Source organism: Paroedura picta, chromosome 2 (genome assembly GCF_049243985.1).
Source record: "Paroedura picta isolate Pp20150507F chromosome 2, Ppicta_v3.0, whole genome shotgun sequence".
NCBI lineage: Eukaryota > Metazoa > Chordata > Lepidosauria > Squamata > Gekkonidae > Paroedura > Paroedura picta.
In genome coordinates this window covers 88,874,903-88,946,991 of record NC_135370.1, presented here as the reverse complement: position 1 = coordinate 88,946,991, position 72,089 = coordinate 88,874,903, and the positions used below count along the sequence as shown (strand labels likewise).

General features: G+C 43.0%; 1 protein-coding gene across 1 annotated transcript; it reads left to right on the top strand.

Moving 5' to 3' along the window:
• Positions 1 to 16,706: 16,706 nt before the first annotated feature.
• On the top strand, positions 16,707 to 58,059 carry TH (tyrosine hydroxylase). Its single transcript, XM_077321516.1, has 13 exons — positions 16,707 to 16,840; positions 26,609 to 26,827; positions 32,280 to 32,454; positions 35,904 to 35,992; positions 36,439 to 36,506; positions 38,592 to 38,642; positions 38,995 to 39,140; positions 43,603 to 43,738; positions 43,851 to 43,920; positions 46,030 to 46,086; positions 46,691 to 46,786; positions 46,917 to 47,050; positions 54,296 to 58,059. The coding sequence occupies exons 1-13, from the start codon at positions 16,751 to 16,753 to the stop codon at positions 54,453 to 54,455; spliced, it is 1,491 nt and encodes a 496-aa protein (XP_077177631.1). The 5' UTR covers positions 16,707 to 16,750; the 3' UTR covers positions 54,456 to 58,059.
• The last annotated feature ends 14,030 nt before the right edge of the window (positions 58,060 to 72,089 follow it).

Here is a 72,089-nt window from a genome sequence, read left to right as displayed (position 1 = left end):
AAGAGGCGGGGCAACCTGCCCTGACTCAAATACCAGGTGGCAGCCTGGCATAGCACTGCTGATGCAGAATGAATCTACTGCCTCTGGAATTCTTTCAGGTGTTCTGTTTTCCTGTCCTTTCTCACAAGTATACCTTCACTATTCAGGCATACGCAGGCTTATAAAAGTACCCAACTTGGTAGGGAAATATCTTAAGGCACTATTGTATGGAGTAACATCATAGGCAAAAGGAGTTGTGAGGGGTTGGTGTTGTGTAACAAAGGATTGTACTGGTTCTGCCCCATTGGTAGAGGAGGTCTATAGTTTTGTCACCTTCACCTCCCCAACTGAATAATTATTTCTGAAGGGAATTGAGGCAGCAGCCAATAGATGGCTATGCTTATATCTTGCATCAGAACAGAATCCCAAACCCTGTGAAGCCACTCCATTTACATTTTCTAAGCCAGCTTGGTCTAGTGGTCAGGAGTATGACCTTCTAATCTGGCAAGCCAGGTTTGATTACCTGTTCCCCCACATGCAGCCATCTGGGTGACCTTGGGCTTGCCACAGCACTAATAAAGCTGTTCTGACCAAGCAATAATATCAGGGCTCTCTCAGCCTCACTTCCCTCACATGTGTCTGTTGTGGGGAGAAGAAAGGGAAGGTGAGTGTAAACCACTTTGAGACTCCTTCGGGGAGAGAAAAGCAGCATATAAAAACCAACTCTTCTTCTTCTTCTTCTTCTATTCCAGTTCCTATTAATGCACTGACTTCTTAAGAATTGCCTTCCCATTGTCTGGATATTACTGGAAAAATGAATTTAGCCAATATATAGGAAGCCAGCACCTCAAAATACACCAAACTACATATTTCAAGCTCAAGTAGAAGTCAACAGTTGGTGACTTAAGGCTGAGGATCTGAGAATCAATTCCCCTGCTGGTATTCTTTGCCATATAGGACAAAATAAACTAGAGATTTTGCAGCAGCCTGAGTAACGCTGCCGCCGGGGAGGGCGGTATATAAATATAATAAATAAAATATATAAATATAATAAATAAATAAATAAATAACGATGTCTGCAATACCAAAGGAAGATCACAGGAAAGCGTTAAAATAACTTCCCCTTTCCCTATTACCAAAAGAAAAAGAATCACAAAGGAAATAATCCTTGTTTAAATATCACAAGTAGCAGCTGAGTCAGTGGGAACCTTAGGCTGGAAATGTCAGGGAGGAATTTAGATTTGCTGAGCAGTTCAGAGTCTACAATTATCATAAGTCACTTATGAAAACCCTCCTGACCTTCCTGGCCCCCAAACTGCAGATACCCAGGAGGAAGGAAGAAAAGTCAGGAGAAACAAAACACAATGGCCCCAGCAAGTGGCAGGTAAAGTGAGTCAAATATGACACACACACACACACACACCCTGTGTAAGCATGCAATATAGTTTTAGCAATGTTTCTGCTATTTTAAAAAAATGCAACAACAAGACAATGGGGAGAGGCAGGACATCATACAACCATGCCTTATTCAGCTAATAGACAGGTATAGTAGTAGGTATAGTAGTAGGAGTGTCCTCTCCTGGTATGGTCCTACATGGCAAGTACACTTTGTCCAGTTGCATTAATAGGTTGTTTCATCCCTTGCAAATATTCACTCCACTGCTCCAGTAGCCACCCATGACCTATGGAAATCTCTTCCAGGAAGTCTTAGGCAGACTTCATATTTGTTACAACTTCAGAAGGGCTGCAAGTTCTGAGGTCTGCTACAGTGATAGCAACTGAGTGCTGTTGCAATGGTAGTTCTGCTAGCCACTTCTCTATGTGGATACTGAAAGGGCCAGGGAATATGCAGAAGTAACTGCTGAAGATCTGCAAGGGCTGGAATCCCTTACTTCTGTGCCATGGTAGCCAACTGAAGACACAAAGAGTGAATGGCATGACTGGGGTGGACAGTGGGGTTGTGTTCACTGGTTGTGTTCTTGATCACTGGTTGTGTTCTTGGCTGATCCTTTGCAGAACTGCACCCTTTCATGTCCTCTGATATCAATAGTCCTTGAATGGTATGTCTGGGTTCCTTACTGGACCAGTGCAGTGTTAGTGCATTACCTGGACCTACATGGCATTAACTCCTTGGTCCTGCTGTACTACAGGATGGAAGATCTCTTGCCTGGGCTGGGGACTGTGTAATTGCATTGAGCCTGGCAGGTAGATGCTCAGGGGTTGGGTGGCACAACCACCAGACAAGGTTGGCCTGGGGATCTGAAAGCAAAGATTCCCTTGATTTTCTAGTACAGTCCAAAGGAAATTTGCTGCCATTTGCCAGAAAGGGAAGAGAGAGCAATGGGTGAGAGTGTAGTCACTTTGGCACTGTGGGGTCCTCGCTGCTGGGCTGACATCCTTTTCAGGGCCATGAGTCAGTGGACAGACTATGGCTATGGCTGTTCCAGATATAGGTCTATAGTGCTGAAGACACAGGCCTGAAGGACTCCAAGTGGCTGCTGGAAGCTCACTTGCAGGGGGGATAGATCTAGAATTGGCTGTTGGTTCTCTGGATCTTCCTCTGCCTGAGAAGAAGTAGTAGAAGAAGAGTTGGTTCTTATATGCCGCTTTTCTCTACCCGCTTTTCTGTACCCGCTCAAAGTGGCTTACAGTCGCCTTCCCATTCCTCTCCCCACAACAGACACCCTCTGAGGTGGGTGAGGCTGAGAGAGCCCTGATATCACTGCCCGGTCAGAACAGTTTTATCAGTGCTGTGGCGAGCCCAAGGTCATCCAGCTGGTTGCATGTGGGGGAGCGCAGAATCGAACCTGGCATGCCAGATTAGAAGTCCACACTCCTAACTACTACACCAAATTGGCTAGCAGGGGAACATTCGGTATGGCAACAGAGGCAAGGAATGAGGAAGGGGGCTAATGGTACTGCACTTCTTGTCTACCTCCCTAGTTCTCTGAGCTTTGGGGCTGTGGTGCCAGGGTGTGTTTCTGCATCACAAGATGAGATGCTATGTGATATTCATTGACATTCATTGACATTCATATATGTGATATTCATTGACATTGTGTCTCTTTCTATTGTCTTGCTCTCAAATTGTTCTATTTACCTGTCCTGTGTCCCATATATTTGAGAGAAAGGTGGGGCTACACATTAAATAAGGCCTGCATATTGTTTTGAGACATGAATTTCTTAATACGAGAATTAAAGCAAGATGTATCAGGAAATGCTAAGCAGCATCCCTATGCAGTTCACTGTGCATCTCTCTCTAGATAACAGTTTCCATATGGACAATTTTCTCTGTCCTGCTTTCCAAATGCCAGTAAATTCTCTGGGAGTTTTCACATGTTGTTGCCATACCATCAGCTTTTTGCTTTCTTTCTAGGTGGGAACCCAAGAACATTCATGGAGGAGCTTTGTAGCTCCCTTGCCATTCTTTCAGTGTCAAAATGGTAAGACTCCTTTGCTTGATAAAAAGAGTCACTTACAGGAACCTGACAATCAGGAATATCATAAGGAAAGTGGTTATATGACTCAGCAGCTCTCAAAACCCAGCAAGGGATTTCTCAGAATTGTTGCCCCACCCAGCAACTCTTTGTAATGACTGAAGTGAAGTGAGATGTGATTGCTCCCCTTAAGTCAATAGAACTTCAATTCATCCAGCTGTAGTGCCTACACATGAAGAGTCAAGCATATGGAATGCCGTAGTCAAACTGATTCTGATATATCTCCACCTCTGCTATTTCTCTTCATCGTTGTTATTGTTAAGTGCGAAGTCATGTCCGACCCATCGCGACCCCATGGACAATGATCCTCCAGGCCTTCCTGTCCTCTACCATTCCCCGGAGTCCATTTAAGTTTGCACCTACTGCTTCAGTCACTCCATCCAGCCACCTCATTCTATGTCGTCCCCTTCTTCTTTTGCCCTCAATCTCTCCCAGCATTAGGCTCTTCTCCAGGGAGTCCTTCCTTCTCATGAGGTGGCCAAAGTATTTGAGTTTCATCTTCAGGATCTGGCCTTCTAAGGAGCAGTCAGGGCTGATCTTCATCATTGGTACTTGACAATTGACTGAGATCAACGGAAGCTTCTTCAACCTTTCCAGCATGTTTAAATACAGAGCAGGTCAGCACACCAGTTCAGAAATGGATTAATTCCTTAAATATCTTGCCTAAATTTTGTTATAATCTTGCAGTCCTTTTTAGCCATGCTCCTGCCTTAACCATGTGTCACCACAGTTCTTTCTTAGGAGCACAGAATACTACTGTGGAACACTTATCTCCATTCTTAACTGGGGCATGGGTCAGACTAGTTCAAACAATCTGGGAAACTGAAATCTAAAACTGTGCAGGGAAACAGATCAGAGAATGCATATTGACTTACAGGTGGGCATTATGTGCTGGAATAAGACGTGACACCAATGTTGGGATGAACAAGGCCACAGATTTATTACCTCCCTATGGGAGGGTTGGCACAGCATGGAAGAGGGAGCCTGACCTAGCAGTCAGCAGACTGCACCAACAACCCACGGAGACTAGAGGCATCCCAGGAATCTGCACCATTCCCCGCTGGGAGAGCAGATCCCCTTGCCTACTGGAGTCCGCCACTAAGGAAAGCAACCTATGTGGGGGAGCCACCAGGCACCAACCTGACTTTATCCTCAGGCCACCTGGCAAACAAGCCCCTGGTCTCGAAGCTGGTTAAGCCATCCTCGTATATGTACTGCCTCGTAGGGAGGCCCCAAACACCAGGGAGTCCGATCACACACTGGACTCCCTGCCAACAGACTCCATCCCATGCAAATATGCAGCTATGACAATTATTGAACAAAAATCCACCTCAAAACCCTGAACAGTACTACATAGGGTGGGAGGGAAGCAGCTTCCATGGCATCCCTAGCGAAGAGGGCAAGACCCACACATGTGGCAACTTAAATAGTCACCACAGGTCCCGCCCTGCCCTTGATGCTGTTTGTGCTGTGTTCTGGCAGTGCGCACACTAGAGGGCCTCTGGGTGATCGCCTCTCCCTCCCAGCACACTCTTCACTTCATCAATGTTCGGCCGACGTAAATCTTGGCCGGGTTTTTCTGAAGAGGCAAAATAGATGAGAGTTTATTTGGGGGTTTATTGGAATTATCCTAATCTTCTTTCAAGAAGTTTGAAGGGAATATGTATGATTTCCTCAACCTCTATTTTATCCTCATGACAATCATGTGATCTAAGTTATACTAAGACCATGTCACTGGCCCAAGGCTACCAAGTGAAGTCAATGTCTGAGTGAAGATTTGAATCCCAATTTGACACTTCAGTCACAGTACTGCATGTCTCTTGGTCCTCTGACCTGGATTGTTATATTGAAAAGAAGAGATTAGGAAATGTTTAGCAAGCTCCAGTATTTTCCAGTACAGTTTGTTTAGTCAGAAATGGGAAGATATCAAACACAGAAGAGGAAACAGGATGGGAGAAGTTGAAATGAAAGAGCAGCATGCCAACTGTAATTACCCATGATTCCTTGTCACAATACAGCTGTTGATAGCCCTGTTTGATGAACAGCTCTCTGACAAGCTTGGAACATCTCTTATTGTTTGCCTCTTGGGTAATTTACCCAAAGCTCTTAACAACTGCAGTTGCTGACTTCATGTATACACTGACTCCTTCAAAAATGGGTTCAGTGCAGAAGAGTTCCGTATAAGTGGAAAGCAAACAATTCTTTTCCCAGAAGATTTGAAACCTATTATTAATCCCCATTAAACCATTATTAATGGTAGAGGACAGGAAGACCTGTAGGATCATTGTCCATGGGGTCGCGATGGGTCGGACATGACTTCGCACCTAACAACAATAACAATCCCCTAAAGCAGAACTAAATCTAAAGGGGGAGGAATCACCTAATATATATGCCACAATCCAACAGGTATATATTCTTAAGAACACTGGTTTAAACACATTGTGTGTGCATCAGTTTACCAGCTGGCCTGCAAGAAAGTGTCCTGCACCTTTAATAGATATTCAATGAAAAGAACGGTTGAATGGACAGTTGAAGTTTTTCCTGGCAAATAACATTACCTGGTAAAAAAAAGGAACAGGACATTTTTTCCCCACGCCCGTTGGTTACATTCACAAAAATGATCACATATGACAGAAAATTGGTCTCCTGTAGAATTATATACTATATTATTGCCCGGCTTGTCTGTGATGCACATATTTATCCCCAGCATATTGTCTTCAAAGTCTTCTAGTCATGGCTTATAAAGGAAAGAAGACTTATTGGTAGGGATGAGGGGAGAGCAACTCGCCTATGAAAATCTACTGCAATTCTTTGCAGGATTGCCACCAGCTGAGTTGCTGACAGTTCCCAAAATATATTTATTTATTTCATTTCTATGCCAACATTCCCTGAAGGGTGAGGACATCTTACAACAGTAATCCAGTAATTAAACAATTAAAACATTACATTATTATTAAAACTGATGGTCTATCTTAAAAACCCCAGGACTCATCACTTTCCATCCAGTGGGATGGAGGTGGAATAAAGTGCTGAGGTTGAATTAGCTATATGGCATCCAGATGTTATTGTCTACATAGGGAGGTCAGTTATTACTAATGTTTCTATAGTCCTCAGCCATAGGCTTGGTGGAACAGCTCTGTTTTACAGGCAATGCAGAGTTGCTATGAGGGTGATGTTTGGCTCCTACCACACAGAGAAGATTCTAGTAAGTCTCCAGTAAAAAGAGCTTAGTGGATGCTTTGGTGCAATGTTGTTGTTGATGACCATTCACTTTTGTGTTTTGTAAAACTAGATGTTGGTTTTGTGTACCTTCAGACTAATCAGGATGGAAATCATGCATCCTTTATGACATATAACCCTAACCAAGAACTACTCAGGAATAAAACTGTACAAAGATGCCCAAATTTACAGGCATCTACGATCATTCCATTTCTAAAGCTGAGATTTCTGCTCTTATGAGTCTGTGAACAATTAATCCCTGTGCTGGACAGAAAGGTAACATCATGCATTAGGAGTGAGGGTACAAAGCTTGATCTGGGAGACTTGAAATACAGACTCCATGAGTTATTGATCTGTATTTATTAAACATGCTTACACCCCCACCTTTCTTCTGAAAGGGGACCAGGAAGTCCTACACCATTTTCCTAGCTTCCACTTATCCTCACAACAGTGCTATGAGATATGTTAATCTGAGGGTGTGCAACTGGCCCAAAGTCACCCAGCAATCTGGGTGGGAATATGGAACAGATTTCATTCATTCATTCATTCATTCATTCATTCATTCATTCATTCATTCATTCATTCATTCATTCATTCATTCATACTTAGATTTCTATACCACAGTTCCCAGTTGGGCTCACAGGTTTACCACAATAAATGAATAAAAGCACAATAAAAGCCCATAATTCCCTCAATTACATTACTATTACTGCTAAAACTACTAAAAGGCAGCAGGTGAAAAAACTACCAGCTACTCAACTCCTCATCCAGCCAGGGGGCCAATTTCCTTGTTGTCTTACTAGTGGGAGTGAGGAGCCAGATCAGTCAATAAACATAATGCACAATTGAGCATGATGGACATGGGGGAGATACCAGATTGAACCAAATATCAGGACCCCACCATGGCCTCAACCATATGTCTGGTGGAAGAGCTCCGTCTTGCAGGCCCTGTGGAAAGTTGACAACTCTGGCAGGGCCCTTAACTCCTCCAGGAGCTCATTCCACCAGGTTGGGGCCAGGACCGAAAAGGCTCTGTTCCAGGTCGAGGCCAGGTGAGCATCCCAAGGGCCCGAGACTACCAGTAAGTTTGTACCAGCAGAGCGAAGAGCCCTGTGGGGGGCATAAGCAATCAGGCGGTCTCACAGGTAGACAGGACCTAGACCGTGTAAAGCCTTGAAGGTCAGTACCAAAACCTTGAACCTGACCCAGAAACAGACTGGTAACCAGTGCAGATGATGAAGCACTGGCTAAATATGGGCCCTCCATGAAGTCCTAGTGAGGACCCTGGCAGCCACATTCTGTAACTTCTGTACCCTAGTCCAATAGTTGGACTATGGCAATGGCTCTCTATGTATCCATGTTGAGTCACCTCCCTCTGACATCCAGACCAAGCTCAAAATGAGTTTGTTTTGGTTTACCTAGCTGTGAATTCTATCATTGTCCTGTGTTTTTGTAACTTTCTATGATCTACTCTTATCCAGAAATATCATCAAGATCTCAGAGATGCATCCTCCATTAGGGCCTCCATGGTGGTTATCAACCCCCCCCCCCCTGGTTTGGAAGGGACATGTAGATTTTCCACATAGCACTTGGCTATGGCAGGTGTTCGGAATGATAATTTACAGGATGCCATATGTTAACATTAGGAGTCTAGACAGAACACTTGGAAATAAATGACTTTTCATGTTGAACACTCATCAAGAAAGCTTGTAAGTGTTGCACTGACTCGAAATCAAGCTGAGAAGATTTGCCCATCACTAAAATAAATTGGTTTGCATGAGCCCATTCCAAACCAAACTATAAGGTACACCTTATTCATGACTTGATTTTGTCATCCTCCAGTTTCTATGTTTTTTTTTCAATGTTTTGAAAGGCCAAATTATACTTGTGTATTTCCACACTGATTGAAGAGGAGATCATTGTTTTGAATTGGCACCAGTGGTTGAATCATCAATATGACTTTTCAAAACTTTTGTTTGCTTGCTACTCATTTCCTGTTCTTTGTTGATTTTAGTTGCTACTGTAGCATTTCTAACATGGAAGGGTATCTCCTCCCTTGACACTGTGTGTACTGCGTTTTGGCAGTGCGCACACTAGAGGACCTCTGGGTGGCCGCTTCTTCCTCCCAGCAAGCCCTCCACCGCATCAATGTTCGGCCATGGTAAGTCTTGGCCAGGTTTTTACATACAGAATATAAGTGTAAATACTGAATTAAGAAAATTAAAAAATACTGAATTTAGAAAATCTGGAGGGCTGAGTATGGATAGACCTGGTTGGAAGTGCTAGTGGAGGCCACACCATAGAAAGTCAAGCATGATAATACAAAAGCCTCCTAAAGTCCATTTAGATCTTATAACTGATCGGTATGATTGACCATTCTTAGTGATACACAGAATAAGGATGGAAACAAATGGGATTCCATTTACTCTCGCTCCAGCTACTGTTCACTGTCCTGCCCTCAGCCCTACCCAGCTGCCGCAGTGGCTGATTATTCCTCTCAGCATCTGTTAACAGGATTTGCCTCACCTCTGAACTCTAGGCCTTGTTTGGTTACCTTGACACACCCACCTTCCTTCAGTCTGTTCAGCCCTGATTTCATTTAAACAATGGCAAAAAGATATATCAAGATTTATTTTGCAAAGGGAAAAGCCTCATATTAAATATATTGCTAGATGCTAAAGAAAGGAAGTTTGGGTTTACTGGATTTGAAAACATACTTTGCCACATATTGTCTCGTATGGCTGAAATAATGGCTACTACTGAAAAATAAAAGATTACTAGAATTAAAAGATCATGATTTAAGGTTTGCTCACATCTGAAGTCCAGGGATCATTTTTACCTTGAAGCACTTTGACAAGAATGAAGTTTGAGGCAGTGATAGGGGAAGACATGATTATTTTTTTTCCCTTTCCCTGCCATTTTTCTACTAAAAATGACCCTCCAGCTGCTTCTGTCTGAGCAGAGGAATCTCATCTATGAAAGATCAGGGCATGGAGGAGGGCTTCTGACTGGAAAAATAGTGGCTGGAGGTGAAAAAGGTCAAGAAACATTTGCTTTGCACCCATTGTTTTCCCACTCATAATAACAAAGCCCTTTTTCAATAGTTATGCTTTGGTGCACGAGTGGTGCAGAAGGGGAGATTGTATGATGTGTGACCATCCCAATATGTGAGTTTGTGATTTTGTATGAATAGGAAAATATGCATATTTTCCAGCTTTGGTGCACACAAATAGCTGCCCTCTTTTTTTTGAGGCTGTGCATGTGTATGTACCCAGGCTGGTTCACACAAGGATTACAAATGGCATGCTCTTCCATTACATGTGGTAGGAGCACCAAAACATTAATGCTTGGAAAGGGCTACAGTTTTTAAAGCAAAGCAGACATTTATTTGAAATGAGGAAGGTCCCTGTCAGAAGCTGCCATTCTTAAATCACCCATTCTGGACTCAGACAGCTTCAGAATATGTTTTAAGCTGTAGCCAGAATCTCACTTCCTTTGTAATGAAAGGCTGTGAAGTTCTTATAGAGATGTGGATTTTAATTCCATTTTTCCTGTTGTCGCTCAGGTCCTGCTGAGGTTGCCAGTGATGCTGAAGTGTGAGGTATCATTATGGCTTATTAAACTTTGTTGCTTTCAGTTCTGGTGATTGAAGCTCTAAAGTGGGAATGGCACTGTTTTATAGTGAAGGGTAAACTGTGCTGTAATTGCTTCAAGTGACAGACTACAATTATTCAAGATTATAGGAAAGAGGGGTGGGGGAGAGACTCCATAGAGATGGGATGGAACGTATGAACATCCATGACATATTTGTGTTGCCTCCATCCCATCCTAAAGAAAATTCTAGTTATATACAACCTCCCTATCAGAACACAGAGTCAATATAGGACAAAATGTGGCTTTTTGTGTGTTAGGATACAATCAAACGTTCCCACAATGAGCCATTGTGCATGCATGAGCTGTTCTTTGCATGTTGGGATGAAACTAGCAGGCAAAGAGAGCCGTTAGAAGGGAATCTCCTCAGATACATACATGCACAGCTGGTTTGGACCTTTAAAGCCCAGCCACTGCATCTACCTCAGCCAACTGGAGGCTTGAGGCTTGTCTGCGGACTTCCTCTGGGAACCATCCTTAGCTGAGGTTCAGCTGGTAGAAAGCCAGGGGAAGGCTTTTGAAAGCTGCCTTTGGAACTTGCTCCCTCAAGTTGAGAAAGGCCCTCTATATTAGATTCAAGGCCTGTATTACACTCTGAATTAAATTAACAAGAAACTGAATGATGGGTTTTATTTCTTTAACCTGTCTTTTGACTGATTTATTGTATTTTACTGTTTTTTTATTTTTATTGTATTGCAAACCACTTTGGGGACTTTTTCTGAAAGCTGGTCTATGAATAAACTAAACTATAATCTGAACTGAACATGAGCAGTGATATAAGTTGTGTCCTTAAGCTTGATGCTACTGAAGTCACTGTGGAAATCTTTGTATGGGGAGTGGAGCCCTTCCATTCTGTGTAGTAGGTTGCAACATTTGAATTTATTCTCTTGCAGAAACAAAGACCTGAGCAGTAGTTGATGCAGTGTATGGATCATAACACTCTCTGAGCACTTAAATGCAGAACAGGTGAGTATGATTGGATGGCTCCATCCCATGCCTCAGGGTGGTTTGCAATGGCAATCCATCCCTTTTTGGTCTTGGCCCAGACCTAGTGGAAGGAGCTCCCAGGAGAGCTAAGGATCCTGATGGAGCTGTCAAAGTTCCACGGGGCCTGCAAAATGGAGCTCTTCTGCCAGATATTGGTTGAGGCCAGATTCAAGAAGATTGATGGCCCCTCCTCAGGCAGTGGCAGAACATCAATGAACCTCATACCCCGAGGTCAATGGTTGCCTGGACTGGTTGCTTGGGGAGGGGGATTTTTGCTTCTTATCTTTTATTGTGTCCGTAATTTTAATGGGGGTTTTATGTACACTGTTATAACCCACCACTAGTTGTTGCTGAGAGTAGCGGGCTAAAAATAATACAATAAAAATAAATAAATAAATGGGCCATGGAGTGGAGTCACTGATGGGCTGCAGCAAACATAGCTGTGTCCAGATAGGCACTCCTAGCTGCTTCTTATTGCTATATAACAATGATCTGGGAGAATGCAAACAGAACCAGAGACACACATTCCCTCCAGACTGCTGAAGCTTAATCATTCAGTATTTTAAACCAAACTTTGAATCTGAGAACTTCAATATAGATAATTTAGTATCAGTTTTCAAGTTGACACTTCTTAATCTGCCCAGAAGGAATTATCCTGTTTATCCCTCCAGTTCAGTGGAATGTGTTTGAAACCCTGACATGGTTATAATGGATAATCTCATGTCTTTCATCTGCTTTAGCTGTTGCCCACTGTTGGAATTGATTATCTCTAGTTTGATTGGTTTAGCTAAGCCACCCCCATCCAGGGAAGTCTCCTGTTTTCCATTTCTTTCAGGAACCATACCACTTAAATTCCTTATATGTAAATTTGCAGAGGGGGGGGGGGGGTCTCCTTAGCTGGTTATACTATTCTAAGGCTATTTATTACAATGGATTTAAAGAATAGAATTTGGCTTAGGGTGACACTTTGAATTCTTTAATTCAAATGCTGAAGAACAAAGGTCTTATGAAGACTGGGAGTCTTTCTTTCTTGTGCAATCTTTTTCAAGCTCCTGCTCTCTGTTCCCAAGTCAAGTAATTAGTACAAGCCATGCAAATGCAAAAATAAATACCTCAAACCATTTCCCCAATAGCATTAAACATCTACAGTGCATGATAGACAAATGACAGATACCCAGGGTCTCAAGCAGGAGAAATATCAAAATGTCAGATTGTCTGGTTCTTATGGAAAGGGCAATGCTTTTTTGAACTTCCTCCTCCTACTGGGAATGCTAATGATTCTGGAGTGGGAGAGACAAAGAGAGCTTGCACTCTGTGATAAGAGCCATGACTGTGATTCTTCCAATGTTTGCACGCATGAGTAGTGTAGGACAACATGGGAGCTGGTAGCTGACATGTTTTAGACATCAGAGACTGTGATCTCTGGTTTTTGTTTTTAACAAAATGAATGCCTAGAAAATTGCTCTGTTACTCACTGACCATGTATGTCTGTTTCCCTAAGAGTTCCTTGTGCTTCCCATAACTCTAATGTGTTCATGTTGGTTGGGGCAGTTGAGGATGTGGAGAAAACATTTTGTTTTTATCATTAAACAAATTGTTTTGGCAGTGGTGCTTTGCCTTTTCAGAACAATGCACATGAAATCCATGCAGTTTGCTCTCTCTAAGTTGCTCTTGACCAGGATGTACAAAACACAATCGAGATCTGAAACATTTAGGGCAAACTTAGACATGAACTATAAGATTCGTGATTAGGATATTTTAAAAGATGAAGCCTAAAAATGTTTGTGGTGAGGCCATGGTGCTGAGGGAGGTTAACATTTTATTCATGCCATATTCCTGGTACATATCCTCCTTTGAGCAAACAAAATCCCCCCATGGAGAAAATAGTGGGATCATGCCACTGTAGGGTAGTGGTTAGTATGATGTACTAGGATCTCATGCTAGCAAAGTTATGCTCAAAATCCTACAAGCTAGGCTCCAGCAATATGTGGACCGAGAACTTCCAGAAGTACAGGCAGGATTTCGAAGAGGCAGAGGAACTAGAGATCAAATTGCCAACATACGCTGGATCATGGAGAAAGCTAGGGAGTACCAGAAGAACATCTACTTCTGCTTCATTGACTATGCTAAAGCCTTTGATTGTGTGGAGCACAACAAATTGTGGCAAGTTCTTAAAGAGATGGGAATACCAGAGCATCTTATTTGTCTCTTGAGAAATTTATATGCAGGTCAAGAAGCAACAGTCAGAACTGAACATGGAATCACTGACTGGTTCAAAATTGAGAAAGGAGTTCGGCAAGGCTGTATACTGTCGCCTTGCCTATTTAACTTGTATGCAGAGCACATCATGAGAAATGCGGGATTAGAGGAGTCACAAATTGGGATCAAGATTGCAGGGAGAAATATCAACAACCTCAGATATGCAGATGATACCACTCTAATGGCAGAAAGTGAAGAGGAACTAAAGAGCCTGTTGATGCAGGTGAAGGAGGAGAGTGCAAAAGTTGGCTTGAAACTCAACATCAAGAAAACAAAGATCATGGCATCCGGCCCTCTCAATTCATGGCAAATAGATGGGGAAGAAATGGAGATAGTGACAGATTTTATTTTCCTGGGCTCCAAGATCACTGCAGATGGGGACTGCAGCAAAGAGATTAAAAGACGCTTGCTCCTGGGGAGGAAAGCTATGACAAATCTAGACAGCATCCTAAAAAGCAGAGACATCACCCTGCCAACAAAAGTGCGTTTAGTCAAGGCTATGGTATTCCCAGTTGCAATGTATGGCTGCGAAAGTTGGACCATAAGGAAGGCCGAGCGTCAAAGAATTGAGGCTTTTGAACTCTGGTGCTGGAGAAGACTCTTGCGAGTCCCTTGGACTGCAAGGCGAACAAACCGGTCAGTCCTAGAGGAGATCAGCCCTGACTGCTCTTTAGAAGGCCAGATCCTGAAGATGAAACTCAAATACTTTGGCCACCTCATGAGAAGGAAGGACTCCCTGGAGAAGAGCCTAATGCTGGGAGCGATCGAGGGCAAAAGAAGAAGGGGACGACAGAGAATGAGGTGGCTGGATGGAGTCACTGAAGCAGTCGGTGCAAACTTAAATGGACTCCAGGGAATGGTAGAGGACAGGAAGGCCTGGAGGATCATTGTCCATGGGGTCGCGATGGGTCGGACACGACTTCGCACATAACAACAACAACAACAATGGTATTCCCAGTTGCAATGTATGGCTGCGAAAGTTGGACCATAAGGAAGGCTGAGCGTCAAAGAATTGAAGCTTTTGAACTCTGGTGCTGGAGAAGACTCTTGCGAGTCCCTTGGACTGCAAGGCGAACAAACCGGTCAGTCCTAGAGGAGATCAACCCTGACTGCTCTTTAGAAAGCCAGATCCTGAAGATGAAACTCAAATACTTTGGCCACCTCATGAGAAGGAAGGACGCCCTGGAGAAGAGCCTAATGCTGGGAGCGATCGAGGGCAAAAGAAGAAGGGGACGACAGAGAATGAGGTGGCTGGATGGAGTCACTGAAGCAGTAGGTGCAAACTTAAATGGACTCCGGGGAATGGTAGAGGACAGGAAGGCCTGGAGGATCATTGTCCATGGGGTCGCGATGGGTCGGACACGACTTCGCACATAACAACAAGGATCTAAAAGACCCAAATTTCAAACACCACACTGACACAGAAGCTCCCTGGGTAATTTCAGACTGCTCACATCATCTCAACCTAGCTTAAAACTGAGGAGAAGAGAGGCATGATAGTTGCTTTGTGGGTGACCAATGGGGAGAAAATCTGGATTGAAATCAAGATTAGTAGTAGTAGTAAATCTTTGCATGAAGAAAAAGGCATGAGTCACAGGGCTGATCCTTCGCATTCTGGACCATGTTCCCAATGCGAAAATCTCTCTCTCAAAAAATGGGGGGGGGGGCAAGGGACAACGGAATAAATTGAAAATCCAGAAAGTAAATAACATTTTTAGAAAGGGAAAACATGTTTACATAAATACAAGCAAAAAATATAACAACAGCAGTGGTGGCAGATCTACACATAAGCTTCTATAAATGCTTCTATTTTTTAAAATAAATATTTTGATACAAAACTGATATGAGTAACAACTTCTTTGTAGAAAACGGACTGGACACACCCAAAGCATAAGTTTAAGGGACACATCCTGTAAGATACAATAGCAGCAATTAGATACTTTACTCAGTCAAGATGTCATTCAGTACATCCTAAACAATTTTTTTGTGCTAATTCTCATCTTAAAATCCATGAGAATAGGAATAAGTTTTAAAGCCATATTCCACTGCTTTGGCAAAATAGGGTGATCTAGCTCCTTATCCCATTCATTTCTGTGCATATTATTTTTATCAATTGACATCAAATATTTATAAACAAATATTATATATTTCATTTTTAAAATCTTGATTCGATTAGAGTTTCCAGGAGCAAAGGAGACTCTGAGATATCGCCAATGTGAATGCCTCACACAGTTGCTTTTAATCTTTTAAAAGATATGAACATTATTAATCCCAAACTTCCTAGGTCATGCATTGTTTGGTGATAAGGAGCAAAGTTTTTCAGCACATGTTTTTTCTTCTTCTTATCTGGACACGAGGAGCGGAGAGTTGTCGTCACTCAGAGTCTCTTTCTCCTCACTTCCTTCTAATTGTCCAGCTTACTAAGAGGTGTGAGAGGGAGTGTCTTTACTGTGTACTGCCCTACCTCACTTCACCTAATGGGCTATCAGTCATGGGGTAATATGCAACACAGAGAGAGAGGTTGATGACATGAGCTTATGCTGCGCCAAACTAGGAGATGGGAGACGGTGAAGATGCATTACATGGAGCAATGGCTGTGAATGATCAGGAGCATACAAGAAAGTTAGTTTTGCAACCAAATGTTTCATCAGCTCTAAGGAAATCTTGACTCTCTTTCCAGTTACAGGCATTCGGTCCTACTTTTTGTCCCCTTTTTAGGAGCCACACTCCATGGCTTTTTTCTCCTTTTGTTCCCTTGCTATTTATTAAGGTTTAAATGCCTTCATTTGGCTGCTTCAAACTAGAGCAGGGTCATAGACAAGAGAGCATGCAAAGTAGAACTGCGGGCTGCAATAAAATGTAGAACAAAGTATTCAGCTGAGAAAACACTTTGGGGGGGGGGGGTAGGATAATAGCCAGCAGCCCCTTTGCTGAAGCTGGGTGCCTGCAATCTCTGCAGCAATTAGATTTAATGGGACATAAGCGCTTTTCCCCTCTGCATCTCCTCTCCACTCCTTTTTCTCTCCCTCAGGCTGAAGGGAGGGAGGGAGGTGGGTAGAGGGGGAGAGCAAAGGGTCTCTGACGTCAGACTTTCCCTATAAAAACCCAGAAAGAGAAGGGAAAGCAAAGCTGAGAGCTGATCCAGTGCACCAGCAAGGATGCCAACCCCAAACACTTCCAGTTCCTCAGCCAAAGGTTTCCGGAGGGCAGTGTCAGAGCTGGACTCCAAGCAAGCTGAAGCTATTCTGGTAAGAAAGGACTCTCAACCCCTTCTCATCTAGTTACAGGCAACCAGACCAACCGTTCTTCCTTTATTTACAGAACATCATCCTATTAAAGGGGCAGGACAAAATCAGTAGTTTGAAATGTGTTAGATAAAGTGCTGCAAGTATCACAGGATGCAATAGTCATACAACTGCCAATTGTAAAGGAACCAAGTAGGATGCTAAAGGGGAAATTGTTGGCTAAAGCTGAGGGCTCTGTCACATTTCATTAATGTGACAGACAGGCAGTGAAATCATTGGGCTTAGGCTGAAGTAACTCTTTCTAGGATTGCACTGTATTCTGTTCAGAAGTAAAAACTATATCCATGAGACACGTAGGCATGCAGGTGGACTTGTTTAAAATGTTGCTTTACAATACTGTGATCTGTTCATTTGTCCCTCCGTGATTTGGAATTCTCCTGTCTGGTTTATATCAGAATTTTGCATAAAGCAGATATGCAATGGCAAACAGGGGAGGGGGCTAAAAATCATATGAAAACTTAATGTCTGTCTGAACTGGATTGTTTGGAAATCTTGCAGATCTCACTAGCCAGGTTGGAAACGATGGGTCATTGGTTTCCATTCCTTTACCCTCTTGTTTGCTGGATTTGATCCTGTAAAGTTTTTAGTTTTAAGCATCTTGTTTTTCACATGTGTCCGTTGGGTTGATTCACATGGATACTATAGCAATTAATATTAAATGGACCAAGACAGAAAAAAATGTATTGCAGGCAAAGCTTTTCAGAGATGTAAATTTATACATTCATCCAGTTGTTCTGTATTAATGAGATGTATAGAGTATAGAATTCAAATAATGTGCATGCTTATCTGAACCAGGCCTCTAGTCTAAGATGCTTACTCTGGACTCTGGAGATGTCAGAAAAAGTACTTCATGATAAGAGCTGGAAAATTTATGCTCTAGATATGAGGCATGTGATGATCTTATATGAATGTAAACCCTGAATGTGGTATCTGCAATCAGTTTCCCCTTGTATAAAAATGTAAAAGTGAGATTTTTATATGAAATTTGTAATTAGGAGCAAAAAACACCTTGGAAGATATGAGGGCTTTAGATATTAGTCTTGTCCTGGGCAAACTGCCTCCAAAATTGACACAAATCTCCAAAATGATTTATGATATGACACTGGAATTTGCTCATCTAAGATTGAGATCCTGGGCAAAGTTTGCAGTTTTCAATCTGGGCCAATGTTTCTTTGCAAATAAGGCTTTTGGACAAAATAGCAGGAAATAAATAGAAAAGTATATTGTTGTCAGTATTTAAATAAAAATTGACAAATTTGTCTTCTGCCAAATAAAAGACATATGTCTTAACATCACGGATGTAATTCAACATGAGGTTTTATTTTCATAAACATCCTATTCTCCATATTTAGTAATACTTCAATCTATCTTTAATTTGTTGTCTTCCTAAAAATTGAAAAAGCAGATTTCCCCCTCTTTTTTCCCCTAGACAAAGGAAAACTACATGGAAGGTGTTTGAGGAACACTGTTTTAGAATTGTTCTTTAATCTGAAGAGAGAGACTTGTAAATCCAAGTTCAGGTGGTGAAGAGGCTGTGTTTCATTCCATATTTCATCTTTTTGCACTCTTTGATCAATGCTATGTATTTTAAAATGTCCAATTTGGGGTTGTTTTTCTGTTTGTTTTTACTGTCATCTAAAGAAAGCAGGGAGCTGGAGTCAAGACATGTCAAATGACCAGAAATTTGCCTCAATGAACAGCTGGGTAATTAATTTATCACCTGCAAACCTGTCTTTCTTTGAAGGCACTTCAGATGGTTGCCACAATCCTGGAAGAGATCTTTAGGCTGGGAGACAATGGGTTGGAGCTAGAGATCCATGGGTACAAGCATCACAGATCTTTTCGCACCCCACCCCCCAGCTACCACGGCGAGGGGGAGCCCCAGCCATGGTGGCTGCCGGAGAGCACCAAAGGTGAGCCGGCAGCAGAGTAGCAGGGCAGCCCCCGAGGCAGCAGCTGGGGAGGAGGACGAGGAGGTGCCGCAGCCCAGTACCGACTGATCTATGGACTGGTACCGGTCCCTAGACCGTGGGTTGGAGACCGCTGTTATAGACCACAACGTTTGCACATAAGTGAATACACTAAAATTACTGGGGAAATTCCAGATGTAATCAGTTAAAGACTGTATATTTGTCTTTGGGATAGGAACATGGTTTCTTTTGTGCTGAAAAGGGATGAAACTTATGAATGTAATAATGTATAATAACCTGTAAAGCGCTGTGGTCCCCAAATGGCCACCATATGACCTTTAGGAAAGCATTACATTGAAAGAAAGGTTTTCAAATATATTATTAGCAAAACACGTTACTGCCAGTTTTAGGCAGTTCTGTCTGTGTTGCAGCTGTTTTGATTTACATTCTCTATTGTATATGGTAATTTTGTAAAGGAATGGATTTTCTGCACTTTACATTTTTATGCTCCTTACTGTTTTTGAGTTGATGTATATTAGTGCTTAGGCTTCCAACAGAAAAAGTATCATGCCCTCAAAATCTATAAAAACACAAAATATGTTAGATGATATCCTTTTTTTTGGGGGGGGTGATGATGCTGTACTTTCTGTAGGTTACCCAGCTCTGTGACTACCAAATATTTTCACAGGCTGTAACAGCTATAAGCCCTGTCCTGGAGGGCCTAGGCAAGCTAAGCTGGGTTGGCCCTGGTTACCATTTCAACAGGAGACCCCCCAGGAAGTCCAGGGTTGTTAAGCAGAGGCAGGCAGTAGCAAACCACCTCTCAACATCTCTTGCCTTGAATACCCCATGACTCTGTCACAAATTGGCTGCAACTTGACAGTACCACAACAGCCTGTTAGAATCTGGCAACAACATGCCACTTTCAATAGAATGTTAAAGATCAGGATGCAGGGTTCTCTGCCTGACAAAGCATCTCTAGTGCTCCCTTTGTTTACACCCCCAGACAAATCTCCACTGACTCCTCTTGTTGGTGCTGCCCATCACCCCACTCCTGTTTTTTTTTTAAAACTGAATTTCTAATTCATTTCTAAGCCTTTGGAATCACATGAGAGTTAATTGGAAACAATCATTTCCCCCTAAAAACAAGGCAGACTACTTTTAAAAGTATTCTTCTCAGACTTCTGACAATTTCCCACTGTCAGCCAATCTCCAAAGCATTGAACAGTCATACCGGGTGCTTCATAAAACTATAACTGCAAGAAATCAGCCATTCCTTATCCATGATTCCTCTACATATTTGTGAAACAGCCCGGGGGGGGGGGAGGTGGAACGTGTCGAGCTGTCCAAGTTGGAATAGGGACAATCAGGCCCTGCCCCTATAGCTCCCGTCCTCCCTCCCTGGACACTAGCCACGTTTCTCTCAGCCATGCCAGAGACAGAGAGACACACACAGAGCCCTACTAGATCGAACATGAGCCCTCATTCACTCCCATCGCTCCTGCTGCGAGGGAGGCAGAGAGAACTGTGCCAAGCTGCTGACCAGCCCTGCTTCCCTCCTAAGAATGAGCTCTAATTACCTGCTATGGCTCCTGCTGCCATGGAGAGAGAGACACAGAGAGAGCCGCCCCTGCTGCGATGGAAGGAGAGAGAGACAGACGGAGAGAGCTGCCCCAAACTGCACACCAGCCCTGTTTCCCTCCTGCACACCAGCCCTGATTATTTGCTATGCCTCCTGCTGCGAGGCACACCGAGACAGGCAGCGAGAGGGAGAGACACAGAGAGAGATCTGCACCTCCCGTTGTCCCCTGGGTCCTAGCGCCCATTGCATTCCTGCTTGCAATGGGCTTTCTTGCTAGTTCTTAAATAAAATATCAACTTTCCTTATCAATCTACTATTGATAAAGTGGGATTCCATAATTGTGTACAGGCATTTACCACTGTCTCTCCTCTTTTAGGAAAAGTGTAGGAGACATTCAACTTTCTGCCCCCTCCCCACTCTTGATGACAGGTTGTCTACAAAATATATCACACTTTTATTTCCCAGGCAGCCCTGCCTGCTTTCTATAGGGGCAAATGGATTCCAAATATCCAGAATTTTGATTATGAAATATTATGGATATGACATTTATTGATAAATTCCGAATATTTCAGATTCCAAATTACATAAGTGTTATTTGGCCTCATCTTGTTTTCCCCCCCATACCTTGGACCCAAGGCAGATTACAGTTCAAGAAGACAATGTGTAACATCTAAACAGTTTCTAGGATTTATTCATTCTTTCATTTTTAAGGAAACTCTATGATGTTAGGATACTAGAAAGTCTGAGCTACCGTTTCAAGCAAGATGCTTTGGTAAAGGGATAGGAACTGTGTTCTACCAGTGGTCCCCAACCTTTTTATCACCGGGGACCTGTCAATGCTTGACAATTTTACTAAGATCCGGGGGGGTAGTCTTTTGCTGAGGGACGTCGCTGCCACCACCTGAGCCCATGCTCCACTTGCTTTCCCACTGCCTGCCCCTGACTTCCCACCGCCTGTGCCAGCAGCAGCTGCACAGTGCCATGCCGAGGGGGAGCCCCAGCCATGGCGGCCGCTGGAGAGCACCAAAGGTAAGCTGGTGGCAGAGTGGCAGGGCAGCCCCCGAGGCAGCAGCCAGGGAGGAGGATGAGGAGGAGCCGTGGCCCGGTACCAACTGATCTACGGACCAGTACTGGTCCCCGGACCAGGGGTTGGGGACCACTGTTCTATACTACTATGTCTAGTATGCTCTGGCTGTTCTTCTCTGTGTGTTCCTACTATATAATTTCCGCACTATTCGGTGTGGTATATTAATGTGTATGCTTTGTTTAAGTATGGAAGTACCTCTGTTTTCAGATTTCTGTTCATTTTCTGATTTCTGCCCTCCAAACTTCATTGTTTATTGGATGTCTCATACCCGTTAAATTTAACTTGTCCCATTCTGCAGAATCTGCCTTGAATTTCAGCAAGAAAGGTAGACTATAAATGATGTAAATAAAAATAAAATAAATACCTCAAGGCAGAATTCTAAATGTTATAACATGGAATTTACAAATTCCACTGTAAGCCTTGTTTATCTTCATGTCATGTTAAGGCTTCTGTGTGTCTTAGTATGATCTTGGTTCCACAGCAAATAAAGCATTGTCATGTTTTTCAAGTTGTCTATTTAAATGACACAAATGAAAAAGAAAGACAATAAGGATGGAATCCCTTAAAATCTGTATACATTTTTTGCATGTGGAATCTACTTCTAACAGAATACAACCCAACCATCTATTAATGAAATGCTCATAATTTTGTTTGCAAAATCCACTGGAGAGACAGCCTGAAAGGATGCAAATTATTTTGCCTTTAATTGGCCTCCTCAGAATCTTCCTTTGAGAATTCTGATGATGAATATTCTCCAGATACTGGCTTTGCAAGCAGGTTTGACATCCAAAGATGAAGATGATGATGATGTAGTAGCCATCAACATTTGACAGAATCTGATTGCTGGCATGCCAGAACAGTCAATATTTGACAAAGTCTGAGTTACAACAGAAGTTAATGCGTTTGTACATGAACCAATTAATGTAACCAATGCAGTTTGAGGTTTCATTTTCTAAGATTGAATTCCAAGGACAAATTGGCATTTAAATTCAAAATCTATTAAGACAGAAGTCAGCCAAAGTTACCATAACTTATGATTGTTATCATGGACATCACCAGACATCATGGACATCATGGACATCACCAGACGGTCAACACAGAAATCAGATTGACTATGTGCTCTGCAGCCAAAGATGGAAAAGTTCTATCCAGTCAATAAAAACAAGACCAGGAGCTGATTGTGGTTCAGATCATGAGCTTCTTGTTGCAAAATTTAGGCTTAAATTGAAGAAAGTAGGGAAAAGCACTAGGCCACTCAGGTATGAACTAAATCATATCCCCGAAGAATACACAGTAGAGGTGACAAATAGATTTAAGGAATTAGATCTGATAGATAGAGTGCCTGAAGAACTATGGATGGAGGTTCGCAATATTGTACAAGAGGTAGCAACTAAAACCATCCCAAAGAAAAAGAAATGCAAGAAATCAAAATGGCTGTCTGAGGAAGCTTTACAAATAGCTAAGGAGAGAAGGGAAGTGAAAGGCAAGGGAGAAAGAGAAAGATACACCCAATTGAATGCAGAATTCCAGAGAAAAGCTAGAAGAGATAAGAATGCCTTCTTAAATGAACAGTGCAAACAAATAGAAGAAAACAATAGAATGGGGAGGACCAGAGATCTTTTCAAGAAAATTGGAGATATGAAGAGAACGTTTCATGCAAAGTTGGGTATGATAAGGGACCAAAATGGTAGGGACCTCACAGAAGCAGAAGAGATTAAACAAAGGTGGCAAAATTATACAGAACAACTATACAAGAGCGAGCTTAACATCCCTGATAACCACAATGGGGTAGTTACTGACCTGGAGCCAGACATCCTGGAATGTGAAGTCAAATGTGCCTTAGGAAGTCTGAGCAACAATAAAGCTAGTGGTGGTGACAGCATTCCAGTTGAACTATTCAAAATCTTAAAGGACGATGCAGTAAAAGTGCTACACTCAATATGCCAGCAAATTTGGAAAACTCAACAATGGCCACATGATTGGAAAAGGTCAGTTTACATTCCAATCCCAAAGAAGGGCAATGCCAAAGAATGTTCAAACTACCGCACCATTGCACTAATTTCTCATGCTAGCAAAGTTATGCTCAAAATCCTACAAGCTAGGCTCCAGCAATATGTGGACCGAGAACTTCCAGAAGCACAGGCAGGATTTCGAAGAGGCAGAGGAACTAGAGATCAAATTGCCAACATACGCTGGATCATGGAGAAAGCTAGGGAGTACCAGAAGAACGTATACTTCTGCTTCATTGACTATGCTAAAGCCTTTGATTGTGTGGAGCACAACAAATTGTGGCAAGTTCTTAAAGAGATGGGAATACCAGAGCAACTTATTTGTCTCTTGAGAAATTTATATGCAGGTCAAGAAGCAACAGTGAGAACTGAACATGGAATCACTGACTGGTTCAAAATTGAGAAAGGAGTTCGGCAAGGCTGTATACTGTCGCCTTGCCTATTTAACTTGTATGCGGAGCACATCATGAGAAATGCGGGATTAGAGGAGTCACAAATTGGGATCAAGATTGCAGGGAGAAATATCAACAACCTCAGATATGCAGATGATACCACTCTAATGGCAGAAAGTGAAGAGGAACTAAAGAGCCTGTTGATGCGGGTGAAGGAGGAGAGTGCAAAAGTTGGCTTGAAACTCAACATCAAGAAAACAAAGATCATGGCATCCGGCCCTCTCAATTCCTGGCAAATAGATGGGGAAGAAATGGAGATAGTGACAGATTTTATTTTCCTGGGCTCCAAGATCACTGCAGATGGGGACTGCAGCAAAGAAATTAAAAGACGCTTGCTCCTGGGGAGGAAAGCTATGGCAAATCTAGACAGCATCCTAAAAAGCAGAGACATCACCTTGCCAACAAAAGTGCGTTTAGTCAAGGCTATGGTATTCCCAGTTGCAATGTATGGCTGCGAAAGTTGGACCATAAGGAAGGCCGAGCGTCAAAGAATTGATGCTTTTGAACTCTGGTGCTGGAGAAGACTCTTGCGAGTCCCTTGGACTGCAAGGCGAACAAACCGGTCAGTCCTAGAGGAGATCAGCCCTGACTGCTCTTTAGAAGGCCAGATCCTGAAGATGAAACTCAAATACTTTGGCCACCTCATGAGAAGGAAGGACTCCCTGGAGAAGAGCCTAATGCTGGGAGCGATTGAGGGCAAAAGAAGAAGGGGACGACAGAGAATAAGGTGGCTGGATGGAGTCACTGAAGCAGTAGGTGCAAGCTTAAATGGACTCCGGGGAATGGTAGAGGACAGGAAGGCCTGGAGGATCATTGTCCATGGGGTCGCGATGGGTCGGACACGACTTCGCACATAACAACAACAACAATGATTGTTATTTTTGTCTAGTTATGAGTCACCTTATGATGTGGCAAAAAGTTACTATTTCTATAGTACAATAACTGTACAATAAATAGTAACTAATAAATAGTAAAAATTATGAACACCCCAAAGCAACCATATTGTGCTAGTAGTAGAGATGGCAGAGACATTTGGACTGGAAGCAGATCACAGATTAATTGAGGGTTGCTTTCCACAGATTTGTGTCGTTTCCCCATTGCTCCCATGGCTGGGTATAGCGCATTAGCAATCAGGCTTCCACATGGCTCATTTCCTCAAAAGTCCCCTGCCCCAGTTCCCTGTCAGCAGCCACCCACACCCCCCTGGGGTTTGTCAGTTCTTTTTTTATTAATGGCAAATGAGTATTGCTAAAACAATCTCTGTATCATTTTATGTAAATTTCCAGCTCATGTCTCTAGCTATACAATGGGAAAGGTATATATCTGCAATGAAAGCTAGATACTGGGGGCTTTTCCATATATTAAAACAAAAATAGTGTTACTCCAGTGCATTCCCTCAGTGTGTGGCTTGCTGGTAGCTCTTCTCCTGCTCATGCTACATAGTTGGGGGAATCCAGTTTATGCAGTTCCCCCATGAGCACTTTAAAATGGAGGATGTAGCTGCCGGTTTGCTGCTGGGTCGCTGCATGCTGATGACATCGTGCAAAGCATCACAAATATGGCGTTTGCAAAAGGTAAGTATTTCACTATTTTTCCTGGGTGTGGAACTGCCCTGGGAATTCACAGAAAATGATCCTTGGATAGTTTTAATATTGTATTGCTGTAACAGTATTAATTTGCTGATGCTTAAAAAAAACTTTAAAAAGCCCTGGTGGTGATATGGTAGGGCCTGGCTACAGGGGCAGAACTAGGACTGGGATAATGGCCAACATTTGAGTAGGACTAGGTAAATCCAAACTTTCTCACTCATAACACAGTTATCTGGGTTTTGCTGTGATCATTCCCAGACCTCAAACTTTATAGCGAAGAAGGTTTAGGAATGATCAAAGAAAACCAAAAGAACTCTGGGAGGTGCCTAAATGGACTGTGTGGAAGCAGGAAAAAAACACTTGGAAGTCCATTCCAACTCTATGGTTCTATGCCAACACTGAATCTAGGGCAAACAACTCCATGTAACAATGGCCAGAATTTTGAAGATGGTATGAAATGGGTTTTGTTGCTCTTAGGGTATACATTTATCTCCCTATCATCTTTGTCTAATTTATCTCCCTATCATCTTGGGTTGGACTAGATGGCCTGTATGGCTCCTTCCAACTCTATGATTCTTAGATTCAGATGTTAGAGTCTTTCAAAGCCCCAAATGATTGGAGACCAGCTGAAAGAAATGAGTGTACACATGAGACTGCAATGTCTCTCCTAAATTGTTTCTTAAAGATCATTGACTATATTGTCTCTTTCGGAATACAATTGAGAAGAACAATACAATTGTTCAATTGTATTGAGAAGAACATAGGAGCTCTAGGAGGGTTGGCAAGTGCACATGTGGGGAGGAGAAGATCACATGGGTGGGTGGAAGGGAAGGAGAATGCAGGAAGGTGGGCAGGGAAGTATGAGTTGGGAAGCACAGTAGTGGGCAGCAGAAAGGAGGGGAAGGGTCCCCTGGCACACACCATTCAAGGGCCATGAAAGCCTGGAACCTGCTGCAGCTGGGCTGCTTCTCCCTGCAAATCTCTCTGTAGTTTTCCCATGGTAAAAATGGAGAGGATGAATGATGATTCTTTGATTCTTGTAAATGAAGGCTGTCTCCCCCTCCCCCTTTTGCTTGCCTCAGTCACCACAGTTCATTGGGAGAAGACAGAGCCTCATTGAAGATGCCAGAAAGGAGAGAGAAGCTGCTGCTGCTGCGGTTGCTACTGCTGTGTCTCAGAGTGCTGAGTCAACAGAAGCCATTGTCTTTGAAGAGAAAGATGGGATGGCCATGCTGAACCTCCTATTCACACTCAAGGGAACCAAGACTTCGCTGCCATCCCGGGCACTTAAAGTCTTTGAGGTGAGCAGGTGGTGGTGCCATTTGGATGGTGAAATGGGACAGTCCATGTGATCTCTGGCAGCTGAAATTAAGCTGCAGGCAGCTCCAGCCTTCCTTATAATGAACTTTGAACCTAGGACAAAAATCAATGTTCTCTTTTAATTCAGAAGAAACCAGACATGAATATTTGAGCCATTCAGTTTTGTTTGGATATATTTGATTTGCAGGTTGGGCATGTTGTGCTAATAAAGATGCGGACACCAGGGATTTGGCTTTAAAAAAGGTCACAGCTTTGGACCTTTTACTCTCAGAGTGTTGGCAGGGCAGGGAGATAGGAGCTGGTACCTTGTGGTCAGCCAGCTACTTTAATTCCATATTCCTGATGGGCCAATGCTGGTATACACCTCCAGCGGCACCTTGGGGAGTCTGCCATGTTCTCTAGCAGCCCCCAGATTCCTTGCCATCGGGTGTCCTCTCCAGGGAGATGTACCACCTGGGGTGCCACTGGAGGTGTATACCAGCATTGGCCCACCCCAGGCCACCTGGCCCTGTAAACCTTTAAGCCTTCCCCCAGCAGGGGTCAGCGGTTCACAGCCTGCCACCTCAAGGAGGCCCATATACTGGGGCATCACTATTAATGCAGGCCCCCTCCCCCTGCCCTTTTCCAGCTGCTGTGACATAAAAAACAACAAAACTTTCACACAAACAATTTGTAATTTTCTTTAACATCAACCATAAAACATGTTAAAAACGAGTTGGGTGGGAAGGCAATGTCCTGCTCAGCTGTCGGGAGAAGAGGGTGGGCACTGAGTACACGGCTCCTTTTATAGCTGCATGTCTGCCCCTCCCCTCTGGTGCGTGCTCTGCTAGAGTGCCTCTGTCTGCTGCATCTTTTCCCGCCCACCTCATCAATAGCGGCCACTTTTTTTGAGACATAGTGTTGCTGTAAGATCTTGGTTGTTACTCCTACTTTCACTGCTAAGATTCAGCATTTGTTTTTTGATAGTATTTCATAGTATTTTACAGACTCAGATGCTGTGTCACACCACATTACGCAATGTATATACGGATGCAAACACCCAGATGAAAATTTTATCAGAATTACAAAATGTATGTAATTACTCTCTGAAAGAATGCATACCATAAACTGGAATTTTTAAAAAAACACTGACAATATATTCATGAAAACTGGTAAAAATCTCTATGCACAGACCTGAGCAAACACCAACCAGGGCAGAGGGGAAGAGGCATGATGGAAGTGGCCACAGGCCAGTAAGTTGCTGTGTCTGAATTATTGAATGTCCTCAGCATAATGATCCACAAAGAATTATGAAAGCGCTATTAAAGTGGATACAGCAATTTAACAAAATGGGTAGAGAATTAGATCAACAGTCCCCTGTGTTCCTTCCTTAAAAATCACTGGATCAGAAATACCCTTAGGCAAATAAGGGGAGTAATCTAGAGAAGGAGAGAATTAGCTCTCCCCCCCCCCCATTACTCATATCAAAGGATTCTGAATATTTTCCAACGTATGTTTCAGGAACAGAAGTGGGTAACACTCACTTCTAGCTACTTTAATATTATTAATAAATTTTACCCAGAAGAGAAATTAATTAGTGAGGCTGCTTAAGAACCAGGAGTCACTTTCTGTTCAGTGGAGATTTATACAAATGGAAAACTCTCTTGGTTTACCATGTAGAGAGCTTCAGAAAAACAAACACCCAAACAAGTCAGGCTTCTACTGAGAGAGATTCATTTCCCTGGCCCCTCCGGCACTGCAGGTACAAGATATGAAAACAGACGGGTGTAATGACATTTGCCTCATGATGAAACAGGCTGTGGGCAGGCTGGCTTCTCTTGGCTGTTTTACATTATATACAGCTAAAGGTAATGCAATCAGATCTGTCAGATTAATGCTAACATATTGATTGTTGTAGGGGGCAACATTATAAAGATGTATTAGAAAACATAGGGCTAAATTGAATTTGTTGGTACCATTGCCTTTGTTTCCTTTTGCCTATCTGTTTCTGATTAAGTAAAAATTGTAGCCTTTTCCTTAATTAATTGCTCAAGAGAAACTACTTTAACTCCTCTAGAAATGGAAATTAAACATTGGTTTTCTGTATATCAAGGAAGGACTTGGAATGTCAGAAGGTGTTTTGCACTACAGCCACACACACACACACAAAAACAAAATATTTTTCAAGCAAGAATTGGGCAATGATGAAATGTGACCTCTGTAGTACATAAGGATACAGATGGTAAAGAACAGTAAAGTCAAGCTAAACCTTAAATGAGCATGCTTTTGATCATAGTAATCCATCAAAGAGATAAGCTATATGGTGAAACTGAAGAATTACTTGAGCATCAAGGCCAACAAGGGTTATGAGAAAATCTGTCCTGAGACTTGGGCTTAGTAATACATCTTCTACAAGTTGGGTTTACAGTGCTTGTGGCAGGCTTGGACATGAGCTGAGCAAACAGTATGATATGGTGGCAAAGAAAACAAATGCAATCTTGGACTTTGTTTGTTTATAATTCAATTTGTATCCCACCACTCCCACATTCTGGTCCGTGGTGGGTAACAGCTGTTTTCCACAATAAAATCCCATAAAACTTAGATCCCATTAAAACCTCACCTCACCCCCTGGGGGCGGTATAACTCCATATCAACAGAGGCATCACATCAAAATGGCAAAATGGCATAGTCCCACTGTATACTGCATTGGTCAGACCTCACGTGGAGTACTGTATGCAGTTCTGGAGGCCTCACTTGAAAAAATATATGGACAAAATTGAGAGGGTTCACAGGAGAGTGACGAGAATGATCCAGGGCCAAGGGACCAATCCCCATGAGGAAAGGCTGAGGGACTTGGGAATGATCAGCTGGGAGAAGAAGAGGTTGAGAGGGCAGATGATTGCTGTCTTTAAGTATCTGAAAGGCTGTCACTAGAGGAGGGCAGGGAGTGGCTTATGTTGACAGCAGAGGATAGAACCTGTGGGTTTTAACTACATGTAGAATGGTACCGACTAGATATCAGGAACAAAAATCCATAGTCTCAGCTGTCCAAGGAGGTGGTGTGCTCTCTCTCACTGGCAGTCATTAAGCAGCAGCTGGACAGATGCTTTAGGCTAATCCTGCATTTAGCAGGGGTTGGACTAGATGGCCTGTATGGCTCCTTCCAACTCTATGATTCTGATTCTATGATGTGTCATTCAGCCTTCAAGTACATGGTATTTTCAGGAAGATGTTTCCCGGGTAATGGTTGCTCCTTTCCAGCAGCTGCAGTTACAGAAATGACTTTCAGTCCTGTATAGATGCAGTGATGTTCACATGCTGATTTTCCTCTATGTGGCCATGTAACTGAAGTACACAAGTGGTACAGGATGTAAGTGGTGTGAATGTATCTTCAATGTTGCAAAACCTGATATGGCTTTTAAAGGAGAGTCATTGTGTGAGAAAAAAGAGTCCTTAATCTTTCCCATGCCTGTCCTCTTCCTGTTCTTCAACCCCCACCATAATCCCGCAACTGTGGATCAGTTTGACAGTCTGGACATATCTGGGAAGCATTTACTAGGGAAAGTGACACACAGGTGGGGAAATTTTGCATTTCTCCTTGCATTACAGCAATTCTCCCCTGCAAATTAGGTTCAAAGGCAACAGGTGAAATTGAAATGGGTAGCATTTACTTGATATTTCACATTCAGTACCTTGGCCAGAACATAGTATTGAGTCTGTTCAAAAACTGGACAGAGACATTCTTGGAAATATCTGAACTGAGCAGAAATAGCTGTACAGGTAATACTCAGTCAATATGTACTTTTTCTTTCTACCTGTTTCATTGCAAGCTCATTGGAAGAAAGGGGTGAGGGAGCAGGTTAAAAATGTGATAAACAAAGATGTGATACTTTTAGGTTCCCAACCACCACATAATGTTTCTTGCATTTACTGCCAGAAAATATTGCCATACTATTTCCCTTAAAGTGAAAATGTATAGCATCACAATTTGGGCTGCTTCGGGATTTTGGCTGTGTACACATCCATGTGGTGTCTCTCCAAGAAAGAAAAGTGGGGCAGTTTTCAGTTAATAAGATTTTGATGAACTTCATTTCTGTGACTTGGAATTAGCTCTATTGATTGCACATCTACTTCTAATGGTTTGTTTCTCTCCGTAGATATCAGTGCAGCTTTCACTTCACTTTCTAAAACTGTAGATTTCCCTCCCACAAAAGATTCTTGTTGGAGATCTTTTTTGCACTGGGAATTTGCCCTGACTCAATGTTCATCCTGTGGCAGGGGCAGATTCCCAGTTCCATTTGACATCGATGCTGGGCTGGAGCCATTCCAGACCTGGCTGGACTCAGGCCCTCGTTTGCCCTGCAGAAAGGGAATGCAGATTTAGATTGTATTGTATTTAGATTGTATTGTGTTTATAATTGTTGTCATCTGCTGTGAGCCATCTGTGCTGGGAATGGAGGAATGCAAATATAATAATAAAAATAAGAATTTGGGTGTGATTATTCATTTTTCAGGCAAATAAATAGTTCATCTCCAATATCCACAGTCTGCTCAAGCAGTTTCCTGATTTTATTATATTAAAATGGCCATTTTGTTCCAGCTTTGGCTGAAGGCCAGACTGGTGCCATAACTACTGTATGTGGTACCTACCTGGTTTATGGGCTGTAGTACAAATATAGGGAGGATACAGGCTTGATTTCTCAGAGGCATTCTGGGTTAATTTAAATGTGTAACAGTGGCAGTTATAAGCCTTGAAACTGGGATATGTTCACCCACAACTATAGCAAGGATAACAGCCATAAACCTCTGGCTGACGATTTGCCACATAGATCCATCCTCCAATTATGTGTCTCTAGAACTGAAAGATCCATTTATGAGTAAAAGGAAGAAATTCATAATCCAAGAAATTGGCATTGCAGGAGTTTTTACTTCAAGGACATTAGTCAAGCAAAGGTTTTGTGATGTAGATTATCAGAACATGTAGATCTAGGCACATAGATCCTTGGACCTAAATTTTCAGGTACTCAAGAAGATTTAGCACACTGCACATTTAACATTTTGCCACCAGCAATTCATGAGAGTCATTATAAGCACTTCCCTTTAAATGACAGATTATATCCTAGTGGCACAGCGGTGTTAAAGACTGCATGCCATTTGCTGCTCTCTTGCAGTTATTATAAGGCAGTTAGAGTGTTTGTGATTGCTCCATTTTTGCTATGGTTCTTGCTGGAGAGAATGTACACATTATTGGGAAAGTGCCATTGTTTTTCAATGTAGCCATTGAGATAAAATGAAATAACTTGATTAATCAAATTTTAATAATTCTGTGTTCTTTGTTCTGCTTGAACACTTGTATCTTAAAGGTCTGTTGACAGTATGACAAACTTGTTGATGATAATGAAATCTTTTATTTTAAATTATTATTATTCCTTTCCCATTTTTCTGTGTCCAAAGACATTTGAAGCCAAGATTCTTCACCTTGAAACAAGGCCCAGCAAGAAACTACGAGAAGGAGTTACAGATCTGGACTACTTTGTGCGCTGTGAGCTGCGCAGCTCTGATCTGAACACACTCCTCAGTTCTCTGAAAAGGGTTTCAGAAGATGTAAGGAGCACAAAAGAAGACAAGTGTAAGGAATTTGTCACTCCGTTCTGGAAACACAATGTAGAGGTGTTTCGTGGTTGATTTTTTTCCCCCTACATGAAGGTAATCTCCATACAGATTAAATGTCACAAGTAAAAGCTTCAGTCCTGTCATTTTGAGACTGATGTTAGAGAAAATCAGACTGGTGTGCCTCAGTAGTGTGCATTTCAGAAATCATCATTTTCATTTTATTTTGTCGTTTCAGAGAAGGAATTATGATTGTTTTCACAAAGTTTCATAACTGTTGACATGGTTTTGTAAATTCATTTTGGGAAAAGTTTCATTTTCAGATATATCAAGTATCTGCCATACTGATTTCAAGAAAGGTAGTCCTCCCCCCCTCTCTGTTAAAGACCACCCATGTTTCAAGTTAATTGGACAAAGGGGCCCAATTTTATTGACTTCTAAAGGAGGCATTCCCAGCCATTCTTGTCTCCATTGCTTCCTGTGGGGAAAATATGCCATGTTTCCTCCAAGTTACGTCAATTGACTCCTTTCCTCTATTGCTCTCAAACTGGTGGAAATGTAGTTTTCCTTCTTCATTAACAACCCTCCAATTAACAAAAAAAAAATTCCCACTGGAGGGACCCCTCATTAGGATGCTCTGAGTTACTCTCTCCTCCATTGACAAATGTTTCAGAATATACATACTCTTACTAGGCAGCCAGCTTTTGGAGGGGTTCCTATGCAACTCTGCACATGTCCAGTTATAAAAGTTTAAAACACATCTGAGGCAAGCTAACATCATGAATTCATCATGCAAGGCTTATTGTGTGTTAAACCTTGTAAGCTAGATCAGTTTAACATCCCTGTACTGAAGATGGAGGCATAAACTCAGTGACTTGCCTTACCACTTAGTGAGAACACAGCCAAGGCAAGCTTCAGTCTGCAGAATTTATGATTGATAACTCAGTTGTGTAGCAAAGTATTTTTGGGTGCACTGTGCTCAGACTGTAATACTGAAGTACATCAAGTACTACGTAACCATTTAAGTAAAGTTTTATTAGCTATCTCAGATTGGAAATCTCATGCTTCTTTCTTTAGGCAATCTATTCTTCAACTAACCTGGAAGCATTTACTTACACAAATCACTTTCTGTGGCAATCACACAAATTCCAGTCCATGTGTGGTGGACACAGGCTCCCTACAGGACTATTCAGTACTCTATTCAATCCCTCCTCCCAATTCTGAACATTCTGGCTGGACAAATACACCAGCACAAGAATGGTGAACTACAGAACATTCAAAGAATGCTACAAAAATTAAATTTTACAAAAATAGAAAACAGCTTAGGGAATTATATTTCTGCTTTTTACAGGTATCTTCCTTGGTATAGTATAACACTGGTATAGTATAACAAGAAAATGAACGATTTCCCCCCAAAGGAAGAAAAATCTTGGAAAAGGAACCCAAACAAACAAATTAGATTCACAAAACTACAGTATTTGCTGGTGTATAAGACTACTTTTTTCCTCTGAAAAACATGCCTCCAAGTGGGGGGGTCGTCCTATACGCCGGGTGCACTTCAGTTGGGATAGACATAGCTGCCCATAGTGGCCCATAGTACTGTAATGTAATGTAGCAAACTCTATATTTTGAGTGGAAATGTTGGGGGGTCGTCTTATACGCCCAGTCATCTTATACGCCAGCAAATACGGTATATGGATCTAGGGAAGAGTCATGGGTTACATCTCTAACTATCTCACAAAAAAATCAATATAAATGATCCATGAAAATATTCTGTTTAAAATTCCATACATTCAAAATATAACAATACATTGTAATATATTCATCCATAACAATAACTAACTATCCCAGGAACAAAACAGTTCACTTCTTTTGGAAAGTGTAAAAATCTAATTGTTTAAATCCAAATCTGATTGAAGGTATGAGATCCAGGGATGTGCACAGAAAAAAAGAATGAAAGAAAAGTACTTTCTGGGTTTGGATCAAATCAATTTGGCCAAATCCAAGTCACCCAAATTAGTGATTCAGTATAATGATTCCCCAGTAGAATGGAGAAGGCACTGGCAAACCACCCTGTATTGAGTCTGCCAAGAAAACGCTAGAGGACGTCAACCCAAGGGTCAGACATGACCTGGTGTTTGCACAGGGGATACTTTTACCTTATAATGATTTGGATACAGATGATTCAGGTTCACCTGTATCAATTCATACCCATTATAACATATGGTGCCATTAAAGTCAATGGGAAATTCTGCCTCTCTTTTTTTTTGAGTTTTAAAATTTGTATTTATTTTACATTGGACAAAAAAGAGGGAAAGAAATCATGACAATACCAGCACAGATACATTGAAAAAAGCACCCCACACGATTAATTAAATACACAAATTACATAATTACATGATTAATTCGCATACATTGCTATCTGAAGATTTTTATATGGTTTTATACCTCACTTACCCTGAAACCACAGCGCTCAAAGCACAATTCAAGTACCCCCTTGACAAAACCAAACCTCAAAGAATTTAAAATAAACCCAAAATTCAGAGGAGATACACTCAAAGAAAGCCCATTTCTGTCCCTAACCACACACAACACAACAACCAGGGCAAAGCAAGAAAGAGAGCACCCAATCCTAGCTTCACCCAGAAACCCCTACCAATCCTAACCAACTAGACAGCACAGCAGGTCTGAAGCCTTCTATCCTCCTCTGGTTTCCCCCCCAAAAACACAAGGCCCAAATGTAGAAAAAGCCACCAAAATCCAGACCACAGAAACATAACTAATAAACAGGAGGCCAGAGCCAACCCAAAAATCTAAATATTAACAGATCCTGGTCTGCTAAATCCCCCCAACAAAAGCAGTAAATCCAAGAAAGCAATAAAACAAAACAGAATTTGGCCACACGACCATCGGCCGCCACCACCTACTACGCCCACCCAGCAGCACCCACCACAGCACCCAAAAAAGAAAAGAGAAGAAATCAGGAAACTCTTTAAAAGATTCTCCCCTATCAAACCAGCAGGTGATTTGTTCTCCAGCAATGATCCAGGAAATCCAGATGACAGGGTCTTCCAGGCAGCCAAGTCAGCAGGCAGCAAAGTTTTCCATATAAAAAAATTACTTGTCTCTCTATTAAACCAAAAATTACTTGTCTCTCAAACAGAAATCAGAGAAAGCAGATGAGAGAACAAAGGATGATGAGAGATAGCTAAATTGCCTTGTATGATCATTGTTGTCAGAAGAAGTTGTCAGTACTTCTTAGAACTTGTGAAGAATGGAGGACTTTGTAGTTACATGCACTTGGTAGCAAATGCATGTCTCATGTCATGGAATGTTGTAGATACTACCCTGGAAATTGAAGGAATAAATATATAAGTTGTAAAGGAATTTGTAATAACAACATAGTATGGTTTTTGAATGAAAGCACTTATTCTCCACTTATTTCCTCTCTCTCTTATTGGATTATAGTTCATTGGTTTCCAAGGAAAATCTCTGAGCTGGACAGATGTCACCATTTGGTTACTAAGTTCGACCCTGATCTGGATCTGGATCACCCAGTGAGTGAGCAACTCCACTGTTCCAAATCCTTTCCATCTGAGCATACCTCTTCTCTGGCCACATTTTAGCAGTTTCCCTGTGGAATAGCTTGAATAAGTGTTCTTTGCATCAGACTTGAGAAGAAGCTTTCATTGCTTACATTACACAAATATTCATCAATCTATAGACTTCTATGAACATAACATGCTCACCAGCTTAAAGTCCCATAGTTTCAGTTAAACTTGGGCTCCTCAAGAGGAAGGACAGAAGCATCTTGTGTTGAAGGGCAGATTACCTCTGGGTACCAATAATGGGACAGCCATTTTAACAAAGGAACATCAACCACTGTATGTAAACTTGCTTCTCTGCACTGAAGGACCTATAACAAGAATTGTACGTTGCCCTTAGTAAAACTGCTCAGTGCAAAAATGTGCAGTAACATTCTTGCTCTGTTCTTTCCTCCAAGGGATTCTCTGACCAAGTATATCGGCAACGAAGGAAAATGATAGCAGAAATTGCCTTCCACTATAAGCAGTAAGACTTGCTGCGCTTCATAGCATCACCTGCTGAGAACTCCATGCATACACTTACTTATCTCTCTGCTCTCCATGTTTTGCCCTGTTGCTCTGTTGGTTCTTCCCTTTCACTCTGTTGCTTCATGTTTTCAATGCTCCATGGCTGCTAATTCCATAGAGCTATTGCGATTATTCATAAAGGGGGCCATTATATCTAAGAGTCCTAAATTTTGGGTAGTCCTGCCTTGAGTATCAACCTGTGTGCAATCATCCAAAATGAATATGGGTGCCATTTTGTGTGAACAGGGCAACACACAAATTTTCAAACATGGATATATACAAATGAATACCTGCAACAAACCTGTGCTTGTGATTGTGCTTACCAGAGCTGGAAAATTTATATGTTGCTTTGTTCACAGAAAACGGCAATTGTGAATATTGGGAAGATAATCTGCAGTGTGCTCTCCTAACATATGAGTGAGGAGTGCCTTTTGCACTGGATTGATTTGTGCATGTAGCCATTACTGTAGAAACAGATATTGCAGACCTGAAATATTATACATTCAATCTAGACTGTAATAAATGTCATAAACGTCCTGCAAAATTGTTGGTTCATTCTCTAGGAATCAAAGGAATCAAAATTTTATGGTAAAGCTTAAAAATGAAGAAAAAAAGAAATCTGAATTACCTTTAGTTATTCATTTTTTGCCAAAAATTGATCTGGTAGCATTTGCGTTTGTGATTTTACATTAAAATATGCTTTCTACATTCATTTTATTTTATACTATATACTTCTTATGAATGTTTTTCTCTTATTCACATTAGTGATATGTACTATAAGAGCACCAAGGGGCACATTGATATGAGAAAGAGGGTTAACCATTCCTGAATTAGCATGAATTGTATTATATTTGTTCACAGTGGATACCAAACTACTGGTGGTGGACAATAGTTACCTTAGCAACATAATGTATGCTCCAGTGAACCACACATACAAGTCAAATATGCACACTACATACACCTGGAATTTCTCCCCCCTTTTAAAGACACAGCTCTTTGAGCTTAACTAATACTCATTTCCAAAATTCCCAAGAGCTTGTTCAGAAGCTTCTTGATTCTTCATTAGCCACAATAGCCTCATAATACATGAGAAGATCACTGCATGGCTTTTTGGACTGAAATCCAAATCCTACTAAGATCTTGGAAATGCTCAGCAACATGGGCCCAGATGCTCGATAGCATGTTTTAGCCATTTGGAATTAGATGAACTTGGAAACTGAATTTGGATTCTTACTTCTGCTTTTTTTTTTAAAGCAATCAGTACTAGACATAGTCCGAGATTGTGTTGAAGACAGTGGGTTTGATTTCCCATTCAGCCCCATTTTTATTACCATGGCCTGTTTTTGACATGGCCAATATGACCTTCTGCTTTTTCAGACTGCCCCCTAGTGATGGTATGCCTTCTCTACTACAAAGAAGCTTAATCTTAGTTTCCTCTTTTGTTAATACTAACTGTATTTTTGGCTCCTCCAGTCTATCTAGTATTCTTTTCTTGAGGAGAAATGGCCATCCTCCTATCATTTTTTTTTAACACTCAAGGTAGTAGAAGTGTTTTAAGAACTGCTGATCCACAACTACTCTTTGTATAAACCATATAATCTTAATGGTGTGGGTTGGTTATAGCATTTTCCTTGCAATCCTACCATTATTTATAATTCAGTATTTACGTCATGCAACTATTTGTTTTTCAAACTTATTTCTGTAATTATGAGAGCTAGAAATTTGCTTTTTAAAGTAACTTACAAAAGTTAGTTTTTGCTGCACAGCTATGTCATGGGTGCTATTCATCTTTAGGCAATTTGAATTTAAGACTCCTCTATTAGGTCTGGACTAACCCTGTGTTCATATGGAAGCTTTGCAGTTTTGAATTTTATGTACCCTATTTATTTATCTGTGTCCTGTTCAATACATGTCTCTGTACCTCTGTATCATATATGACTGGACAGTGAATTAATTTAGTTATACATTGCAGAGTTGGTCCCTAATAATTCCTAAATTATTGTTTGTATTCTCCTTGCACTTTTTGCTTGCATTCTTTTCATAGAGGTGACCCAATTCCATGTGTTGAATATACAGCAGAAGAGATTGCCACCTGGTAAGTGTGCATATATCCATCCAGTGCCCTTGAGTCAAAGCTGAAATTCAATTTTCTTACAGAGTTTTGGTCATTTCCCTAGAAAGTACTTTCCTAAGAGCACCTTCTTGGGGGGAGGCATAACTCAGACCCCATAAATCCAATTTTCACCAGTCATGGAGGGCAGACAGAGGTCAGTCATCTGGAGATCCCCAGTGAGTTTGGTGTCTCTAGCATGCCGTGGGGGGGGGCTTTCTGCCTTTAATATCAATAAAACTTATGGATTAGTGTTAGTTTATATAGTTTTGCAGAGAGTTTACATGTGATTGCAGAGCTTGGTTGAAAATTCTGATACTCTGATATCATTCTAAAGGAAGGAGGTGTATAGTACATTGAAAAGTCTGTATCCTACTCATGCCTGCAAAGAACATCTGGATGCCTTCCATTTACTGGAGAGATACAGTGGTTACAGTGAAAATCACATTCCTCAACTGGAAGATGTCTCCCAATTCCTAAAAGGTAGGTTTTCAAGCCATTCTAGGGGAACAAGCATTTATAGGTCTGTTACTTACAGTGACAATTGCAAAAAACGAGTGTAAAATAACTAAACAAAGTTGTAGGTTATGTATGTATGTATGTATGTATGCATTTATTTATTTATTTATTTATTTATTTATTTATTTATTTATTTATTATTGTATTTATATACCGCCCTCCCCAAAGACTCAGGGTGGTTTACATGAAACAAGAATAATACAGGTAACTTATTCCTACAACTGTAGATAATCATGAACAAAACTGTAGGCATTTGCAAAGGATTTTATGCAAACAAGGGGCCAAGAACATTTTGTTTTTAAGTTCTATCAGAGAAATGCAGCTATCGTATATCCTTAACTGAAGAATGGTACACTCTTTCTATCTCAGATGGTCACCTGCACATGGAGCAGGGAAGGAAATAGAGGATACCCACCTATCCAGCCCTATCAACCAAACCGATGAGGTGACCGATGTTGCAGCCATATTGCCCTTGCAACCTGGGCCATATACATTTAATGTACTATTATTATAACAAAATCTAGAAAATGATATATCAAATCAACATAATGTTTATTATATTAATTCATAGAAAATGGACAGGGAAGTTTGACTGCTCTGTACAAGAGCATTTGCTTTACACAGGTTCACCCCTGACCTCCCATTAAATCTATCTGGCAGAAGCCAGAGCGGGGCTAATTCAGATCACTGATCTGACTTAGTCTGAAACAGCCCCATCGTTCAATGTACTTATCAACAGCAGTTTTTTGAGGTTAGTGCCAGAATTTGCAGAAGTCTGAAGAGAAACATTCAATTTTCTCTCTATAAGTGTGACTTTTAAAAAGTGCCAGTGTTAAGAAGCTAGTTGGATGATCTTCCTGGCCTGGCCTTTGTCCTAATGCTAATGCTGCTATAAAAAGGCAATTTTTTTACTTGCAATACTTCCCAGAATGTTCACCCATAAAGGATTATTCATATTGGATGCCCATCCCTAAAGAGGATTTTCCAGAGAGAAACTTGAATGCTCCAATATTAAGGAAGATGTTTCACAGATGCTGCAGGTTCCAGTGAAGCCAACAGCTGTCTGTGAGGAATATTCCAGAGAATTCTGCAGTCTTACCCCCAAATAATACAAAACATTTAGTCTATAAAATGCAAACAGTGACCCACAAGGAACTTCTTATTCCTCTTCTTCACCTCTCCCTAACTCCACACCTGTCTTCACTGACCTGCCCACCCAATCTCGGTGCCACCTCCCTTTGAATTACTTTTCTTTCCTGTCCAACATTGTACTCACCCTCACTGTTCTACTCCACCACCCTCACTGCTCTGCCTTACCACCCCATCCCACCTCATCTTTCCTTCTTCCCCTCTCTTTCACTGTACCCTCACCCTCACAACTTTTACCCCACTGACCTAACCCAATGTCGGTGCTCTGCCTGTCTTTGGCAGCCTCTTTTTGGATTTCTAACTGCAGCTGGTGGCATGGCAGAGAACTGGGGACACCATTGGCTGCAGTGGCAACTCTTGGGAACTGCACTGGACCAGGGTCATTGCCACTGAAGTCAGGTAAAATAGAGGTGGCCTAGTTGCAGGCCTATACAACCTCCCTTTCACAGCAGCTCCAACAACAAAGCACTGCCAGAACACACACAGACAATGCGTCTCTGTTGGGGGGGGGGGGCTACACCTTTTTTCTCCCAGTTTTTAGATTTTTCTATAATCTTGGAGGGGGGGGAGTTTGAATATTTGAGTAGAGGACTCCTGGGCAGAGCCAGTCCAGACTCTGAAGCTGTGCATGTCCTGATTGGCCCATCCCCATTCGCACCCACCCAAACAAACTCAGCAAGGAGCATTCTGGCACACTTGCTGCCAGTCTGCCCCTGAGCACCACCAGAAAAAGAGGTTGCTGGGGCTGCTCCTTGCCAGAAACAGGACAGTGGGGGGAGAACTGGAATCCCCACCAGTGCTTCCATCTGCTGCACGGAAAATGGCTGCAAAGGCCTCAGCGAGCCTTTTCAGCGTGGCAGGGGGAAGTGTGGAGTCCGTGCTGCTGCCCTGAAAACATCCACCAGGGCTAGTGGAGGCTTCACTGAGCCTTTTCAGGATAGTGGGGGGGGGGAGGGAAAGGAGGTTGGTGGGGCTGCCTGGCCAGGGAAGGGGATCATGAGAGTTCCTGCCAGCGCTCTTCCCTGACCCCTGACCTGTGGTCACCTTTGAAAGCCCTGCTCTGACTGTCCCACCTTCTTATTTTAGATAGGCAGTAATCTTAGTCTTGTGAGTCATAGCACCCAAGCTCTCAAATTCTTTCCCTAGCAAGATTTATCTTCCCCCATCTTTTCAATCTTCCACCACTGGGACAGTTTCTGCATGACCAATTAGGGTCTGATTTCTATTTGTTTTCATCTGTGCTTTCCCCCTTTCTGCATGGAATTGGGCCCCTTCTGGGGTGGTCCCAGGTCTGTCCTGTCCCAGGTCTTGCCCCCTCAGTTGGCCACCATTAAGGGAATGCTCAGAAATCTGTGTTCCATTTTTGACACAGGATCGTTGTTAGAATAGATAATGTCTGGTGTACAAAGAAGAAGAAAGGAAGACCCTGCAGGAGGCAGCAAGAAGACTGTTAGAGAGGATAGTGAGGTCAGGATTTTCTCTCCTGTTCAGTATCATTCTTTGTCTCTCTCCAGATTGCTACTCTTAGGGGCAATTTCCTGCTTATTCACGAAAGTCACAGTTCCGGTCTCTGTCTCTGTCTCTGTCTCTGTCTCTGTCTCTGTCTCTGTCTCTGTCTCTGTCTCTCTCTCTCTCTCTCTCTCTCTCTCTCTCTCTCTCTTAGTTAGGCATGTAGTCAGCTCCTGTCTCGGTCTCTCCTCTGCACTAACAAGTATGCTAAATCTTTAATAAACCTTTTCCTATTCTTAAATCTTATTGCCTTATTTACTCTGCTAACAGATCCAATGGGGTATATGTCAGGGCTGTATCATGTGGAAGCAAGAAAATTCAGCCTTTCCTCAGGCATACTTTCCCAGCCATTGCTCCCCAACCTCGAGTGTCACTCCCATAATCTACCCTCACAACCTTCCCCTACCCCTTTTTTTTTAAATGACAAATTGCATTACAATGAAATTCCAATATAATAGCAACAAAAACAACAACCCTGCCATCATGTTTGGTCAGCACCTTTATTTCTTTCTCACATGCACATGCATCATTTACTGGCATTTTTTTCATGCTGCGTGTTTGTGGGGAATGGTGTGATAAAACAGACCACATTTTTTATCCACTTTTTTGTGTTGTTAGAGTTCTGTATTATACCATGACTGTGGTAATTAAAAAAAAAGATTTTGGACAGGGGGGGGTGCTTAAATGTGACAAAATGGTGTTGTAGGATGATTGGAAGTTTTTGCCATATGAAAGTGATTGATAAGTTTAAAAAATGGTGGAAAGTTTCCTGTCCTTTACATGTGGAAACAAATCTGGGAGCAAACAGAGGGGAAGGGGACAAAGGCACCCTCATATGGACATGGGAAAGGGAAGCCATCCTGAGGCAAAAAAACCCAGGGGAAATTGCCACATAATGGATGGGGGAGTCCTCCACATGGAAACAGTCAGAGTGAAGACTTTGTTTTGTTTTGTCTCCATTATTCCACCAATGATCCCTCCTTCCTGCCATATATTTTAATTGTTTTAATGTTTGGTGTGAATTTTAGCTTGGTTTTAATGATATATTTTTGTATGGTTTTAATGTTTAACATATATTGTATTATGTGTGTTTTTGATCCGCTAGCAACTGCTAGTAGAAAGGTAGGATATAAATTTTGTGAATAACAACAACAATTTGTAAGGTGGCTTGCATTGCCAAATTGAATATTCAGAGCATCCTAGAGGGAAAAATGAATACAGGACTTGGAGAAGTTCCAGATAAAAATGGTAAACAACAAACAAACCTGCAAATACAAGTATCAACATTGACAGTGAGAAAGCATTGACTGTGTCCTCCTAAGCTGAGTAACACAGTTGCTTCAATTAAGTTACATAGTATAACTCTCTTTAGTGGGAAAATGGCATGGCATAGCCCCATCTTGCCCCATCTCATCACCTCTTGGAAGCTAAGTAGGGCCAGTACTTGGACGGGACACACCAAGGAAGACTTTGCTGAGGCAGCCAATGGTAACCTGCCTCAGCGTCTCACTTGCCTTGAAAACCCCTTACCTGGTCACCATAAGTCTGTTCCAACTTCATGGTACCTATGTATGTATACAACCCTTTTGAGGATGGCAGTGCAACCTAAAATGATGACCCTTAAAGCACATAGTCCCTCAAGCTAGAAGCTGATCACTGTGACGAGATACACATAGACATTACTTTTATGTATTTCTGCTGAATGGGTTCATGACATGTGGCTCAAATGATGCAGACAATTACAAATGCTGGTTTGGGATTATTTCAGAGAGAACCGGGTTCCAGCTCCGACCTGTGGCTGGACTGCTATCTGCTCGTGACTTCCTAGCCAGCTTGGCCTTCAGGGTATTCCAATGCACACAGTACATCCGCCACTCCTCCTCTCCCATGCATTCCCCGGAGCCGTGAGTATTCCTGCATCTTGCTATAACATATCATTGAACATGATACAGTTAGCCCTCTGACCTGCCTTTTGCTATGTAGCCACTGACCATTCCTCTTTCTCTCCAATGCAAGGGATTGCTGCCATGAACTTCTGGGACATGTTCCAATGTTGGCAGATAAAACGTTTGCACAGTTCTCCCAGGTGAGCCTGCTGTGATAGTCCTTGTGCCGAAAGCATCTTGTACCTTTAAAGAGAAAAGAGAGTCTGAGGTGTCCAGAGTAAGAACCTCAAGCTGTGTGCAAAGGATGCACTGTGTCTAGTTTTCCTACTGGTACCTTCTTTCAAATAAGTTATTCAGACCTGCAAACATGCTTGAACCATGAGGGAAGACAGTCAGACTCTGATTTATACACACTGAATCGGTTATACAAATTATTGCTCATCTTGCAACTTCTCTAAGCAAGGATTGGTGCATCTCCAGAATACCCAATTTGCAAAACCTGCCACTATATCATCTATGAGAAAAAATTTCTGATTCTTTATCAATTACACAAGGAGTTTTAAACTCCGGAACAGCTAAAACTAGGGAGCCAAATGAACTCCCACCTCCAATTATGTATGGAATAGAAAAAGAAGATTTGTTTTTTATACCCCTCGTTTTAATGCCTGAATAAGTCTCAAAGCGGCTTATAATAATCTTTTCTTCCTCTCCCCAAAACAGACACCCTGTGAGGGAAGTGGGTCTGGGAGAGCTCTGACAGGACCGTGACTAGTCACAGGTCACCCAGCTTGCTGCATGTGGAGGAGGAGTGGGGAATCAAACCTGACTTGCCAGATTGGAAGCCTCTACTCTTAACTACTACACCAAGCTGGCTCTGGATATTGTGCTAATGTATTCTTATTTATTGATCGTAGGGCATGTGTGTAGTGTAGGCAGGATTGTCTGTCAGCCAGGCAAGAGATTTTCAGAGGTGGTTTGCCATCACCTGGCTCTGCATCATGGCTCTCGTTTTCCTTAGAAGTCTTGCATCCAAATAATAATGGTCAACCCTGACTAGTGAGATTGGATGAGATCAGGCATGCCCAGGTAACTCATTACATTTTTTTTCCAGTATGGAAGAAAGGTAACTAAAACTGCTATAAGCAAACAAACAAATAAATAAGACCCAAGTAACTTCAACAAAGGGTTAAAATGTTTGTTGAAACCTTTTAGCTCATTGCTTCTGGTCCCTTGGTATGCAACAATAATGCTACAAACCTTCAATAACAATGATTATGCTGAAGCATGATTGAGAGCAACATTTCTACCCATGACTGCGTTAATGTAATGTCTTTTTTCAAGGCACCTTCTTGGTTGGAATTTTGCAAAATTTGTATAAAAGGGCACAGCAAGATCTGGAATAAGGGGAGGGGTGACAGTGGTTTGGGGAATGAAATAAGACAGTTGTGCACAGGTAATATTAATACTCTGACCTGGATACACCAGGCTAGCCGACTTGTGTCAGATTTCTGAAGCTAAGCAGGGCCCTGATTCGTAGTTGGGTGGGAGACTGTGACTGCCCAGTGGCAGGCTGCCTCTCAGCATCTTGGAATAGCCTATGGGTTTTCCAGAAGTTAACTGTGGCACTTTCCACTATCAGAATATTAAGCCCTATTTTGACATACGTTGTAATGCGAACCTGTCACTCACATGTTTACCTAAAGTATTCATCAAAAAGAAAAAAAAAACCCTTCTACCAATGTTACTGGTAAGATGCAGAACCCAGGCATAAGATAAACCTTAAAATAGATGTCTGAAAAAGAAGTTAGAAAACTAGAGTACCTGGTCACTCTAATCCGAGGGGACAAACCAAAATGTCACCCTCAAATAGTTATCTCTTTCTTGACACTGCTGTCCCAGAATGCAGGAGAACAAAGCTGTTTCATTTTTAAAACATGTGCATGAAATTTATTTAGAAGAAGACTAGTGTCATTCTCAATTGTTAAATCAAAAATGTAAATTGTTTATTTTTATCATGATATGTTGGGAATTTGACTGGTCAATGACTGTATCAATAAATTGAAAACTGCTTGCTTGGCTGCTGGGGGTGGGGGAGTTGTATGCTCATCAAGTAGGTAATAGGTCTAAATTTTGCTGTTCAGCTTCTCCTGACTCCGCTGAGATGTTGTAAAAAGCCACAGTCATCAAGATACTATTAACCATTTACAATTGCGCAAAAAAAACAAAGTTACAATGACATTGATGGCACACGAGGAAGTCTCTTGAGGGCTTATAGTGAAAGAGAAACCAAACTTTTCTTCTGCTCCTAGGACATTGGCCTAGCTTCCTTGGGAGTAACAGATGAAGAGATTGAAAAACTTGCAACAGTAAGAAGGACCTACTTATATTTATATCTGTCTATCTAGTATGTATGTATATATACCTGAGTTCAGCTGTTTTCATGAAATGCCTTTTGAACAGGGTTGCCAACTGGGTTGAAAAATTCCAGGATATTTTGGAATAGAACCTGGTAAGGAAGAGGAGGGGCCTCAGTAGGAGATGATACCATCGAGCCCACCCCCAAACTAGCCATCTTCTCCAGGGGAACTGGCCTGTGAAGTTTGGAGATCTGTTATAATTCCATCAGATCTCCGGAATCCATCTGGGAGGGATATTAGTACAGTAGAAAATGGTATTAAAATATAAGTGACTTGTAGCCTAAACCTGACAAGATCTGATAACAAAGAAGAACCCATGTGCAGGCCTGAGCCCTGTTTTAATAATAGAGTTACCATCTCTTGATGTCTTAGAAAGGGATAGACTATCTGGGGGGGGGGTCCAGAGGGGTCCCCCTCATGAAGTCCTCCAGTTTCATTGCCGATGAAATACTTTTCCTTGCTTTGCATGAGTTTAAGACCAGCAGCATGTTTTTTATTAACTGACCTATTGGGGTGTGTTTGTGTGTGTCATTCCCTCCCCCCCCCTTCCCAGCTTTACTGGTTCACAGTGGAATTTGGTCTCTGCAAACAGAATGGAATCATCAAAGCCTATGGCGCTGGGCTCCTCTCTTCCTATGGGGAGCTAATCGTAAGTCCTAAACTATTCACTAAATTAAAGCACATGGGCGGCCTCTTTTGGATTTTGCTCTCTCATTAGTTGAGTCACAGTGGTCATGGGGTAGATTCTCCCGCAATGTCTTTCATCTTGCTTTCTACAGCACTCTTTGTCAGATGAACCAGAGCTGCGGGAATTTGACCCTGATGCTACTGCTGTGCAGCCCTATCAAGATCAGACCTACCAACCGGTTTATTTTGTATCAGAAAGCTTCAGTGATGCCAAAGCTAAACTAAGGTAAAAGACACTTTCTAGGAATCTGATACTGCAAATGGGCATATTTATGTGGTGCTTACATCTATATTGCATTGCTTTTCTAATAGATTTCCCCCCTTAAATACATACCTTTCAAACTGTAAAACATGGTTGAGGGTAGCCCCCTCTTCCCCACAAGGGCAGAGAATCTAGTTGTGATTGTCAATCTCTGGAAGTTGATGGGTCCAGTATGATGTCTCCTAAAAGGGATTCATGAATGTATAGAATCTGATGTTTAGATGTAATGTTTCTGCATGCATCTCTGCCATTTGCATTTTAAATCTAGGGATGGGGCTGAACTAGGAAAATGCCATTCTTGATGGTTTGTGGCTTGCAACCTGCCTGGTTCACAAACCACAAACTGTCACAGACTTTTAAGAACTAAACAAACTGGTTCAGTTTGTGAAGTTCATGTTACAGGATAAGGCCCCCCTGGTATGCTAAGGATACTGAGCTCACAGGGAATCTCTTGCTGACTCTCCTCTACCTGCCCTCCAAGTTTGGTGAGGATTTATGGGCCCCACAAAGAAAGCACCCCCATTCTCCCCCATGGAAAGGTGGGGGGACAGCAAAAAAGTAAAGGCAAGAGAATCCGAGCAGAAAAGAATCAAAGTCCCAGTGAACTACTGAAGAAGAAACTGAACTGGGAGGGGGATTGTTCAAGTTCAGTAGAACACGTGCAATATGCCCAGCAGAACCAGTACCACTGTGGCAGTGTAAACCCAACAAGAATAATATCAGGTCAAATAATCTGTCCAATAGAAACTGAAAGGTTTTTTTTTGAGAGCCCAGCAGTACCAGTGCAATCAAAGAGTGCTCAGCAGAATCCAGTGCCATTAAAAGGACTGATCTCAAAGTACAATCCCATGAAATCCAATCCAGGAGGGGCATTTTTTCTAGCCCAGCAGTACCAGTTACAACATATAGAATGTCCAACAGAATCTAGTGCCACTGGTATTGCAAACTTAAAAGGACTGATGTCCAAGCACAAATCCAAGCAAGGAGTAAGGTGGGGTTGAATTTTGCAAGCTTTGTTCAAGAAAATGGGAAGGGGGAGTCGACTGAAGATGGCGCCATAAAAAAGCTGGACTTCTGTTCAGCTCTTCAGCCATGCCGAGGGTCAGGAGCTTCTGCACCTGGCTGACCTGAGCAGATACGCAAATCTGCTCGCCGGTCGCCCCAGGAACCGGGAACGGCATCCTGAGGGTCCTACAGATCCGTGGGGAGGTAGGGGGACCGAACTCCCCGGATTAATAGCGGCGTGTGCTCAAGGTCACGATGGCGTCCTTGTCGCAAACAACTTTACAAGCTTGAAACGACCAGCTGACCCTACATTCTTCCCAGACCATCTTTTACCAGATTGACAGAAGCGCTGACAGAAGCTGGAGTCTGCAACAGTAAGAATTGAAAGCTTTCTGGCTCTTCCCTTTCTTTTTCCACAAGCTCTTTCCCCCCCCCCTCCTCAACCAATTTACAAGTGAATTCCCTCTTTCACCAAGTGAGAGACTTCCAGCTAATTATACCCACTAACCAAACAAAGAAAGAACTTTGAAGTTTTGTTGAAAAAAGTTCAGTGGGGGTAACTGACTTGATACGGAGATCGACAAACTGATAATTTGGGATCGCCCGTGCTCCCGCGAGACCGTACGAGACTTTCTGTTTCTAATTTGTGACTGCCTGGAACTATGGAGAAATTAACGAAGGCACAGCTTTTCCATTTGTTATGCGAAGGGAACTCAAAGATACTGAAAGCAGTCAATAAGCTGGAAAAGGAAATCCGTGGGATTAAGGGGGAGCTTTTGGACGGAGCCGACAGCCCGAAGAGAACAGCTGATACAGCTTTGCCAATAATAAATCAAACGAAAACTCAATGTTTGGAAGTTAATCAACAGGAGAGGGAGAGAGCCAGAGATGTAAAAACCCAAAGTACCTTTGAAGAACCTGGGAAAACAGATTCAAGGAAGGAAAGCACCGAAAACCTGGAAGTCTATTCAGAGCAGGAAATGATTTGGATCAGCAAAATAAAAAGAGTCTATTCAAAAGCGACAGCAACCAGGAAGCTATCAGGAGATATTCCTGTGCGACCAGAGGAAGAGATTCAGATTGATAAAGTATTCAGAGCCAACTCAAAGGCGACTGGCAGCAAGAATCAAGTAAGAGATTTCTCTGGCCCTGACAGAAGGACAATCAGAAACACTCTACTATGGAAAAAAACACAATTTCATTTTCTGCGACCACCTGAAGGATGAGTTGAACAATGGAGTATTCTCCTGGCTTCCTGTGGGAAAGACAGCAGCAGTAACTTTTAGGACAGGACCAATATATGAAGGGAACTGACTTTATATCATCTAAGACAATAATAGAATATATCCTTATAATAGATTATATTCTCATATGTATCAACAACTACTTTGCTAAGAAAGATGGTAATAACTCCTAGATCAGGATTAATATGCGATGGGAATTGAATATGTATGTCAATATGTATGCTAAAAGAGGATGACAAACCATACTTCATAGGCATTAACAAGACGGCTGTAGTAACTCTTGGGTCAGGGCCAATTTATGAAGGGGACTGACCTAATATCATTTAAGATAATAACAGAATGTATTCTTATAACAGATCATACTCTCATATGTATTAACAATCACTTGGCTAAGAAAAATGGTAAAAACTTCTAGGTAAAGGTAAAGGTATCCCCTGTGCAAGCACCGAGTCATGTCTGACCCTTGGGGTGACGCCCTCTAGCGTTTTCATGGCAGACTCAATACGGGGTGGTTTGCCAGTGCCTTCCCCAGTCATTACCGTTTACCCCCCAGCAGCAAGCTGGGTACTCATTTTACCGACCTCGGAAGGATGGAAGGCTGAGTCAACCTTGAGCCGGATGCTGGGATCGAACTCCCAACCTCATGGGCAAAGCTTTCAGGCGGCTGCCTTACCACTCTGCGCCACAAGAGGCGCAGATTAGGAATAGATATGTGGAATCTATGAAGATTAGGAATAGATAGATTAGGAATAATATGTGATGGGAACTGAATATGTATGTTAAAAGAGATGGCAAACCATATCAGCTGGTCGCTTTTTCTTCTCAATTTTTCTGTAAATGCTTTATATAATAATAAATAACAAAATTATTTAAAAAAAAGAAAATGGGAAGGGAACACCAAGGAACAGTGGCAAAGGTGGGGGAACCTCTTGAAATTGACATGACTAGTTTGAAACGAGTGTTTCCATGACTGCTGAATTCCACTCTCTCCATTGCTTTGAAGTTTGAAAAACATTTTGTTTGAGAAGACAGTCTGTCTGGAAGTGCATCCATTCATGAACCTCCACAAACCTTCAGGAACTGTAGGAATTTCAAAGAGTGAAGTTCTTGTTTAGTTCATGACCACTGATGAGCCTTTGGCTCAGTCTGAACGTTAGAAGAGGATAAGATTTCTTTCTTTCTTTTTTAAATTATATAATAAATAGTATTATAGACTAGTATAGGTCAATTTATTGTTGTAGGATTTTGAGTATTTAGGTATGTGGTGGGACATCCAATTTTTATAAGTGCTCGTGACATGTTCCCCTAATAGGTGGAAATTAATTTGCATTCATTTCAGATTCTGATCATTCAGTTACTCCAAAATTTCTGGGTTTGGTAAGATCAATGGGCCATTACTGTATTAAACTGAAGATGTGGGCAAAGGGACTTCAAGGAAGAGCCACAAAACAATATATATATTTCAAAGGGCGTGCCTGTGCTGATCTTCATTACAAACATGTATTTGAAGAACTTCAAGGAAGAAACTCTTGAGGGGTGTGTGTAAAACATGAAGAAGAAAATAACTAAGGGCCATTCCGCACCGGGATCCATGTAGCAAATTGTTTGCTGAACGAAAAATCGCCATTTTAAATAGTGGAATTTGTCGTTATGCATACCTGCCTTTGTAGTGGAATCCAGTTGCGTTTCTATCGTTTCCCACAGGGTTCTGGTCTCGGCAAAAATCGCTAGAAAGGAAGCGCTATTGCTGAGCTATGTCCCGCCCCTGGCCGTCAAGCAGCCAATGTGCGGCCGTTATCATGCTCCCAAACAGCCCCTTTCCCTTTAAGGAAGGTTTAAAAAAAACACACACACACACTGCAACGAATATGCGTTGATTCGTTGCAACGGAGAGACCCATCCAGCTAGCAGGTGATGTTTGAGCTGCCGTTTCATCGTTGCCACGCTCCACCCCGAGTGAAAAAAAAAATCCCCCCCCTCACAGGCGTGATTTTCGGCCGAAAACAGTGTGAAAAATAAAGTGAAAATAAACCAGCAAACGGGCCTCTGCGATGCTTGTGCTTGGTGACTTTAAACAGAGGGACTGCAGCTGGGGAAGCCTCACTGGGTAAACGAAGGCTTGCCGGTGCATTGATCTCTGCTCGCTCGGAGAAAAAAAAATGGCGATCGCTTCGCCGGAAGATCAGAGGAGAGAGCCAGGGGGGAGGACTTTGCAGAAACCACAACAATGGTAACGCAAAGAACTTTCCCGCTAGTGTTGCAGATTGGTTGCAGGAGTGTAACGCTTTCCGGAGGGTGAATCCACTTTTTGGGATTTCCCTGAAAGCGCTACAACGAAGCGCTTTTTGCGGATCGGTTTCAGGAGTGTTGCAGATTGTCAACGACATTGTGCATAACGACAAAACTGTAGCAATTTCAATTAGTAACCATTGTGCTATTTTGGACGAATGCGGAACGGCCCTAAGTATCCATTCCCTGCCCATGCATTTACCCCCCTCTGTAGCAGCTTTTCATCTTTGGAAAGACCTGTTGGGCTACAGTTATTTGTGATTTCATGGAATAGGTCACTGGGCCCAGAGACTTTCAATATTAAAGGATTCACATGTTCTCTTTACCTCCTTTGAATTCTCTCACTGACCAGTTTTGCACCTGCAACACGATGTTACTTCAACAACATCATACATCTCTTTTTAACTTTCAGAATTTGTTTCATCTCCAAATAGATAATTAAAATTATCAACCAAAGTTAAAATCTTCAAAGTCTGAATTCATATAATAGTCATTGGTCAAAACTATTAAGAGACAGCCAGGCAAAACGTAGCCATGCTTCTCTATTTGGCAACAGAAAGTCAATAGAATACCACTAGAGGGCACTATAACACAAGCAATAAAGAAAACCATCTGCTACCTCAGATGCTGATTTTTACAAGAAGAGGATCAATTGCTTCAGGATAAATCATGTTCTTCCATACAAGAACAGCACATATTTTTAAGTGCCCAGTGTTTATGGCTATAGTCAGCTTTTCTCCTTCCCAATTTATTTGATTGCTGCCATTCACTATATTGGCATAAACAATTATTTTGGATCTTCTCATTTATCTTGGTCACCTCCTCTGCTACTCTGAATATGGTCTAGCAGACAGCACCTGCTTACTTCTTACCTGCCCTCAGTTCTAGATATCTGCCACTATTACAATTGATCTCCAGATGATGAAAATCAGTTCCTCTGGATAAGATGGCTGCTTTGGAGGGTGAACTCCATGGCATGATACACTGCTCAGGTCTTTCCTCTCTCCAAATCCCACCTTTCACAAGCTACGCCCTCAAAATCATCAGGTATTCCCAACAGGATTGAATAGTTTCCTCATTGTTACTGTAACAATGGCAACAATGGCAACGCGGCTCCCATATGGCCAATTTCCCTATAGTTTTCCTACCCCACTCTTCTCGCAGTGGCCATTCTCTATCAGCCTAGCCAACTCCACATCACCAGGGCATTTTTTTTCTTTTTTTAAATCAATAATTGATTTTTTGTGGAACATTATAACATTCTTTACTATTTAATAAAATGAAAGCTGGGAATTCAGAAAACCAGCAATACACATTGTTATAATGCTATGATTTTAGAGGACAGCAATATTGGTCTTCAGTAGAACATCTGGATTTGATTCCAATATCATCTTAGATATCAACAAAATTTAAGGGATGTTAGCTTTTAAGAATCAAAGCTCCCTTGGTCAGGCTGTATGATAGTATTGATTTGTCAGTTTTTAAAAAGTGTCTGATGGCAGAAGGAGAGGGAGGAAATGGCTGAGGCAAGGGAAATTCTGGAAGTTGGTAGTTAAAGGGCCTGTGGCCACAAGACCTTGAGGGTCCAAACAGTAGAAACAAAGGCACTGCTTGGGTCCTGGCGAGCCAGACTTGCAGGGCCTGTTGCTGAAAGTGTGCAGCCCTCTGCTTGTCAGTAGGGTAGGCTGGAGTCTGGCCAGAGGGCATCCTGACTCAGGGGCAGTTTCTGATCCTGAGCAACATCTCCAATGACAGCATCGAGAGATGTCCTTGCAGAGCTATATCATCAGGGGCTGGGGTTCACCTGGGTCTTTTTTAAACTTCTAAATAATTCTTTCAGAATGCTGAAAAGAAAGAAAAAATACTACCTATTACATATTACAGAACCACAACTATTTTTTTAATTAAGCTGATCTGTTTTTAACCACCACTGAAGTGTTTGCTTATTCATTTAAAAAGTTTATATTTGATTTCTGAAAAATGCTACATTTCTATATGGGAGTGGTCTGCAGCACAAATTTTATGTTGTTAATTATTCTAGGTATCGGCTAGTTTTCTCCCTAATAGATCCCCAAGTATTGATTCAAATGGGTCGCCATGTTGGTCTGAAGTAGCACAATAAAATCAGAGTCCAGTAGCACCTTTAAGACCAACAAAGATTTATTCAGGGCGTGAGCTTTCAAGTGCAAGCACTCTTCTTGCATTTGAAAGCCCACACCTTGAATAGATCTTTGTTGGTCTTAAAGGTACTACTGGACACAGATCCCCAAGTAGTTTTACAATAAATAAAAATACAACCACATGCAATAAAAGGAGTACCATTCAAATTTACAAAAAAGGTGGGGCTGGTCTAGCATCCAGGGAGCCAGTGGATAAGAGTCACTGAGCACCAGCCACAGTCCATGAACCCTTTCGCTCTTCAGAGCTTCCTGGCCAGGCCCAAGATGGAGACCTGAGGCAGGTAGAACAAACATAAGCACAGCTGAGAAGGAACAGCTGAGCCCACTGTTCTTTCCAAGGTACCACCCCTGCAAGTATGGAAATGCCATCAGAGTTCTGATTCAGAAATGTCATCACTCCAGCCTTTTCCAGTGGCTGCTTCTCTCTGTAAATTGTACGTCCAGCCTGTCTTTGCTCATTGCCTTTGATTCCTCCCTCGACTCTCTTGCAGGGCCTACGCTGCGCACATCAAGCGTCCTTTTTCTGTGAAGTATGATCCATACACATTCAGCATTGAGGTCCTGGACAGCCCACAGAAAATCCACCGCTCCCTGGAGTACGTCCGTGATGAGCTTCACTTGCTGATGGATGCACTGAATATTATTAGTTAACATAAACAAGCAGAGGAACCTTTTCACCTCCATGTTAATGCCAACTCCTGCAATGGCTTCTCACAGGCTTCTTGTGGCTGTGCCATTTGGGACAATAGCTTCAGTATGATTTATCTTAGGGTTTGTGTTGCTGCCCACCACCACCATAGCATTCAACAATCTCTTTACAGCATGGGAGGCATATTGGAGAAAAGCTTAGAGAGGAAAGGAGGATTAAGGGCCTAATCCAGAATCCCTTGAGGATCTTTCTTACTGTCTTTGAGGATCTTTTCTACTAGTGGATCTGGCTCAAGCAGCATCAGGGAATGGCATTGATTAGTGGACTATGCATTATAGCTGGAAAAAGCCAGGTGTTCGCTAGCCTTCTGTTGTTGTTTTTAGTGAGCCATGTAGCTGCCTTATGCTGTGAAAACCCTGTTCAGTATTGCCTGGTGACTAGCAGAAGCTCTCCAGGGTTCTAGGCACAGAAAATGTTTCCTAGCACCTGCCCTGTGATATCCTTTACCTGGAGGTGCCAGGTGTCAAACCTAAGGCCTTCCACTATCACATTTCTATCAAGCCCACCTTCCAAGGAACTCAGAGTGGACTACATCTTTTTTTTCCTTTATGAAACTTCCATGTGTTATCTTTACAGCAGCCCTGTGACAAGTTTAGGCTGAGAGAATGAAGGTTGCTAGGCCTCAAGTTATGCCAAGTCTCATGTCTGCACCCATTGTTGTATGCCACTGCTCTGAGTGGTGGGGTTGAAGATTTTTTTTCCAGCCTCCCTCCAGCATGTTGGATGGGAAGCCTCAAATGATGTCACAGAGACTCTAGAAATCACTGAAAACTCTATGGGTTTACAATAAAGTTTCTGGTAGATCCTAGATTGACTTCCAGATTTTCTCAGAATTGACATCAAGGTATGTTGCCAGGCACAGCCCAAGTGATGACTCTAAGTCACTCAGTGAGCTTCATGACTGAGTAGACATTTGAGCCTGGGTCTTCTGAGGGAGGGGGAGACTCTGAAAACCAGCATAGCATGACACCATGTTTTTAACCGAAGATCTGGGAAATTCCCACAGTGTTGTACAATACAGTGACATGACTTTGTAGCATGCAACCTGAAGTGATGTCATGGTATTGCATGATGCTGATTCCTCACCCCAGAGTGGAAGGATGGGAGGTTTTTCACCATGGCGGGCAACCTGTCTCCTCTAGTCTTCAAGGTCATAGCCCAGATCTCTAATCTCTAATTATAGTAGCTTTTTTCTACATATGTGAAGCTCTAATGCTAGACCAACTCTCTGGGAGCTGCTTGGAAAATAATACACAGAACTATCCTTAGGATGTTAATTCAAAAGTAAGTCCTGGCGAATTCAGTAGGATTTATCCCCTAGTTAGTAAATGTACTTAGTTGTGGCCTTCTAATTCTGCAACACGACATGAGTGATTTCACAAGAAGACCAAACTTTCCTTTATAAATTCCCTGTAATGGCAGCAAACCTTCTAAGAAAGCTTCTTAAGTGATGACATACAATTACAGACTTCAATGTTCCAACCCACACTAAAAGTCTAATGATAGGAGAAGCCCTTAAAATGAGCTCTTCAATATGATGATTCAAGACAAACTCCAGAACTCTATCACTATCCAGCTGGAACTATCTTCTTGACAATCCTCATGTCTTAGTCTGAGAAGAACTCTACCAGTCTGAAACAAACTCTTGACTATCAATGCAACATTATGCAGTTATTCCAACCTAAGTGCATTTATTTCAACGGGCTTAGACTGGAGTAGTTCAGCATGGGATTGCACTGTAAGAGACACTGCCTGCAATTCTCACCCACAAAACTTGGTGCAGGTTATCCATTCATATTCAAGTATGTGAAGACATGGCACATTCCCACCACAAAACAAATTGGAGTTCCATACTAGCTAAGAAATGCTGAAACATTTTAGGGACAACTATGATCCTGATCAAGGGAATAGAAAGACATCCTGCATTTGGAATATTCTTGTCTTTTTCTCCTCTGGATTTCTTGTAGGGTTATCAACTCTGGGTTGGGAAATTCTGGGAGATTAAGGATGGAGCTTGAGTAAGGCAATGTTCAAGGAGAGAAGGGGCTTCAATGGGGTATAATGCTGTATAGTCCACCCTCCAAAGAAGCCATTTTCTACAATGCCTGTAGTCCGGAGATTAGTTGTGGTGCCAGGAGATCTCTTGGCCACACCTGGAGGCTGGCAACCCATAAACTTTATATCTCAATTTATGGGAGGTGTCATGTGCCAGTAATGTTAGGTGATTTCTGTATTTTAGAGATCCACGACCACTGTTTCAGCCTGAGCCAGGGCCCGTTGATACATGAGTATGCCCGGAGGCTCCTGCAGTTATTTGCCTTCTCCTTGAACATGGAGGCAGGGCCTGGCCTGGCCTGGCCTGTTCTGTACTTCTGATGAGGCTGGATTTTATAGGACTATCTTAGAATTGTCTGTGAGGGCACACTTTCACTCTGTGCAGGATTCCCCTTGGGGATGAAGGATCCACAGATACTATTCTGTATAGAGAACAACTAAAATATTGAAACACAAGTTCTGAAGCATTATTGTTCCATAAATCTATCTATTGGCAGGACAGAGGAGAGAGAAAAAGAAAGGAGAGTTGCTTTTGGAGTTATATATTCCTGAAAAGTAGTTTTAATGCTATAATTTCTTTGTCCCTTTCTATTTGAATAACAATGTTAGTGCTTAAGCATATTGTCTGGAATGATATTACCTAGAAAGCAGGTATAGTTCTTAAAACAGCCACGCACATACTTTAACAGTGAGAATTCCCACTGGCTAGTGCAGCCAAGGAATTGGTGATTCTCCCTCACCCCTTGGCTTCAATAGCCTCAGACTAATGGAGGTGCTTCTCCTTAGATGTTCAGTTGTCCCAGTTGCCCTGTGATTCTGGCAATATTAAACTAGAAGGAAATATGCTCATTTAGAAATGCAAGTATTCTGATATCATCTCAACACCCTAACATGTATTTCGCTCTTTCTTCTGGCTTGTGATTAACACTGGTTTCATGCACATCTCCAAAGGCTAGACCTGATCATAGAGAAATAAGAGAGCACAATTGGTCTGCCTTCCAGCTTCTTCCCTTTTCAGAGGAATTCTCTGAGCTTTCTGGCTTAGAGTCAGTAAACTTTGTATGAGTGGAAAAAGAGGGAAATCATTGCAGTTCTGTGGCTACAGCTCTTGAACATCTGAACAACGTTTACCGTATGAATGACAGCATTTGGATACCCCACTATAATTTCCTGTTATATGCAGAAAGCTGGACTGAGGAGTGTTGGATTCATATGGGAATATCGTTGAAGCAGTTAATTTCAAAATGCTCAGGAAAGATAGATAAGTTCAAATGCTCCATGTTCTAGAAGAAGACCAAGGGACCAGCAAAGAAAAGAGACATGGCCTTGGTATAGTCATAAAGTTTGTAGGCATTAAAGCTGCTATTGCTGCTGCTGTGTGGGTGGACCTGTCTGTCTTGCTGCATAATGAAGATGTTAATTTCTTAGTTTTAAGTCATGCTGCTGCTCAGATACTGGAATTATTGATAATAAAATTCTATTTCTGGTCAACCATTTTGAGTTTGTCTCCATAACATTTTGGTTTTAAAGCTTGGATTCCAGGCTTGGCTAATAATTGATCTATCACACTTACACTCTAATTTCCTACAACGTTTTCAAATTGTCTCCCATCCATGTAATTTAAGACTACTGTTAGTATTTAATATTAAATCCCTGCTCCTCAAATTCAGACAGTCCAAGAATGGAAAACTTACCTGTTAACGATGGATGGATGGGAGTAATATGTTACTGTAATATGTAATACTAGCAAAAAAGCCCATTTTATTTCGTAATAAAATGGGCGCTAGACTGACCTTAGAATCATAGAATCATAGAGTTGGAAGGGGCCATACAGGCCATCTAGTCCAAACCCCTGCTCAACGCAGGATTAGCCCTAAGCATCCTAAAGCATCCAAGAAAAGTGTGTATCCAACCTTTGCTTGAAGACTTCCAGTGAGGGGGCGCTCACCACCTCCTTAGGCAGCCTATTCCACTGCTGAACTACTCTGACTGTGAAAAACTTTTTCCTGATATCTAGCCTATATCGTTGTACTTGAAGTTTAAACCCATTACTGCGTGTCCTCTCCTCTGCAGCCAGCAGAAACAGCATCCTGCCCTCCTCCAAGTGACAACCTTTCAAATACTTAAAGAGGGCTATCATGTCCCCTCTCAACCTCCTTTTCTCCAGGCTAAACATTCCCAAGTCCCTCAACCTATCTTCATAAGGCTGGGTCCCTTGGCCCCAGATCATCTTCGTCGCTCTCCTCTGTACCCTTTCAATTTTATCGATGTCCTTCTTGAAGTGAGGCCTCCAGAACTGCACACAGTACTCCAGGTGTGGTCTGACCAGCGCCGTATACAATGGGACTGACATCTTGTGATTTTGATGTGATGCCTCTGTTGATACAGCCCAAAATGGCATTTGCCTTTTTTACCGCTGCATCACTGCCTGCTCATGTTTAGTTTACAATCCACAAGTACCCCAAGGTCTTGTTCACACACAGTGCTACCTAGAAGCGTATCCCCCATCCAGTAGGCATGCTTTTCATTTTTCTGACCCAGATGCAGAACTTTACACTTATCTTTATTAAATTGCATCTTGTTCTCATTTGCCCATTTTTCCATTGTGTTCAGATCTCGTTGAACTCTGTCTCTATCTTCCGGAGTATTTGCCAGTCCTCCCAATTTGGTGTCATCTGCAAACTTGATGAGTAGTCCCTCCACCCCCTCATCTAGATCATTAATAAATATGTTAAAAAGTACCGGGCCGAGCACCGAACCGTGAGGTACCCCGCTACTCACCTCTCTCCAGTCTGATGAAACACCATTGACAACAACTCTTTGAAGAAGAAGAAGAAGAAGAGTTGGTTCTTATATGCCGCTTTTCCCTACCCGAAGGAGGCTCAAAGCGGCTTACAGTCACCTTCCCATTCCTCTCCCCACAACAGACACCCTGTAAGGTGGGTGAGGCTGAGAGAGCGCTGATATCACTACTCAGTCAGAACAGTTTTATCAGTGCTGTGGCGAGCCCAAGGTCACCCAGCTGGTTGCATGTGGGGGAGCGCAGAATCGAACCCAGCATGCCAGATTAGAAGTCCGCACTCCTAACCACTACACCAAACTGGCTCCCTTTGAGTGTGGTTCTCTAACCAATTCCCTATCCCCCTAACGATCTGAAAATCCAGATTGCAGTCCTTCAACTTATCCATCAGAACATCATGGGGAACCTTGTCAAAAGCTTTACTAAAATCCAAGTAAATGACATCAACCAAATTTCCCCGATCCAGCAAACCTGTTACTTGGTCAAAAAAGGAAACTAGGTTGGTCTGGCAGGACCTGTTGGAGACAAATCCATGCTGACTTCCTTGGATCACCAAATTGTCCTCCAGATGTTTGCAGATCGCTCCCTTTAATATCTGCTCCATTATCTTCCCCACAACAGAGGTCAGACTCACTGGTCTGTAGTTTCCCGGGTCATCCTTTCTCCCTTTTTTGAAGATCGGAATAACATTTGCTCTTTTCCAGTCCTCCGGGGCATCTCCAGTCCTTAAAGAGGTTCCGAAGATGATGGACAAGGGCTGTGCAAGTTCTCTGGAAAGTTCTTTGAGTACTCTCGGGTGCATTTCATCTGGACCAGGGGATTTGAACTCACCCAGTGCAGCTAAATGCCTCTCGACAACCTCTCTATCCATGTTAACCTGCCACCCAGACACTATCCTTTGGCTACAGACATCTCTAGATGTGCCTAAACACTTTGACCTGTGGGAAAAAACAGATGTAAAATAGGCACTAAGCCTTTCTGCTTTCTCTGCATCTTTCATTAGAGTTTGTCCATCCGCACCCAACAGCGGGCCTATTGCCTCCTTTACTTTACGTTTGCTCCTCACGTAACTGAAAAATCTTTTCTTGTTACAATGGGCTTCCCTGGCCAATCTTAGCTCACTCTCAGCTTTGGCCTTTCTGATGATTGATCTACAGTGCCTAGTAACCTGTAGGTACTCTACTTTAGAGCTCTGTCCTTCCCTCCATTTCCTGAACATTTTCCTTTTCTTTCTTAGTTCCTCTTGAAGTTCTCTGTTCATCCAAATAGGCTTCTTAGAGCTCCTGCAGTGTTTTCGTATTTCTGGGATAGTCATTGATTGAGCATGCAATAGCTCTTGTTTGAGTAGCGCCCACCCTTCACATGCTCCTTTCCCTTCCAGCATTCTCGCCCATGGTATGACACTCATCATGTCTCTGAGTTTATTAAAGTTTGCCCTACGAAAATCCAACATCCGCGTCTGGCTACAAGCTTCCTTGGCTCCCCATCTCAAAAGGAATTCTATGAGGACATGGTCGCTTCCCCCTAGGGTCCCCACCTCCTTCACCTCATCCACCAACTCTTGCCTGTTGGTCAGTATTAAGTCCAGTATGGCTGAACCTCTTGTGGGTTCATCTACCATTTGATAAATGAAATTGTCAGCCAGGCAGGTCAGAAACTTGCATGACTGAGGACGCTTCGCAGAGTTTGTTTCCCAGCACACATCTGGGAAATTGAAGTCACCCATGATGACAAGGTCCTGCCGTTTGGATATTTTCTCAAGCTGCTCACAAAGTGCAGCATCCACATCCTCTCGTTGGTCAGGCAGTCGGTAGCAGACACCAACCACCACACTGTTTGTTTTCCCCTCGCTTATTTTCACCCAGATGCTTTCCACTGTAGATATGTTCTCCTTCACTAGAATTTCCTGACAGGTAAGTCCTTTCTTCACATACAGTGCCACTCCTCCACCTCTTCGATCTATTCTGTTTTTTCTGAACAGTTCATATCCATCCACCATTACATTCCAGTCATGAGAATCATTCCACCAAGTTTCTGTGATGCCTACTAGATCATACCTTTCCATCAGCATGAGAAGTTCCAGCTCTTCCTTTTTATTGCCCATGCTTCGGGTGTTAGTATAAAGACATCTGAATCCTTTTACTTTTGGTTCCCTATGAGCTGGCCTTGCCGGTTGGGCTGCCTCCGATAGTTTTCCTTCCATACACTCCCTATGTTGATCGTCTCCTTCCCCTAGTGGCTTTAGTTTAAAGTTCTCCTGATGAATCTCCCCAGGTTCCTGCCAAACACATTCTTTCCCAGTTTCGATAAGTGCAGTCCATCAGGTGCTAGTAGGCCTTCCTCAAGAAAGCCTATCCCATGGTCCCAGAAACCAAATCTCTCCTGCCGGCACCAACTACGCAGCCAGTGATTCACCTCCATTATCTTCCTCTCCCGACGCATTCCTCTTCCCTTGACAGGCAAGATTGAAGAGAATACCACTTGTGCCCCCATTTGCTTGAGCTTCCTCCCCAGATCTTGATAGTCTTTTTTAATAGGAGCGATGGTATTCAGGGACATGTCATTCGTTCCCACATGGACCATCACAAATGGGTAGCGATCCATAGATTTGAGGAGTTTGGGCAGCCTTTCTGAAACATCTTTAATTTTCGCCCCTGGCAAGCAACACGCCTCTCGGGTTAGGGGGTCGGGCCCAGCCACATGGCGATCCATTCCTCTTAGCAGGGAGTCTCCAATTACCAGTACTGTACTTTTTTTTTTCTTCTCAACTCCATTTCCTTCTGTCCCCGTGGCCTCTTCCCTTTGTCTTAGAGTTTGTTTTGGGACCTCTTCCCTTGTTGACCCTTGCACCTCCTCTGCAAGGGCCTGAAATCTATTCTGGAGCTCCAAAGGCCCCGAGAACTGTCTCGCCCTTCGCCGTTCAGTCTTTTTCCGAACTGCCTGCAGAGGCTCCCTATTGTGGTCAATCTCCTTGTCCTCTTCAGGACTGGTTGTATTCTCTTTATTCTCTTTATTCCATGTTGCAGAGCTCTGGACTACGAACTCCTCCCCTTTCTTACTTTGGGTCAGAGTAATAATTCTGTTTTCTAGTGCCCTAATCTTTTCCTCCAAAAGTCTTACCAGCTTACACTTGGGGCAGCTGTAGTCCATCTTGTCTTCTGGGAGGAAGGCAATCATGTCACACTCACTGCAGATGATGGGATGAGTGTCCTGGAGGTCCATTGTAATGTCTAGGCAGTGGAAGTACTAGGGAAATATAATCTACTGATATAATCTACTGATTTGTCTCTCGCCTCTGGTGAGGAGTAGCCCTTTTTAATCCTCCCAACAATTACCCAGCAATCACCTCAGCCAGGCAGAACAATAGCCTCACCTGGTCAGCAGCAACTCTCCCCAGTAGGTCTCTCCACGTGCTCTCAGTTGTCTGAGCTCTGCCTCTGGTGAGGAGTAGCCCTTTTTAATCCTCCCAACAATTACCCAGCAATCACCTCACCCAGGCAGAACAATAGCCTCACCTGGTCAGCAGCAACTCTCCCCAGTAGCTCTCTCCACGTGCTCTCAGTTGACTGGGCTCCTTGTGGCGGCTCCGTGGGAGTGGACGTCTTTGGGGCTTGTGCGGGTGAGGCGTCCACAGCGTGTGGGAGAAGGCAACAGGGCCCCAGCCCCCAACCCCACGGTGGCAGCCATCTTGGCAAGGGTTCCCCGGGCGCCATCCAGTGTTAGAAGCAGAAGCCGGCCAGGGAGGCTTCTCTTTAAAGCCCTGGCGAGCCGGCTTCTCTGTTTAAAGGGCAAGGTAGCCGTGGCGGAGGCAAAGGAGCTGCGGGAGGCACCAGGGAAGCTCGCTGGTGGATTTCTTGCATCGGGAGAGCAGGGAAGCGACAGCCACCTAGCTCCGCTGCCCGGGGTGGGCGGCACAGCTTGGTTTCCTGGCTGGGGCCCGCTCTGCCGATCGCGGGGAGCTTCACCTTGAGCCTGGCCGGTGCGGGAGCCGAGAGGCACCCCAGGAGCATGGGCAGGCGGCGGCGTGGAGGGAAGCAGAGGGAGAAGGGGCCGGGCTCGAGGGAGGCGTGGGAAAGGCACTGGGCACAGGGGCAGGGGCGCGGCCAGGGTGCCGTTGCGGCAGGTGATGACGGAGACTTCGCTCCTCTCGGCGCTGAGCTCCGCCGTGTCCCGCGCCCCGTAAAGGCCGGCAAGACGCTGCCACGTGGGCGGGCCAAGCGAAGGGCTCCGTCCTGCGGCGCCGCGTGAAGCCGTCCAGGGAGGCTTCTCCCGAGGGAGCCCCCGGCAGCCGCGCTGGGCGCAACTGCCAGGGGCTCCCTCAGGTGGCGGCCTGACGCGGCGAGAGGCCCTTTGCGCCTCTCGCCGCATCAGGCCGGGAGCAACTGCGAGCTGCGCTGCGCGCGGCTCACACTTGCTGAGGCTGGGAATCAGAGGGACCAAGTGATTGGTCCCTCCGATTGTCTGTCATGAGGAAGGGTCCAATCTGGACCCTTCCTCATCCCGGACACATCCCGCCCCAGAATGCTTTACTCCTTTATTTAGTCCGTGGCGCCCGCAGCACCACGGGCGGTGTACAGATGTTACTCAATTACTCCTCCCTTCACCCAGATCACTTAAGAAACAACTTAACTTTTGGACAGATTTTGTCACAAAAGAATCAACACTAATGCAGGAATATTTAAAACTACAGCAGACAAACTGGAGGCATCTTTATTAGAAAGCCAGTATCTGAGCTTGATAATCAAAGCATCCCAAAACCGAGCAAATAATATCCCAAGAAAGGAAATCCTGGCACACAAACCCAGAAAGTCTGTGGACAGAGTAGTATGCTCTTAGGAATATTCTTGCTTTTCTAACAGGATTAGTTAAATAATTTCTAAATACTGAACTTACTACTGTACCCAGAACAGAAATTGGTGGGTGACCTTGGATGCCTCATTGAACATGGAGGCACAAGTTATGCCAGTCCTTTTACCACCTGTGCCAGACAAGGCTATTAGTGCCCTACCAGTCTCTGGAACAGCCTGGCCCCTGGAAAAAACTGCAACATTTTCATAAGCCATCATATTAGTTGCATACGGAACTCTCTGGCACACCGAGTTGCAGTTGTGCCATTGGGAAGAGGGATCTGGATTTTTACCAACTCTTATTGTAATATATGGGGTATTAATGGGATTTTAGTATTTTTACGTGGGGTTTTTAAGGTTGTGATTTGCCATGAGATGGCTTGCAGTGGGTGGTGGAATATACATTTTAAAAATACTAATACTAATACTTGGCTCTTAGAAGGACTAAGAATATCTATGACTTTGTTAGAAATTTCAGTCCTCCTCTCAAGTAAAAAGCATTACCAAAGGCTGGCTTTCTCAATCAGGGTTTCATGGGGTTATTTGATGGTCCTGAAAGAATTTCCTGAATGGGTGTGAGTTGATATAGGACATCGAATGATGGTGCAGAATATGGTTGGGAAGCATAGCTGTGTGCCTGCCCACCAAGGCCCCGCCCCTTCCCATCCCCACCAGGCCAGTCATTGGCTATTTTGAGGGGGGAGAAGGTCAACATGACCATACATGGTTATATCACCTGAGATAGATATAGATATATTATCTTTAAATAGGACAGGGTCCTATTAAATAAAAGAGTAAGGCCACCTGGGGAGGAGTTAGGGCGGGCCCTGTCCAGGACAAAAACTCGGAGGGCCCAATCAGGAGCCGCTTGAGTGTCCATCCAGGGCCAAGCAGCCAATGGGGAGGCACGCAAAGTGCCTTCCTATTGGCCCCTCACCAGGACAGACCAAAATTCCATTCACCCAGCCCAGTCTGGCTGCCAGTCTGCTCCTGACCACCAAAGGGAGCGGAGGTCAGCAGGGCTGCCAAGGAGGATGAGAACAAAGGTTGCGCCAGCCCTTTTCGCTCCAAGGCTGTCCTAACTGCCATGTCCAACTGTCACTTTGCCTCAGAACCCTGATAGAGCTGGCAGGAGGCTGCAGAGTGCTCCCCCTCCCCCCTTCAGGCCTGCTGCGAAGGAACCTCTGACTGGCCCTGACTGAGGGGAGGGAGGCCTTTCCAAGAGCAACGCAGGGGAGTCTGAGGGCCTTCCTTTTGAGGGGGGGGGACTTTCCCCTTCTGCCAAACAGTTGCCTGACAGGGAGGCTACAGAAAAGCCCCTTCTCACTTAAAATACTGCTCTGGCCGGGGGTTAGATACAGCCAAGCCATGTGCCTTTCTTCTTTGCAACTCTCTGCAGATTTGAGGCCACTGCACAGCGTTATTCTGCATAGGAAGCTGGCTCTTTTGTCTCCTGTTTCATCTGCACAACAACCCTGTGCAGTAGGCCTCAAGTCTTTCAATTCAACAACAACCTGTGTGGGAAGCCTTAAATGTTTCTTCTCTATCACAACCCTGTCCAAAGTAGCCCTTTCTGCCTGGGGAGGTGATCTTTATACTCTGCAGGTGAGCTGTAATTCCAGGAGCTCTCCAGGCCACACCTGTAGGTTGGCTACCCCTCGGTTGGAAATATTCCTGGAGGTTTGGAGGTGGGACTTTAAAATCATACAATGCCTCAGAGTCCAGCCTTCAAATGAGCCATTTTTGCCTGCAGTTGGTAGGGAGTGATGCAGGAGTGTCCCTCCTGGGCTATGGGCTATGGCCAGCCCTTACCAGCAATTTTTTGTATTCTGGGGCGCAGACAGGCAGACCAGCATCAGTCATGTGAGTCTGGAAAGTGCAGGAAGATCTAAATAAATATTTACAGCCTGAAACTAAATAGAGAACAAGTAAATGTCTGGAGACACATCGTAACTGAAATAGTAACTGGCAAATAACCTTGGCCTGGCAAATAAAAAACCAGTATTAAAAACCTTACTAAGGTCAAGACTGCTGTGCACAGACAGTCTTCCTCTTAGGGTTGCCAGCTTCCCTGTGAGGCTCGCTACCCCACCTCCCTCATGGGGAGTCTGCTATGGGGAGAGAAGGGGAAGACGATTGGAAAATGCTTTGAGACACCTGAGGCCTGCTGGGTCACTGCAGCCCATTCCCAGTTCTCTCAGATCTCTCACAACCCTACATACCTCACAGGTTGACTATTGTGGAGAGACAAATGGAAAAGGTGTTTGTAAACCGCTTTGAGACTCCTTTGGGTAGTAAGCAATAGGGTACAAAAATCCGTTCTTCTAAGGAGCAACCATGAAAGAAGCATGTGGGCACATAACATTTTACCAACAGTGAGAATATGGGAGACAGAAGGAACAGGGTGGACACCTGTGTACTGTGACTACCCTATGTGTATTAGGGCAGAGGGGCATTTCGGTGAATGTGGCCTAATTCACACAAGAAGGGAAATGACGCAGAACTGGGGGGAATTGGTTGCCATGTAATCTTCCCCTAAGAAGAGTGTGTGATCCCAGTGTGATTTCCCCTTCACATATCTGAGGACATGGCTCTGGAAAGCTCATCTGTAACCACTATGCCACAATTCCCAAAGGTCAGTCCTCTCCCACAATCAACAAACATTCCACACCACAGGTTCTTGACACCCATATCTCCACACCCATGGCCTCATTTGCCACCATGCCACCACAACCTCCCACACAACACACATGACAAACCCATGCCCTTACAGACTGGACAACTCCTCCCCTTCCTCTTCCCACTGCCAAGCTCTAGCGCCCGTTGTATTCTTGGAAACAACGGGCTTTGCCCCTAGTTATTAATATTATTATTAAATTTATTACCCGCCAGTCCCGGGAAGCCAGCTCACGGTGGGTTACAACAGATATAGAGTTAACTTGATAGCTCTCTTTAAGCATTTGAAAGGTTGCCACTTGGAGGAGGGCAGGATGCTGTTTCCGTTGGCTGCAGAGGAGAGGACACGCAGTAATGGGTTTAAACTACAAGTACAACGATATAGGCTAGATATCAGGGGGGGGGGAAATTCACAGTCAGAGTAGTTCAGCAGTGGAATAGGCTGCCTAAGGAGGTGGTGAGCTCCCCCTCACTGGCAGTCTTCAAGCAAAGGTTGGATGCACACTTGGCTGATCCTGCGTTGAGCAGGGGATTGGACTAGATCAGGGGTAGTCAAACTGCAGCCCTCCAGATGTCCATAGACTACAATTCCCAGGAGCCCCTGCAAGTGTTCGCTGGCAGGGACTCCTGGGGATTGTAGTCCATGGACATCTGGAGGGCTGCAGTTTGACTACCCCTGGACTAGATGGCCTGTATGGACCCTTCCAACTCTATGATTCTATGATTCTATGATTCTAACTTCCACCCATTTAGGAAACCCTTCCAGGGCCACCAGAAAACCCTGGTTGAGAAAGCCTGACCTAAGCAATAAAAAGAAGACCATTTAGTCTACTAGTTTTAGCCCTGTCCAATATTGGGCTGTCTCTGTGGCTATGTATTCCTTCCCCTATTTTCAAAGACAATATTTTACATTGTTAATTATGGAGAAGGACTAGCATAGTTAAAAACCCAATCTAAAAATACATATTGCTCTGGGTAATCTCATTCTGGGTTTAATTCCCTCAGGTAATATTCTCTAATTTTGTACAGAGTGAACAGCAAGCATTTGGAAATTCTACTCTTAAACAATAGGGAAGAGAGAAAAGCAAAATTAGGCCTCTTATTATCAGTTTCCTAATTTGAAATATGCAGAACTGTGAAAGCACCTATGCTGTGTGTGTCCTGGTTTAAACAAAACCTACAAAAATCTATTACCTCCAAAGCCAACCATAACAATTACATAATGCACTTGTCGTGCTGATATAATTGCTCACTGCACATTTTCCTTCCTTTCCTACTTGTCCACATAGATCATCAGACAGGAAATGGCAAAGACTCATCAAAAAATAGAGCAGTCAATATATATCCCGATATTCACGGTTACAAAAACTGCACATCCTTTTAGAGATCAATCAGAACTAGGCTGTATTTCCTGAGCCTAAATTTTATTGCTCAGTCTAACAGTGCCATCCTAAGAACACTTTACTGGAAGCAAGCCCCTTTGAATAGACCTGACTAGACCTACTTAGGAGTGCTCTCAAAGAGACCAAGAGCATCCTCAGCAATATTTCACAAGACAGACACTTTAATTCCAATGCAATGAAACTGGAATGAAATACTACTTCTATGATCTGTTCTCAAAGTTAGAATAATAGAATCATAGAGTTGGAAGAGTCCTCCAGAGTCCCTTCTCCAGTTCAACCTCTTGCAGAATTCAGGAAATTCACCACTACCTGCCTACCACAGTGACTCCAATTCTATGCCCAGATGAAAACCAGAGAAAACCAGAATCACTGACCAGTCTAGGCTGGAAGAAATTTGCCTTCTCATCCCAAAGTGGTGATCAGTATTTCCCTGTACATGCAAGAAAGGGCCATAAGAGTCAAACACTGACACAATCCCTTCTGCCCACCCACTTACAATCTGCCTAGGTTCACAGAATCAACATTTCTGTCAGATGTCTATCTAGACTCTACTTAAAAACTTGCAAAGAAGAAGAACTCTCCATCTCCTGAGGAAGCCTGTTCCACTGAAGAACCACTCTAATTGTCATGAACTACTTCCAGATGTTTAGCTGAAGATTCGTTGGAATTAATTTCAAACTATTGGTTCCGGTCTAGACCTCTGGGGCAACAGAAAACAATTCTACTCCATCCTCTGTGACAGCCCTTCAGGTACTTGTGCCCAGACCAGAAATTGGTGGGTGACCTTGGATGCCTCATTGAACATGGAGGCACAAGTCATGCCAGTCCTTTTGCCACCTGTGTCAGGCAAGGCTATTAGTGCCCTACCAGTCTCTGGAACAGCCTGGCCCCTTTAAGTACTTGAAGATGGCTATCATGTCACCTCTTAGTCATCTATGATTCTATGATCTACTCACCAGGCTAAACAGACCAAGGTCTATCAACCTTTCATCATACATCTTGGTCTCCAAACCCCTCGCTATTTTCTTTGCCCTCCTCCAGTTTGACAACATTCTTCTTCAATTGTGGTGGTCAAAACTGAACACAGTACTCTAAATGAGATCTAACCAGAGTACAGTAAAGTGGTCCCATCACCTCACACAATCTGGATACTATACTTCTTGATACAACCCAAATCACATTTGCCTTTTTAGCCATTGAGTCACACTGCTGACTCATGTTCAGTATATAGTCTACGAAGACCCCTAGATCCTTCTAACACATACTGCTGCCAAGACAGGTCTCCCCCGTCCTATAATGGTGTATTTGATTTTCCTTCATTTTAGCTCAGTGTTCCAGCCTGTCAAGATCATCCTATATCCTGATTCTGTCTTCTTCTGTGTTTGCTAGTTTAGTATCATCTACAAATTTAATAAGCACCCACTCTATTGCCACGCATAATATCTCAAGTGTTTTCTCAAGCCACTTTATGTACTCTCAATAGGGTTGTGGACAGTCTGGAGTGAGAAAAAAAATGTCCTGTCCCTTTAATAGAGGCTTATTAAATATTGGGAAGAGGGTGTTTTGCCAGGTCAAAGTGACAAATGGTTCTTTTATTAGGATTTAAAAGCAATAAGCACACTGGTGTAGAGGTAGATGAGTTGTGATTTATTTGTTATAATTAGCAGGCAATTGCAACATAGATTTTCACAGTTACATCAATCAGCATCAAATCCAATCCCACCATTTCATACTCACCCAGTAAGCAGTTTCTAATTTCTAATCAGCGACTGGGAGCCCGGTCAGCGGCAGAAATTGTGACCCCTGACCAGGGATGTGCAGCGTTTGGACCCAACCTACACAGAGCTCCGTGTTCAGCTAACAACTTGTTTTTAAACTACAACTAAAAGCCGCAAACAGGGGGAGTCTCTTACTACCCAATTAAGAGCACTTTTTTCATAAGAAAAACAGAGGCCCGTGAATTCTCCCAATTATAACGCACCACCTGTTGTTAACGAGATGAGATCATGTGAATCTTCAACCAGCTTCCTGTGTCCAGGTTCAAAAGGTTGAGATAAGCATGTTTACGTATGAGCAATACTTGCCGCTTATAGCTGCATTTCAGCAAGAAAACTAAAAGCAAGGCCTACGTCTAGACCCATACAAAATGGAGGGAACAGATCTATGTGATGTGAGAAAGGACAAAAGCCCATCACTAACTCCTCGTAACAATGTCTTCTGCATTATTTTCCCATTCAGAGGGGGTTTATGAGGGTATAATGCCATAGCCTCCGCCCTCCAAGGCAGCCATTTTCTCCTGGAAAACTGATTTCTGTCATGTGAACATCAGTTCTTCTTGGATGATCTCTAGGCTCTTGAGGCCTAAGAACATCCCCCCCCCCCCCCTGGCTGCTGTGAATCCCAGATCTTGATAATACCTAATCATATTTTTGTTCACATGAAATTCAGAGTTTATTCCACCCAATCCCCAAAGGGAATGGAACAACATATATGCTTCTCTTTGTAGCCATTTCATCTCCATAGCAGCTCTAGGAAGTTAGGCTGAAGTCTCAAATACATATACCACATGATCACCATGGGGACTTTTCTATGGGAACACCACCTGGATATGCTATGGTTGCCCTGATTTGGATTAGGACTATACTATTTTCTAGGAGTGATATGGCTTCCCTCCTGCCAGAGAGAACTCACAACTGTCATACTGTTGCAAGTCTTTAAGATTTAAATACTCTTCAAAACATCTAGACCAGGGATCCCCAACATTGTTGAGCCTGTGCGCACTCTTGGAATTTTGAGAAAATTGAGTTGGTGACAACATAAAGTGGCTGCGATGGAGGCCGGGACCAATTTACTTTGTTGACAACAATTATATCCTACATTCCTGCCTGCTTCAGGGCTACCAAGGTGTCTAACAAATTAAAAACAAGCTAACATGCACATAACAAAACATAAAAACCATTAAAGGACAGAACAGGAAGGAAAGAACACTGAGGGAAGCCAGCTGAAATTTGTATAAGTCTTCAGCCACTAGCAGCACACAGCAACAGAACAGGACAGATAAGCCTCCCCAAGGACAGAGTTCTAGCATTTCTAAGCCTTTGGAAATTGCCACCTTCAAATGCCACCTTTCTAATTTCAGAAGATGGGGACACATAAAACAGGACCTAAGAAGATGACAATGGTAGTCTGGAGTTGGGAAACCATGTGCTTTCTGAATGAGCACCAACAGTGTTGGCCTGGGTTGGGACTAGGTTGAGAGCTTGGCCATCTGGTTGGTATACCATCAAACTAACACCCTGCCAGATGCCCTGTTGGGTCTGCTAGAGATGGTGGCCACCTGGGCTCTACAGTTCTCCAGATTGGTAGTTCTGGGGCACTTCAATGTTTACACAGATCTGCCAAGCTCTGTACATGGCCTGGACCTAGTGTCATCCATGGCAACACAGGGACTCTTGCAAGTTGTTGCTGGCCCTACCCATCAAGCAAACCACAGCCTGGACTTGATCTTTGGCACAGGTATGGATGTGGATCTAATGGTAATTAATCCTATCCCATAGGCCTGGCTCCATGTACCACCTCTTCTCTGTATAGAGGGAGGACATATAGATGGGTTCCTGAATGCTCTGTGGTATCCAATGTCTCCTGGTTCCCCATTAGATGATCTAGCCAGCAGCTGGCATGGTCAAATGTTGGCTGCCATCATTGAGATTGCTCCCCAGTACTGTGTCCGCCCCTGCTTCAAGTAAGCACTTTGGGAAAAAGAGAGTTGAGATGTGTAGAGTGAGTATGAAGGAT

What these genes read in the sequence shown, in the direction of transcription:
- TH (XM_077321516.1), top strand. Translation starts at nt 16,751, where the DNA reads ATGCCAACCCCAAACACTTCCAGTTCCTCAGCCAAAGGTTTCCGGAGG. An exon ending in GGGCACTTAAAGTCTTTGAG is followed by an intron (nt 26,828 to 32,279) that starts GTGAGCAGGTGG and finishes CTGTGTCCAAAG; the next exon opens with ACATTTGAAGCCAAGATTCT. An exon ending in ATCTGGATCTGGATCACCCA is followed by an intron (nt 35,993 to 36,438) that starts GTGAGTGAGCAA and finishes CTTTCCTCCAAG; the next exon opens with GGATTCTCTGACCAAGTATA.